Source organism: Budorcas taxicolor, chromosome 2, assembly GCF_023091745.1.
Source record: "Budorcas taxicolor isolate Tak-1 chromosome 2, Takin1.1, whole genome shotgun sequence".
Classification (NCBI taxonomy): domain Eukaryota; kingdom Metazoa; phylum Chordata; class Mammalia; order Artiodactyla; family Bovidae; genus Budorcas; species Budorcas taxicolor.
This window is the reverse complement of record NC_068911.1, coordinates 82,593,397-82,665,485: the sequence shown is the minus strand read 5'-3', so window position 1 is coordinate 82,665,485 and position 72,089 is coordinate 82,593,397. Positions and strand designations below refer to the sequence as shown.

Sequence of the window (72,089 nt, the reverse complement as noted above, 5' to 3'; positions counted from 1 at the left end):
CACATGTTCACATTCAAGGTTTTTAACTACAGGTATGCAACTTTCCTCAGGCAGGGAAGAGGAACATGCTGTTAGTCCCTGATGTTCCAGACTCTTCCATATCTATGAAATGTTCACTATCCAGCACCACCCACTAGTGGTTCTGACCCAGGGATGGGCTGCAAAGAGTTAACCCTGGAATACTCTTTTTCTGTAGTATACTGGGTTAGGGATGGCACTGTTCCCTCCTTCCTCATGTGGCTGAGGCTTCTCTTACAAGATGCTGTATCCTCCTCCTCCCTGAGATCACATCCATTCTTTCCGCTTTCCAGGACCATCAGATGGATGAGGTACAGAAAGAGAAACAGCTTAACCACAAGGGAAGGCTATCATATCGGCATTCCAATACATGTCCTTCATAGGACTGCTGCATTAACTTGGTTTGTATAAGATAGAAGCTGGACTATGCTCAGATTCAATGCACATTTGTTGAGTACCTAAAGTTTTAGGCCCTCAACCCACTGCTAGAAAGGACCCACTCTCCCTCTTCTCTCCCTCTTCTCAAGCTGACAAATACAGTTCCTAATTACCCCTTTGAATCCGCTTCGGTAGCTTGAGAAGAAATACTTGCTACATAAGAAGCACGGAGTTTTCTTGAATAACTTACATTTTTCTAAACTATTACTTTTATATACCATTTATACCTGAAATAGCACTTATCACCTGTCAAACTTGATTACCTAATTAACTAATTTCCTGTTTCCACGTTCAGAATATAGGCTACATGAGAGCAGAAATTCTTTGGTTCACTGCTGTAGTGTACAGAATTGCACCTGAGAGAAGGTAGGTGTGCAAATATTTCTGAGTAAACAAAAACATGTGGGTTATACCTCATAGGATGCCTTTGATATTTAAAAACAAAACACCTTCCACACCAGTGGTGAAGATGGAGATGGAGCAGGCTAAAGAAGTTGAAGGCTGTAGAGAATCCTTCTTCACAGCCTTGGTAGGGATAGTGAGCGGCAGAAATTGTAAAACAGCATGGAATCTCACCTGCATCACGGATTAAAAATCCACAACTTTGAGAAGTTAAACGACGACCCATTGTTGGTGGAGAAGATATATAAATTCACATGCCCTGCTTTCTAAATTTCAAGTGTTCATCCATTCTTTACTTGACTATAACTGCTGAGCTGGCTGTGCTCTGCTTAGTCACTCAGTCATGTCTGACTCTTTGTGACCCCATGGACTGTAGCCCACCAGGCTCCTCTGTTCATGGGGACTCTCCAGGCAAGAATACTGGAGTGGGTTGCCATGCTCTTCTGCAGCAGATCTTCCCCATTTAGGGATCGGACCCAGGTCTTCTACATTGCCAGTGGATTCTTTACCATCTGAGCCACGAGGGAAGCCCCAAAATACTGGAGCGGGTAGCCTATCCCTTCTTCAGGGGAATCTTCCCGACCCAGGAATCAAACTGGAGTCTCCTGCATTGCAGGCAGGTTCTTTACCAGCTGAGTTACTGGAGAAGCCCTATAACTACTGAACCTGAGATTAATTTCTGAAACTCACTTATTTACCTAAAATTTCAAGTCATCAACTTCTGGATGTATCTTTATTCTTTTAGTAAAAAAATTAGGTTGTGGAGATTACTTAAGTTTTTGCCTGAAATGAACTGGAATCTTTTCTTAATTATGTTTTGCCTTAGCATCTTTCAGCTGCAAAACATCTTCAACTAGGCTTCTTAGTTAAAAAATAAAGGGCTACTTGAAAATAAACTTTCTGAAGATTTATTTCAAATGAAATAATGAATAGAAATATCATAAATATGAAGTATTCTGCGTTAGTAAGCCTTTGCGACACTATTGTCTTTATCAGCAATCCTGAAAAAAGAAACTTTGCAATCAAGTTTGCTTTCTCACCTTACAAAGAGTGTAAAATTATGTAAGATTTTGGAAATCGCCTAGCATTTAGTTCCTTAATGAAAATAGCATAGATTTCCCATTCTGTTGAAGTGATAGGAATCTCTACAACCTCATCAGATAAAAAGTGATGGCTTTGAAAATGCAGGAGAAGGGTTAAAGTGGGAATCAATGGAATTGTTTTTGTAGTAGTAATTATAGATTGGGAAGTGCTGATTTGGTTTTAAGGGATTTTGAGTGGGAATGTACATGAAGGCAAACTTAATATCAGGGTCGTTAACCCAAGGAGAAACCAGTCTTTATAAGCTTGCTGCAGAGCATTATGAAGACATTTCTTCCAACAATCTCCTCATTTTATGTAAGTGAACAAAGTCTGTGCAACACAAACAGCCCAAATCTAGTACAAGTGCTTGAGACAAATCCACATATACATGTATTTCTCGTCCTTGACAAACATCTCCCCATTCCCTTTTCTCCCCAGTCCTTGGCAACCACCATTCTGCTTTCTGCTTCTATGAGCTTGACTATTTTAGGTTCTGCCTGTAAGTGAGATCATGTAGTATTTGTCTTCTGTGCTTGGCTTATTTTACTTAATATAATGTCTTTAAGGTTCATCCATGTTGACACAAACGGCAGGATTTTTTTCTTTTTTAAGACAGAATAATATTCTATTGCATGTGTATACTACATTTTCTTCATCTGTTATTGAACATTTAGATTGTTCCATATCTTGTTAATAATGTTACAATGAGCTTGAGAGTGCAGATAGATATCTCTTCCATATCCTGGTTTTATTTCCTTTGCCTATATACCCAGAATTCTATCTATATTTTAAGAAAAAGAAGAAAAGGCTTTTCTCAAATTTTCATCATTACTTGCCACTTTTTCTGCTCTCCAGTGATGAGCGTGCCTCTAGCAGAGAAAGACTGAACGAGTAGAAATGAGTCAGTCGTTGACAGAGGGGTGCACGACATGCTGCCTGGCCCATTGTTCCTTCACATCATCATTGTGGATAAATGGAAGGTTAGCTGCACCCAGAGAAATGTATCACAGGGAGCACTTTCTTGTCTGTCAGGCACAGAGACGCCCAGAACAATCACCATCTGTGTTTGAAGTCTGATTCTCTGGGGCAGAGCCTTGCTGAAGATACAATACAGTCATGTAAACACTCCCAGTGTTAGTTCTCCTGGAAGCCCTCCTCTGAGACTGCTTATTTAGCTAGGGGATCTGGGTTCCAAGAACCACACCTCATTTCACATTTCTTTATTTGCATGTTCTGTAATTTTTTTTTAAAGTGTGTGTTAAGATAATAAATGGTATTAAGGTAACAACTGCCATCCTTTATGATGTGTTAATGAACCAGGTATTTAATATATATTTTCTCATTTTCTCTTTCAGAGACTCCCTTATGGTAATTACTGTTGTTTCACTTTATAGGAAACAAACTAAAGTTGGGAGAGATTACAAACTTGTCCAACAGTTCAGTCCACCGTATTGCCTCTGTAGTTGCAATTTTTTTAGCCTACCATTTTGAAACAAAACAGCATCCCTATACTGCAATAGAACTGTGCTTACTGTTTCCTTCTGCTTCCAGAGCCAAGAGTATGGCTTTTCTCTGAATGCAATGACTGTCCATTTATCCACACACTGATTATACTCAAGGACAATACATCATTTGATACACTGTTGGTCTATTTTTACAAATTTTCATGTTTTCTTTTTTAAAGCATATTAAAGCCATAATTCTTTTTTTCTAGCTAGCTCAATTCAAGTAAAAACTTGCCAAACTGCAATTTTTTTTCTCTACTTTGCAACAGAACTATGAAACTGTTACCAAGATCAGAGCCTTTGCATTTTGTTTACCAAACTATGATCTCATTGGTGTGGGAACGAAGGAGTAACTAAGGCAAAGAAATAGAGGATTAGAACCAGGAGGAACATCGCTGGTACTTGTCCACTGCCCCTTCCTTCACTCCCAGAAAGGAGAAAGAGTAGGCTCTGTCTAAAAGAGAGGGGAGATGCCCAGTAACCCGGGTTATTTGTTAGAAAGCCACACATTGTAGCATTTTAAAAATACTCATTTAAAGGGATTTATTTTAAAATATTTTCAAATAAAACTTACTATTTAAAAACATGGTATACCACACCTGTGTCCTATTTTAAATGTTGATTTGCTCTTATTGTAACATCCCAATTGAGTTAGAGAATAAGAATCAAGTATTGCTAGCAAAATATATGCATAGACATATTCTCATAAAAGAAATTACAGAATATAACAGAATTTTGTGAAATGCTGATATTGGTATCAAGTTTGATAAGCTTAGAAACTACTTATGTCAATTCTTTAGTATTTAACTGAAATAGAGTCTACTTTTAGTGCTTCACAAAAAATCAAGGCTATCAGCCAGGACATGAAAGCAACCTAAATGTCCATCAACAGAGAAATGGATTAAGAAGATGTGATATATACATATATGTATATATATAATGGAATATTCAGTTCAGTTCAGTTCAGTTCAGTCGCTCAGTCGTGTCCGACTCTTTGCGACCCCATGAATTGCAGCATTACTCAGTCATAAAAAGAAATAATGCAATTTGCAACAACATGGATGGATCTAGAGATTGTCATACTGAGTGAAGTAAGTCAGACAGAGAAGGGAAAATATCATATGCTATCACTTATATATGGAATCTAAAAAAATAGTATCAATGAACTTATTTACAAAACAGAAATTGAGTTACAGATGTAGAAAACCATCTTATGGCTATCAGAAGGAAAGGCAGGGGGCTAAACTGGGAGACTGGGATTGACACGCACACACTGCTATATAGGAAACAGATCTGAGGGCTGTACAGCACAGGGAACTCTACTCAGCACTCTGTAATGACCCACATGGGAAAATAATTTTAAAAAGAGTGGATATATGTATATGTGTAACTGATTCATTGTACTGTATACATGAAACTAACATGACATTGTACATCAACTATATTCTAATAAAAATTAAACTACAGCAAAACATAGGCTATTGAAAAACACCAAAAACTTTTGTCCTGATCTATATTCTTTGTAACGAACCATGTTTTTCTTTTGCCCGAGTGCTGGGTCAGTTTTAAAAAAAAAAATCTCTGTCTAATTTTTACAGCCAAGTATCTGTATTTAGTAAACAAAGCATGCACATGTGCAGGCAACATGGAAAACCCGAGTGAACTAGATATCTTTCCTAAAGTAAACAGAAAGGAGTATTGTGCAAAAGTCAGCACTGGGTGAACTTTAAGGAATGAAGCTAATCTTAAATTTCAGAAGTGAAGAATGTCATAAATCATACTAATGTTTTCTTAGATTAGTCTCCCAAGATAATATAAAAAAATCGAAAATAAACAAATGGGACCTAATAAAACTTACAGACTTTTCCAAAGGAAAGGAAACCATAAACAAAACGAAAAGACAGCCTATAGAATGGGAGAAAATATTCACAAATGATGCAACCAACAAGGGCTTAAATTTCTAAAATATACAACCAGTGCATACAACTTGACAACAACAACGAAAACACAACCCAAGTGGGAAAATGGGCAGAAGAGCCAAAGAGGCATTTCTTCAAAGATGAAATACTGGTGGCCAATGGGCACATGAAAAGATGCTCAACATCACCAATTGTTACAGAAATGCAAATCAAAACAACAATGAGGATCACCTCACACCAGTCAGAATGGCCATCATTAAAAAGTCTACAAATAAAAAATGCTGGGGAGGGTATGGATAAAAGGGAACCCTCCTACACTGTTGGTGGGAATGTAAGTTGGTTCAGCCACCGTGGAAAACAGTATAGAGGTTCCCCAGAAAACTAAAAATATAATTACCATATGATCCAGCAATCCCATTCCTGGGCATATATCCAGAGAAAAGTTTAATTCAAAAAGATATATGCACCTCTACATTCATAGCAGCACTGTTCACAATAGCCAAGACATGAAAGGCTTCCCCGGTGGCTCAGAAGTTAAAGCATTTGCCTCCAATGTGGGAGACCTGGGTTCAATCCCTGGGTCGGGAAGATCCCCTGGAGAAGGAAATGGCAACCCACTCCAGTATTCTTGCCTGGAGAATCCCCTGGATGGAGGAGCCTGGTAGGCTACAGTCCACAGAGTTGCAAAGAGTCGGACAGGACTGAGCGACTTCACCTCACCTCACCTCACCTCACCTCAAGACATGAAAACAATGTAAACGTCCATTGACAGGTGAATGGATAAAGAAGATATGTTACATATATAAATGGAATATTACTGAGCAAGAAAAAGAACAAAATCAGGCCATTTACAGCAACAAGGATGCAACTAGAGATTGTTATACTAAGTGAAGTAAGTCAGAAAGAGAAAGACAAGTACCATATGATATGGTACAGACATAGAATCAGGGACATAGAGAATAGATTGGTATTTGCCAAGGGGAAAGGGTTGGGAGAAGGTTGGATTGGGAGTTTTGAATTAGCAGTTGCAAATTTTGTATTAATGTATACAGAATGGAAAAACAACAAGCTCCTACTGTATAGCATAGGAACTATATTCATTGTCCTCTGATAAACCATAATGGAAAAGAATACAAAAAAAGAATATATACATATATATATGTTTTATATGTATGTGTGTGTGTATAACTGAGTCACTTTGCTGTACAGTAATAATTCATACAACATGGTGAATCAACAGTAGGTCAATAAAAATTATTTAAAGTTAAAAAAAATGAAATGAATGTCAGCTCACAAGCTGATGGCACTATAGCCCAGAGAGGATTAGCCTTGGAGTAGACCCTCATGCCAAGTTGCTGGGTTTACAGGACACACAGACATGGTCCTGGTCCTTAGAGGTAGAACTTGGACCTGAAATTCCTATATTAAGCTGGGACCTTGGAAATTCTATACCTTCAGTGAAAGAGGATTAAATATTCAGATGACCAGTCTTAAAATGCAAAGAAGCCTGTCTCTAACAGCCGATGTGGTTAGAAAAATTTTCTAGTGAGAAACTGAAACAAAACATGATATGTGGTTGTAGACACAACTTATGCTAGCCATGTGGTGCTGAAATCATTTTTACAGGGATTTAATGTAAATCTGGTCCTGAGGATACCCCTGGGGCTCCTGGCAGAAGCAAATACAAAACCACCACCTTGGGACAGTTTCCTGAATCCATCTATACTGTGAAAGGTGAAATGTTACTTGTTCAGTTGTACCTAACTCTTTATGACCCCATGGACTGTAGCCCACTAAACTCCTCTGTCCATGGGAATTTCCAGGTGAGGTTACTGGAGTGGTTTGCTGTTTCCTTCTCCAGAGGATCTTCCCAATCAGGGATCAAACCCAGGGCTCTTGCACTGCAGGCAGCTTCTTTACTGACTGAGCTGCCAGGGAACTGTACACACATAGAAAAAACAATATGGAGTCAAAAATTAAAATTATAGATAAAATAAAGAAACAGTCCCTTAGGAGAGAAATCAGGGGACACGACAAACAGAAAGATGAGCACTGTAAGAAATTGACATAATTTAACATAATTTAAATGGTGCTATTTAAAATGATTAAGTGGAAAAATGATGGAGTAGAAATATATAGAAACAATAGGAAACAATTTACAAAGAATAGGCAAGTTTGAAAAAGTAACACTCAGAATATCCACAAATGAAAAAATATTCATCGGAAAAAAGTCTCAGTGGATGGTATATCAGTTGTCTATTGCCATAGTATGTTGCCTTGGACTGGAGAGGTATGAAAGTCTGAAAGTATTAGTTGCTTGGTTGTGTTCAACTCTATGCGACCTCATGGAGCCCATCAGGCTCCTCTGTCCATGGACTTTTCCAAGCAAGAATACTGGAGTGGGTAGCCATTTCCTTCTCCAGTGGATCTTCCCGACCCAGGGATCGAAACTGGGTCTCTTGCATTGCAGGTGGATTCTTCACCTTCTGAGCCACCAAGGAAGCTGAGAAGTATACAACAAGCATTTATTCCTTATGTGCCTGGAGTCAGCTGGGGCTGCCTAGGTGGCATTGGTGCCCTTGGCTTGGATTGCTCACTCATGAGGGGTCAGCTGGCTTTTGGCTGCTATAAGTTGCCCTCAGTTGGGGTGACAAGGGTAACTGGGCTCCATTTTACATGTTTCTCTTCCTGCAGTAGACTACTAGGTATGTTCTTATGACAATGATAGAGTGAGGGCATAATAACTGACACACTGTCACTCCTGCTTCATTTTCTTGATCAAAACCATGACTCAACCAAGCCCTGAGTCAAGGTCAGGGCAGGGCGTCTTATTCATGATGAGAGAGCATTGTATTGCACAGTCATGTGGAATAGGATATTTCAGGGAGACGTGAAGAATTGAGGACATTACTGCAATAGATTGCAGATGAGTGAAAGAGCTTGTTAAACACACCTGAATAGAGAATGAGTGAAAAAGGAAAACCTGAAAAAAAACTCTCAATTTACAGCAAGCAGAGAAGCAAAAAGATAGGATACATGAAAAAGTTAAGACATTAGAAGTACAGACTGAGATGGCCTGTCATATATCTAATAAGAGTGCCAGAGAAGACAGTACATTTAAGGAAGAAATAGTGAGAATTTTCCTGAGTTTATAACAGACCTATTTTCTCATAATTTGAAAGCATGATGGGCCCTGAGAAGAACTTTATTTTTTTTTAAAGTCATACCTAAATGCACTTTAGTAAAACTTGAGAATGTGAAGAGAAAATTTCAAAGCCACAAGGAAGAATAGACAGATTACTTTCTAAAATACAACCAATTGCTGCTGCTGCTAAGTCGCTTCAGTCGTGTCCTATTCTGTGCGACCCCATAGGCGGCAGCCCACCAGGCTCCACCGTCTCTGGGATTCTCCAGGCAAGAACACTGGAGTGGGTTGCCATTTCCTTCTCCAATGCATGAAAGTGAAAAGTGAAAGTGAAGTCGCTCAGTCATGTCCGACTCTTCATGACCCCATGGACTGTAGCCCACCAGGCTCCTCTGTCCATGGGATTTTCCAGGCAAGAGTACTAGAGTGGGGTGCCAGTTCCTTCTTCAAAATACAACCAGTAAATGAAAGCAAACTTTACATCAATAACAGTAGATACCATAAGGCAACAAACTATACCTTACGGGGATTGAGGGAAAATAGCCATCAATATGGAATTCTATATGATACAAAAAAGTCACTACAAAATGAGGGCAAAATAAAAGGCTATGCTAAACAACTATTACCTAATGTGCTTTAGAAAGAAAAATAAATAAATCCAGGAGGAAGGAATAAGATCAGAGAAGCAACAATGATCACAGACAGTGCAGATGTGGATAATTTAAATTTTTATTAACTGATGATACCACAATAACCGAAATAATGGCTATGGCTGAGGGAGGCTTGAAAACAGAGTAGATTACGCTCCTTCACAAGGAAAATGTGAAGGAGTAACTAGAGTTAAAGAATTCCAAGTTTCTTGTGTTACTCAGGAGAAGACTTGAGGTATTAATTAACTGTAAATTTTGTTAAGTCAAGCATGCTTGTTAAAATATAAGGGTAATTATTAGAAGGGCAGAAATAGAATATATAGCTTCAGAATCAACAGAGGAAAGTGGAGTCTACAGAGAACTTAATCATTCTATAGAAAGCAGGAAGTGAAAAGAAGCACTCTCTATCTTTCTCTCTACATATAATTAGAAACACAAAATAAGGTAGAAGAAATGTAATCACACTGTTTGTAAATGTATTAAACTCAAAAATGCTTGGCCTCACTAACATTCAGGGAAACGTAAAATGAAGAAAAGAGATACAATTTTATGACCATCACATTGTGAAAAGAATTAAACCGCTAATAACACCAGATTTGTTGCCAAGCATATAGAAAATAGGTCATGTTATACACTGTTGGCCCAAGTGTAACTCAGTACTTTGTAAGGCAGTGTAATAATACCTAATAAAATTGAATAGATACAAACATATGTCCAGATGTTAGAGAAACTCTCATGTGCGTACAGAAGGAGATACACATAATGATGTTAACAAGGAAAAACAGGAAGCAACCAAAAACTGTAAGGAAGAGGCAACCTATAAAAAGCAAACAGTAAAGAATATATATAGTATTCTCCTGTCTCTCTGTGTCACATACGTGTGTGTGTGTAACATACACATATATACCTTAAAGTATATACTTATAAGTTTATTATAACTACATAAGCAAGTTGTATGTATATACCTTAAACCTGCCAATGCCTTGTGGGTAAATAAAAATATACTTATAAGTAGAAGCTATAAAATGTGCCCTAGAAGGACATCCACCAACCTCAGGGTGGTGGTTACCTCTGGGGAGAAAACGAAAGTTATCTAAGTATAAAAAAGGTGAAGAGGGCTTTAATAGACTCTTTTTTAAAAGAAATCTGTATTAAGTATGGCAAAATGTTGGCAACTGTAGAATTTGTGTGGCAACTTCACAGTTATTTGTTACAGCTGTACATTTCTAAAAGTTTGAAAATTTTCATAATTAAAAATTTAAAGAATTCTGGCTAACATAAAATACTCAGAGAAACACCAGCAATCATCACAGCAGAGAATGAAATTCAAAGCCAAGGAGAAGTGTTCAAAGGAATCACATTTTTGGAAAGTCATGACATTCCTAAGGTGAGGCATTAACAGAAATGTAACTGTAATCACGATTATGTACTCAAGATTTCCTACTTCTTTAGCAAAAAATTAATGTTTAACCCAATGTATTGCACTTGGTTGTGTTAGGAGAGCACCATAAACACGCTGTTCTCTGTCTCTCAGCTAAATTCAAATTATAATCAGTCAGCTTTGACATTTCATGACTTTCTGGGTCTGGAATTCACCACCTCCACCAAGTATTAGCATTATTTTCCCATCTGAGCCCTTTTGGACCACAGCAGTAATAACCTTGGTTTTTTTTTTGTGAGCGGTTATAACTGAACCTTCCTTGCATTCCAAGGAAAATAGCCCCCATCTCATTTCAGTGTGAAGTTTGTCAAACTCAGAGCTTCCTTCCAACTGTGCGTCTGATTTCCCAATATTCTTCATGTTCCATCTGGGGCACTTTCATCTGGTGCTGAGAATGAACATAGGCTTTAATCTCCAAGGCCCAAAGGGATTGGAATGAATAGGAGCCTCTCAGTGCTGTGCTTTTTTAACACCCTTTTCAGGGACAGCTCAGGAGCAGACAGAACTTTCTGCAAGCAGGGTGTTGAACTGGACCTAGCTTTTAGGGTAAAATCATGGGAAGTAGTAAGCCTGAGATGAGTTAAACTGTAAAGTGTATTTGAGGCACATTTTGAAGGTCAATTTAAATTTTGTCAATGAGGTGATTTTTAAAATCAGCATTCAGTTCAGTTCAGCTCAGTCGCTCAGTCGTGTCCGACTCTTTGTGACCCCATGAATTGCAGCACACCAGGCCTCGCTGTCCATCACCATCTCCCGGAGTTCACTCAGACTCATGTCCATCGAGTCCGTGATGCCATCCAGCCATCTCATCCTCTGTCGTCCCCTTCTCCTCCTGCCCCCAATCCCTCCCAGCATCAGAGTCTTTTCCAATGAGTCAACTCTTCGCATCAGGTGGCCAAAGTACTGGTTTCAGCTTTAGCATTAGGACCGGGCTACCAATCTAATGGTAGCCACAGAGCACACACTTGCTATGGCTTGGCTATGCCCTCTGCTCCCATAAATGCATGAAACCAACAACCCTTCCAACCAGGGTAAGATGTTTCAGAGAGATGCTCCTCACATCCCAATCTTGTGTTACCTTTAAGACATGTGGCAAATTTCCTTCTCTTTTTGATACCATTCTCTGTGGATTACTGTCTTCTTTAAGGGACACTAACATTTAAAAGGGTTTCCCTGGAGGCTCAGACAGTAAAGAATCTGCCTGCAATGTGGGAGACTATTTCTCACAACTTTGTAGTTGGACAAACCTAGGTGTGAATTCCAGTCTTGGATTACTCATTGTAGGATCTTAGGTACCTTATTTAACCTCTCATTACTCCAATTTCCTCATCTGAAAATTGGGAAAATAATAAGACTTATTTCAGAGGCTTGTTGTGAGGACTGAATGAGATAGTACAGAGTCTGCCCTGGCATAATGCTGAATTAATCACAATTGTTACCAACATTCTTCTTTCCGTTAATTTTCCTTGTCCTTCAGATTTCCATTCTGAGTTGAGAGTGATTATTTTGAACTTAGAGAAAAGCATTGTCATTTTATTCTTATCTGCTATTGATTAAAAATATGCTTTATTTCCAATGAAAGAGATTTTTTTGAATTTTTTTTGGTATTCTGTGTCTTACATTTCCTTTTCTCTAACATCATTAAGAACAGAAACATTTGAAAAATTGAAGTCAAGCATATTCAGCAGTCAAGTGGTTTCGGTCTTAAGGGCCACTGTTCATCAAGCCACTTGAGGTACTTCTGACCTTTGCTGACTTCTCAGAGTGCCTGTTAATTCACTAAGGCATTGGTGTTGGTGTTAAGATCAGCCATTGGGGAACAGGACATTTAAGCTTCATTACACTGTGGGAGTTGTATTTCCAGTAAGAAAGGCCAAGAAAACAGCCAGGGAAGTTATAAGTTAAGTACTTTCCATTTGCAGGTTGCCAGGAGAATAAGTCTGAGAACAAGTACCATTCCTTTATGTCTTTTAAGCAACGTCAGGCATGAACAAACATAGTCGGTACTTAATAGTCACTTGCTGAGTAATATGTAATGCCTCCCATGGGGAGTCACCTCAAGACAGATTGTCATGGACTAGTTGTGTCCCCCCAAATTCACATGTTGAAATCCTAAACTCCAAGGTGATGATATTAGGATAAACTAGTTCACAAGGGTGGAGCCCCCACGAATGGGCTTAGCGCCCTTCTAAAATTGACCTCAGAGGGCTCCTTGCTCCTTTTCTACTATGCAAGGATACAGGGAGATGATGTAGTCTATCTATACCAGGAAGCGGTCTCTTACCAGACACTGGATCTGCAGGTGCCCTGACCTTGGACTTCCCAGCCTCCAGAATTATGAGAAATAACTGTTTGTTCTTTAAACCAGCCAGTCTGTAGTATTTTGCGGCAGCACCCTGAACAAACTAAGAAACAGACCCTATCAAGGATGCTGACAATCATCAAGTCTTCCCCATCCCCCAAAAAAGTCCTGAAACTAAATGCCTATACAACTTGAACTGTGTTCTTTTATTTATTAGTTTCAGTCATTGCCCAAAGGAAAATGTGTGGCTATATATACTTTAAATATCAGAAAATACAATTCTGGAAGGAAAAGCAGATCAATGAAACTTTGTAAATCAAGAGAAATCATTTTCCTCAAGAGAAATTCAACTTTGTAAAGATTCCAGGTATCAGTGCTCTGTGAATCCTGGAAAATCTGTGATTGCTTTGTATTTGTAATCTCATACACAATTACTGAACTTCAAAAACCTAACCACAGTAACTCCAGCATCTCCTGGGACTGAGAACAGGCAGCTGCAGTTCTATGCTGTCATCCTCGCCACGGTCTCATCATGGTTCAGCTTCCACTAGAGAGCCCTTCCAGGGGCCCTGCTCTTGGCAAAGTCTTCTTCATCTGCTCCCCCTCTGTGCGACCCTGCCTAGAAGAGTCTCATATAGCTCATCCAGACCGAGGATAGCATTTTAACAGAATAACAGAGGGACAAGCGCTCCAAAGAACAATACAAGCCCTGTGGTGTTCCTGGCATTTGGGCTAGGAAGTCAATTCTTATTACTTATAATGCTAATGGAGACAGTACTTTTGAGACATATTACTGAACTCTTTTTTCCTGTCTGTGTACATGACCATTTTCATAGTCTATATTCCCACCCATCTGCTGTGGGGATGGGAATTAGAGTAGAGAGTTCTATATCTATTCTTTTTCAGATTATTTCCTATTATAGTTTATTACAAGATATTGAATATAGTTCCCTGTGCTATACAGTAGTATCTTGTTGTTTACCTATGGCGTAGGGAATTCTGACGATTTGAATAGAAATTTTGAGTCCCTAGTCAGGCAATGGGAAAAAAAATAAGAATTGAAAAATGTTTATGTTTTGGGGGGAAAGGTGGGGGAAGGAAAAATTGGGAGATTGAGATGGACATAAATATTCTATTATATATAAACTAGATAACTAATAAAGACCTACTGTATAGCACAGGGAACTCTTCTCAATACTCTATAATGATCTATATGGGAAAAGAATTTTAAAAATTGTAGATGTATGTATGCTAGTGCTAAGTCGCTTTCAGTCATGTCTGACTCTTTGCAACCCCATGGACTGTAGCCCACCAGGCTCCTGTGTCCATGGGATTCTCCAGGCAAGAATACTGAAATGGGTTGCCATTTCCTTCTTCAGGAGATCTTTCCAACCCAGGGATCAAACCCATATCTTTTATGTCTCCTGCATTGGCAGGTGGGTTTTTTGCTGCTAGAGCCACCTGGGAACCCCAAAGATGTATGTGTGTGTGAAAATGAAAGTGAAAGTCACTCATTAGTGTCCGACTCTTGTGACCCCATGGACTATACAGTCCATGGAATTCTCCAGGCCAGAATACTGGAGTGGGTAGACTTTCCCTTCTCCAGGGGATCCTCCCAACCTAGTGATCGAACCCAGCTCTACCACATTGCAGGCAGATTCTTTTTCTTTCTTTTTTTATCTTTTAAATTTGTTTTTTAACTGAAAGATAATCTCTTTATAGAATTTTGTTGTTTTCTGTTAAACCTCAACATGAATGAGCCATAGGTATACATATATCCCCTCCTTTTTCAAACTCCCTCCCATCTGCATCCCCATCCCACCCAGGCAGACTCTACCAGCTGAGCCAAAAGGGAAGCCCAAGAATACTGGACCTATTCCTTCTCCATTGGATCTTCCTGACCCAGGAATCTAACTGGGGTCTCCTGCATTGCACGTGGATTCTTTACCAACTGAGCTATCAGTGTGTGTGTGTGTATGTATAAATGTATATATATATATATATAACAAAAATAAATTTAAAAATTAAAATGTTTATATCTCTATTAGCTTACTGAAAGCTAGATCTGCTGAACTTGACTGGAGATTGCTAGAAGTCAGACAGAATTCAATACATAAGGGCATTTCACATCAGACAGGGAGAAATGGTATGAAGGGGACCTTATTTTCTAGTTATGAGAATGAGAAGGCAGGAGAAATGGAGTAAGAAGATCAGACAAAGGTCCTTGGTTCCCATCCACTGTTGTGGATAGAATTCAAGGAAGAGAGCACTATTAAATGTCTAATTAGGCATAGGTTAGCCTGAGAGCATTGGAGCAAGAGACCTGCCTCTTTTGATGTCACCCAGGGGAAGATGTAGGGATGGCCTGACAGGAGGATGCAAGATGTCTCTGGAAGAAGTTCCGTATTCAACCCGGGCCATATCCAAAATGGGGTGAGTGAATTAGCAGCACGGTAGAGAGAGAAGAGTCGGGAGAAACAGCCAGAGACCACACTAGTGGCTCCCCAAGCCTAGGTCTGGCAGGTAGGGTCTTGAAACTTCCTGAGTGTTCTCTTGAAGAATGCAGAGGTTCTTGGATGTTGGAGCACTGTCAGAAGCCAGGAGACTGAACAGGAAGGACACAATGGAACAGGGCTTTGAGGCTGGAGTGGAGGCCACAGACTTCAGAGATGGGTGCATGATGTTCCAATAGTGCTAGACGGAATTAGCTGCATCTCAGTGGCCTCATTCAGGGACTCATAGACCAACCCAAATAGTCACAGATTCCTCACAGGGACATGGTGGACAACGCCTGACCTGCCACCTGCCAAACGGCAAGGAACTGTGCACATGGCTCCAGAGGCCCTCCTTTTCCTTACTGCCAAGGAATCAAGTAAATTCTCCCACCCACTCTATTTAGTAGGCGTCATTTCAGATAGAAGAAGAGGACAGAGGCAGGAGATTAGAAGAGATTGTATACATGTATCTATCAGAGCAGGTCATCTGAATGAGGCCATTTAACCAAAGACATGAAGCTGCTATTTACTGGCAAGTTTAAAGTCACCACCCTCTGCCCCAACTTCCAGGACAGTGGGTACTGTGAGAAAGACTGGGTGCCTAATAGATAATAAGGTACATTCTCTTCACACATATGTGTAAAAATATTAAGCTGCAGAACATCTATACAACAAAGGAAACAGTTGTGTATTTTTAAATATCTCCTTTCTTCTAAAAAAGATTTGAGGCATTTTAAACCTATATATTGTAAAATAAACACTTAAGGGAAGAGCCAAAAATTGAGTAAGTTTTAATTAGTAGGCATGAAGAACAAAATGATGCAGACATACTTAACATATGTGTTACAAGCTATAGAAAGATAGTATGAGACGGGTGATACCTTGCATCTTCTCTATTCATGCAATGTCAATATGTTTGTGGAAGAAATCAGAAAAGCAAAAACTGTGCTAGTCACACCTGTATTGCCGGCACTTCCTAGACTTCTTAGAGCATAGTGTATGCTCAGTAAATATTTGCTGAATGAATAAAAGAAAAAATACAGGAAGCATTAGCATAACAAGACATTTTTTGAACTCTCAAGTCATCGATAGTGGGCCAAATGATGGAGTGGGGGGAGGGGTTCTGGTATGGCAGGAAGTAGGGAGACCCTGCGAGACCTGCAAGGAAGTGGGAAAAAGAAGGAGTGGGTGTGGGGATTTAGCTGTGCTTCTCACCTCATCTCCCCCAAGCTGTGAGTTTGGTGCTGTTGTCTGTGTGTGTGTGTGTGTGTAATTGTTTTCTTGGGCAGAGGTGCCTGCTGTAGTTTCAGGTGAGTGGATATGACCTTCAGTGGTACCTTATGCAGCAGAGATTCAGGGCCAGGGCAGAACAGATTGTCTGGGAGCAAGGAACAAGGCACTCAGCATGGCTTCTGGGAGGGAGGCCTAGACCGGTGGGCCCAGGGGGGCCTTTGGTCTACAATTCGACTTCATATACATATACTCATAATTCACTGATTACCCGGAAAGAAAGAGAAGAACGTGCTGTAACTTTAAACTGTGTTTCATTAAACTTACATTGTGTGATGAATTAAGAATTGGTTTATTAACCCTGCAATATCTGGTTACTAGCACAATTTGACTATTGTTTATTAAAAGTTAAGATGCCAGTTCACTAAATGTCAACGTTTAAAGTACACTGCAATTAGTGTAAGTTTGTGTTGGCTTTTATTTTTTTTAAAGCCAGAATCTCAAAAAGAAAAAGCCACTAAAGGCCCTGTCTGAGATATTCTGTTGCCAATAGTAAAACCACACAGCGCTACTGATGGTTCTCTCAATGTGATGCTTTTTCTATCACCTCTATGCATTTCACACACTGTTCCCTGGGCCAGGAGCACAGACTTCTCATATTTAGCCCACTTCCACCCTCAGCAATATTTTTTGGGATTACATCTTTCTTCAAGACTCAACCCACGTACCACATCCTCCCAGAAGCTCCCACTTCTTCCATCTTGGGTTCAAGGCCTCTCTTTTCACAGCACTCGTCATACTTACCGCTCATCTCTCTTCTCTGCTAGAGTATAAATTCCTTTAGGAAAGATACTGTCCATTTCGCCCCTTTTGTGTTCTTAGAATTTGACACAGTGTCTGGCACTAGACAGATGCCCAGCCCTTACAGCAAAGTTCTCGGAATTCCAAATTTCTAGTTCTATCCCTCCCCAGCATGATCGGAGCACAGTTTTGGAGGGTGGGTAGGTGGCACTAAGCGGCAAAGAGTCTGCCTGACAATGTAGGAGACAAAAGAGACGTGGGTTCCATCTCTGAGTCAGGAAGATCCCCGGGGGAGGGAATCGCAGCCCACACCAGTATTCTTGCCTGGAGAATCCCATGGACAGCGGAGCCTGGCGGGCTACAGTCCATAGGGTCGCAAAGAGTCAGACACGACTGAAGTGACTTAGCAAGAATGCATAGTTCTAAGTCTACACGAGTAAATAGCACAGATTCAGCAGAAAGTATGTCAACTGGGGAGAGACACGAATGCTACCCAGTTATACAGCTGGGCTCTGACTTCTTTTCTCCAACATTAGAGGTTTGGGGGCAAGATTAAGGCAGAGAGAAAATTTTTGTTAGACTGAGGATAGGAGGCTGCTGTTATTGTGCAGGAAGACAGTTGGAAGTGAAATGCTTTGTCCCAGGCCAGGCACTGTGGAGGACGGACTTGGTGGGGCTGTTGCAGCTCCTGCTAATCTCAAAGCTGTGCTGAGTCATGGGCTCTTCCTGGCATGCAGCCTCTGCTCACAAAACACCCAGTGATGGTGTGAGTCTGCATTGTGCGTGCTTTCTAAAAACAAAAACTTTTCCTGCTCTTGTTTAGATGACTGGCCTTTTGCAATACAGGCAGTTTTAAAAAATTATTGAGGACCAATCTGTCATAAGAAAGGGCTTGAGTCTTAAGAATATTGAAAACCAGGGAAATTAAGACAACTCAGAAGACATGAATTAGTACTCCACTTTCATAGACTGTACAAGACTGTTCTGCATTCCACCCAGAGGATGAGCACTTGTGTACTGTCCTGGAGAGCTGTTACATGGGGTCCATAAATCTTTGCTGGCATTACCTGGCACAGGCAGTGATGAAATCATTAGCTGACAGGCATAGAAAACAAACTTACGGTTGCCACAAAGGAAAGGATAAATTAAGGAAGGGATAAATTAGGAGTTTTGGATTAGCAGATACAAAGTACCATATATAAAACAGATAAACAACAAAATCCTAATGTATAGCACAGAAAAATATTTTCAATATTTTAGAATAATCTGTAAATCAAAAGAATATGAGAAAGAATATATACATGTGTGTTTGTGTATAACAATCACTTTACTGTACACCAAGAACTAACACAACATTGTAATCAACTATAATTTTGAAAAAAAGATCATTGGCTGACAGAAATTGCACTGGAAATCAACATGTCAACTGGCCTAATTAATTCACTGGAGTAATTAATTATATAGCATTTTTCTAATTAGTGAATGTTTTCACCTGTCAGAACCAGAGGTAAATGCCACACTGGAATTGGCAGCAGTGGGTGGGGGGTGCGGGGTTCCTCCTCATGATACTCAACAGTAAATTGAGAGGAGCACAGCATACTAAACATAAGTGGGAAGGTCCCAGCAGTGGGAAGTGGGCGTGCTGAGTCTCAACACTGTCAGTGGGCACTGGGAAAGAGCAGCAAGTAGACCACTTTGAGGTAGGTCATGAGGTCAGAGACATATGTGTTATTATAAACTACAAACACAAACTACTGTACCAAATTACAAGCAACACACATGTGCAGGCTTATTTTGCTTCAAAGTTTTCTTTACCTTCAGTTTCCTTGGGGGTTTTTGGATACCCAAAGTGGCAAATGCATGTTTGGTGGTGGCAATGACAGGATTTAGGCTGCTACACTGGTTCCCTATTTATGGCCTTTCCTTTTCAATCAGTAAACTTTGCTAGCTGACTAAGATGGACCAAAGGAAGCCAGTATGGAATTTGAGGAGATTTCCCACAGTGATTGTCACCAGGAAGAGGAGTATCTTCTAACATGCAGACCCCAGTTAAGACATGGGCATTTGATCCCTAACAAGGACATGTTGTATAGCACATGGAACTCTACTCAATACTCTGTAATGACTTGTGTGGGACAATAATCTAAATAAAAGTGGATATATGTATAACTGATTCACTCTGCTGTACACCTGAACCCAACACAACATTATAAATCAACTATCCTCCAAAAAAAAAAAAAAAGATATGGGCATTTGATTCTCCGCTGTTATGCACATTCTTACAGAGAAATCCACGCACATTATGGAGTGCCTTGATCTGGTGCTGTTTGGGTATTTATGGACATTTGAAGCTCCAGTTTGCTTGAAAGTTATGAGATTAATATTCTTGATGCTCTCACCAGCATAGAACCTCAACTGATTTTCACTGGAGCTGAGCCAAAGTGAAACAGGATGGTGAAGTTCCTCTAATGTCTTTTAGATTTTTCTATCTGTAGAAGTATAAAGTGATAAACAACAGCAAACATGGTGAATTCATGGATTTCTTGACAGAAATACCCTGTTTTCTGAAAATATTAGTCTGTATTTTGTTATTCTACCTTGGTTGATTTCTGACAGCTGCTTCATTGGATTTCACAGGCAGCCTTGGGTTTAGCTAAATAAAGAGTACCTGGAAACAGGTTTTGTTTAATTATCAGACCTTCTGTGTGAATTTGAACGGGCAAAGTTCAAATGAAGGGGTGTTCTGAGGTCCTAAGTTTGTGTGTTTTTCTCACTGTGATCACAAAGAATGAAAACAAGTTGATGAGAGGTAGGATGGGGTAAGAAAATGAATGTTTGGAAACTGAAAGTTCTCACGTGTACCGGATACATTTTGAGACAACCTGGTAGATTTGTTATGGAAATCAGTGGAGGACTTGAAACCATATACAGTTGTCTTAAAGAAAATAAGTCTGTGTGCTACCCCAGACCCATACTGGACCAAGGCCAAATGTAGGGAGAAGGTGCACTGGTCAACAGTTAACAAATCAACCAACCTATCCTATTAGAGAGATAGATGCCCCACCTTCAAAGGGGGCCTATCTCCTCGGGGAAATGTTGCCCTGAGACCTGGGGTATAGTATAAAAGGCTATGTCAGGGGGAATATTTTTGAATTGATAAGGGAGTTTAGAAAGCTAAGGGGAAATTTCCATTAGCAGTTTCAGTAGAAAACAAGTTTAAAGAGAGAGTGGCATTCTACCATCATTCTACTGTGATTTGATCTGTAATTGAGTAGCAAATTACAATATTTTTATTTTCTGTTATCAACTTAAGAGTGACTATCTTCATATTATAGAATATGGCTTCGATTTTACCTGCTTCCAACACATCCATGAGATCTGACAGGAATACATACGTTGGGTGAGTAATTTTGACTTTTTTCTATTCACTTTGACAAGATGGAGGTTCTTTGGACTTTATATTAAATGTTCAGAAGATGGATCTCTACAGTTATGTAAGTTTCTTAAGTTTAGAGATCACTTAGTTGGAACACAGTTCAGAATACAAAGCAAAAACAATGCCAATTTTCTTCTCAGTGGCATTTTCTTTCCTCAGTTCTTGGGAGAGTTTAGCTCATCTTTAAGAAAGTGGGGCAATATGTCAATTACATCTCAATTAAAGAAAAAAGAAAGTGGGGGCAAAACAAGTCACCAAAAAACATGGAAAAGCTGAACCAACCTGCCTGAATGAATAAATTCACAGTTCAGCCTGAAATTCAGTGTGCAGTTCAGTCTTTGATTCCAAGACTATGTGCTATATCTGAGATATAATTAAAGGGGCCTCCTGGTATCTAAGGCAGATTTAACTGTGTTGCAGCATATTACAAAGTGATTTCATATGCTTTGTGATGGACTTTACATAGAATTCACTTTTTAAATACATGTAGCTTATTCATCTCAGAGGTAGACATAAATCTGCAAATTTAGCTCCAATTCTTGTCCCAGGTTCACAGAACATAATAGAGCATTAATCTTCATGAAGCTTAAGGAATTTTGCAAGTTCCCTCTGATTTGCTGAGAGTTGTGTAAAATGTCTGCTTAAAGCCTCCATCAGGTCAGCATTTCAGAAAATGCTACACTTACACATCTCAAACAGAAGTAGCCTTCCACTGTGTTCATTTCCTCAGGGAAGCCAAGGAGAAAGAAAAGCAAAAAGTACAAAGATGGAGGTAATAGTAAAATGGAAAGACTTCTCAGCCAGCACTTTACTTTGGTTAACAATATTTAATACTGACAGTGCTGTGTAACTTGTCATAGTTTGCTAAAAGACTTTATTCCCAACCCCATCTCTGGCTTATGTTTTATCAAAAAAAAAAAAGCAAAACAAGATAGAGAAGACAGTAAATGCAAGTCTATTTAATAAAAATTATATATCTTGGAAAAACTGAAGCAATTGTCTGATTCATACTGGATTGAATTTGGTATGATACCCAAATTAATACTTTATCTGGTCATTGGTAAGCATGATCATCTTAGAAATGCTTCTCGATGAACCCAATGTAATAAAAATCTACAGACATCTCCCTGCCCTAATTTCTAGTCCAAGGGATCATTAGACAATGGAACAGACATCAAGGAAAAATAAAGAATGAATTAAGAGGAGTATTATTATTAACATGAAAGAATATAATGAATAGTTATGCCAGTTTGAGAAGTTCTTCTTGAAGATAGAAGAGGTGGAGTAGATCAGTGATTTTAAAAATACAAAGTCCCAGATCTCCTTGACCAACTAAATCAGATTTTCAAGGAGCTGGGTCCAGGTATCACTACTTTTTAAAGCACCGTGGGTGATTCTGATATGTAGTTAGATTTTGACTCTCTGGAGTAGATGAACTCTTTTAAAGAGTAATGATTCACTCATTCAATTGGGAATCCAAAGGAAAAATATCCAGATAGTGAAGCTGTTTTGGCAGAGTAAGACAGGAAGCATAATAGAAACTGGAAGAGAAAGTGGATGGTGGTGTTTCTCAAACTTTAATGTGCATGAGAATCACAAAACAGTTAGTTGAAATGTAGACTTCATTAGATCTAGGGTAGGGAGTAAGATTTTGCATTTCTAACAAGTTGTCCAGGTGAATGCTGCTGACCCTGCTGGTTCATTGACCACTTTGTCTAGCAAGGGACAGTGGGTCAATGTCCTCTTGCCCTTCATCAAGAGAAGAGAGATATCCTTTTGCTTTGAAGCTTATTCTGAAAGTGCACTAATGCCATGGAATATTTTATTTTTGAAATCTACTCTGATTCACTAAGAATCTGTTATCTTAAATGTCTTGGAAATTAATAGTATTTCTGTTCTACTTCCTGAACAGTTAAATTTAATTCAGCAAGTAGAATTTTTAAAGATTTAGGAATTAAAAAAAAAGATGTATATGTACAGCTGAGTCCCTACGCAGTTCACCTGAAACTAAAGCACCGTTAATCGGCTATGCATGTGTGCTCATTGTGTCCGACTCTTTGAGACCCCATGGACTGTAGCCCACCAGGCTCCTCTGTCCATGGAATTCTCCAGGCAAACATACTGGAGTGGATTCCCATTAATTAATTGGCTATACTCGAACAGAAAATAAAAAGCTTTAAAAAAAGATATATGAGAGAGCTTGCATGAGGGAATTCATATCTTTCTGGGGAGGCAAAAAATTTAACATGTGAAATGCTAAAATATATGCTTTAGGAGCACAGTGGGGAGGAATTCATACTGACCAGAGAGGAAGGATGCTTTGAAAAGCCTTCACAGAGGATATGGTATTTGAATTTGACCTTGATGAATGAGTAGGAGGGTTTCCTTTTCTCCACACTCTCTTTATTGTTTGTAAACTTATTGTTCGTAGACTTTTTAGATGGTGGCCATTCTAACTGGTGTGAGATGGTACCTCATTGTAGTTTTGATATGCATTTCTCTAATACCTAGTGAGGGCTTCCCTGATAGCTCAGTTGGTAAAGAATCCACCTGCAATGCAGGAGATCCCAGTTTGATTCCTGGGTCGGGAAGATCCCCTGGAGACGGGATGGGCTACCCATTCCAGTATTCTGACCTGGAGAATTCCATGGACTACAGTCCATGGGGTCGCAAGAGTCGGACACGACTGAGCGACTTTCACTTTCAGCGTCTTTTCATGTGCCTCTTGGTCATCTGTATGTCTTCTTTGGAGAAATGTCTATGTAGGTCTCTGCCTATTTTTGAATGAGTTTGTTGTTTTGATATTGAGCTGCATGAGATGTTTGTATATTTTGGAGATTAATCTTTTAATCAGTCATTTCACTTGCAAATATTTTCTCTTATTCTGAGGGCTATCTTTTCATCTTGTTAATGGTTTCCTTTGCTGTGCTGAAGATTTTAAGTTCAATTAGGTCCCATTTGTTTATTTTTAAAATTTTCATTACTCAAGGCCATTTTACTCCAATAAAAAATCTATATATATCTGAAACCATACTTTTTTAAAATATCAAGTAGGATTCCAGTAATTAAAAAATGGAAGGGTAGCAGAAGGCTGTTTCAGGAACAAAGGCCTAGAGCAAGGGTCCTTAACTTTGGCTTCACATCAGATCATCCCAGAAGATCTGAAACATAATCAGAGTTTAAATTAATTGGGACCTGGGCAACAGTGTTTCCTACAAAGCCCCTCGGTGATTTTAGTGTTCAATCAGGTTGAGGATCATCAGAGATCTAGAAAGATGTAAGGTTTTTGTTAGGGGATTTTGAGGTATTTGGAGGGAAATGGGAGGTCTATAGAACAGAGAAGTCCCAGATGGTTCTTGGTAAAGATGGCGGATCCACTGTGGTGTAGGGTACATAATTTTTTATTACTACTAATTAAAGCAGTATATAATTATTATTGAAATAACCAAAGTCTGTATAGATGATGTGCTTCATAAATAGGAATGTTTGAATTAAGGTGATTTCTATAGCAGCATTCAATTCACTGTCTTGACTTCCACGTCTTGTATTACTTTACCAAGAGAGGGATGAAAACCTGGTGGTTCAGCTTGCACTGCTGTGATGGAGGTCTAAGCTGGGGCAGTGGCCACTGGCGTGGAGAGGAGGTGATGTATTCAGCTTGGTTGATGGAATCCTCAATGGCAGTGCTACTCTGAGTGTGATCCTTGGGCCAGCAACATCACACCAATGAGCAGCTTGTTTAAAAGGCAAAATCTGACACACTCAACCTGCTGAATCAAAATTTCTAGAAAAGAAGTCATTAAGTGTTCAGTGATTCTTATGCTTGTTGACCTTTGAGAAACACTGGTCTATGGAGCTGAAAGACACTATTGGACTCACAGATTACATGTACACATACACTGAGATACAGACATACACAAAACCCCATGGAAAGTTGAGGAGACAAAGAAATATGCAGAGATGAAAAGACAGCAGTGATAATATTCCCTCAGCAGAGTGTATGGAAGGATTGCCATGGGAGCAAAGCCTGCCTGTGCAGAAATGACTGCCCTGCAATTTCTTGGTTATATAATCTTCCACAAGTTTCTCAGCTTCTGTAAGCTTTGGCTTCTTACAAATTGAATTATTAGTATTTTTTACCTAATAGAATGATTATAGGATTAAATGAAGTAATATATTTATTATATGCAGTTTTTATGACATTGTGGAATTTTCATGCCTAATGCTATGCCTGGCACACAGTAAATGCACAGCAAATCTTTGTCATTTTTATTCATTATACCATATTTCTTCCTTACAAATCAATTAATCCTAAACGACGGTTTGTGTCCAATATTTGGGCTTGTGGTTATCATAGATGTAGAATGATATTTCTCTTTTGTGTGGTATCTCTCCAGATTGCTTTACATCTTCTTTGTATTATTATTATTATTATTTTTTTTTTTCAGAAAAAGTTTTGTTCATGTTAAAAATCCTTACCTGGACTCTATGGATGAAGATGTTCTCTATCACTTGGATTTAGGAACAAAAACACACAACCTACCGGAAATGTTTGGAGATGTAAAGGTAAAGTATTTCTAACTTTAGGGAAAACAGTTTAATTTCCTCTGGTGATATTTCTCCTTATTTTCCTAACATAAACATTACTCTTTTGGCTAGAGAAATGTCAGAGGTCCGATAGGAACCAAAGTCATGCTCATTCTCTGAAACAATTCAGATGGTGTATGTCATAAATAATCATTTCCAACTCAACAAGACACAAAAGTTCCCGAACTAAATCTATCTGCAAACATTGTTATTTGACTTTTCTCTGGACCCTAGAGATAAATCTGACTTTACTGACAATCCTGCTGGGTGTTCAGAATTCGTTATGATTCAGTTCACTGTTTAACATCTTTATTTATAGATGAACCTCACTAATCTTCATTTTATCAAACTATGAAATAACTCAATGGAACTAACAATAGGATCTACCACTTCCCGAAAACAACCACTGTTCAATATTTCATATTATTAAGATTTTTGTTATTTCATAAAACAATATTATGAGGAAAAAATGTTTATGGAATTTTACTAGGAAAATTGTATGTCTATATTATTTATTTTATCTTAAATGTATATATTAATTATAAAAGTGGCTCATGTTCATTATTAAAATTGGAAAAATATATAAAAGAATAATGACTTCAAAAAACACACCTAAGAAAAACTCCTACTCCTAGACATAGATGCCATCAACTTATTTTCTTTTCTTTTAAAACTTTTTAATAAATAGATTTTGTAATAGTTAGAATTACATAACTTTACATCTTGTGTTTTTTCGTTTAACTTGATGTCATTAATATTTCCCCATATTACAATATTCTCTTTGAAACAGTTTTTATGGATGCCAAGTGCCTGTGCCATACATTATACAGTCTAAAATTGGCTTTCATGTTGAAGTATTTTCCATCATAAACAGCGCTCAAATGGATATTTTTGTACCTAAAATTTTTTCATATATGTCTATTTCTTTAAGATGATTTACAGAAGTGGTCAAAGGGAATAAACTTATTTTTAAATTAATTTTTATTGGAGTATAGTTGCTTTACAATGTTGTGTTAATTTTTGCTGTACAGAAAAGTGAATTATAAATCTATATGTATATATGAAAGTGAAAGTGAAGTCGCTCAGTCATGTCCAACTCTTTGTGACCCCATGGACTGTAGCCTACCAGGCTCCTCCCTCCATGGGATTCTCCAGGCAAGAGTACTGGAGTGGGGTGCCATTTCCATCTCCAGGGGATCTTCCCGACCCAGGGATCGAACCCAGGTCTCCCGCATTCCAGGCAGACGCTTTAACCTCTGAGCCACCAGGGAAGCCTATATGTATGTATATATGTATATATACATCCCCTCTTTTTTGGATTTCCTTCCCATTTAGGTCACCAGCTAGCACTGGGTAGAGTGCCCTGTGCTATATACTAGGCTCTCATTCATTATCTATTCCATATGCTGCTAAGGCGCTTCAGTCGTGTCTGGCTCTGTGAGACCCCATAGACGGCAGCCCGCCAGGCTACCCTGTCCCTGGGATTCTCCAGGCAAGAACACTGGAGTGGGTTGCCATTTCCTTCTCCAATGCATGAAAGTGAAAAGTGAAAGTGAAGTCGCTCAGTCACGTCCGACCGTCAGTGATCCCATGGACTGCAGCCCACCAGGCTCCTCTGTCCATGGGATTTTCCAGACAAGAGTACTAGACTGGGTTGCCATTGCCTTCTCCAATCTATTCCATATACGAACTTAAAAAAATTTTTTTTGTGCTCTAAAAGGCCTATATGGACACAGTCCCACTACTAGAGAACTGTGCAGTTTTCAGCTGAGTTTTATTCACTCCTCACTCCTTTAGCAGTTATACTTGGAGAAGGCAATGGCACCCCACTCCATTACTCTTGTCTGGAAAATCCCATGGACAGAGGAGCCTGGTGGGCTGCGGTCCATGCGGTCGCAAAGAGTCAGACACACTGAACGACTTCACTTTCACTTTTCACTTTCATGCCTTGGAGAAGGAAATGGCAACCCACTCCAGTGTTCTTGCCTGGAGAATCCCAGGGATGGCAGAGCCTGGTGGGCTGCCGTCTATGGGGTGGCACTGCAGTCACGACTGAAGTGACTTAGCAGCAGCAGCAGCAATTATAAGAACAAAAATTAAAATTTGCACATCCACTATCTCAAATATTCACATTCCCTCTTTTAAGTGGGTATAGCAGATATTCATTTTCTCCATAAAATAAGGAAATTGAGTTCAGACTGATCAAAGGTGGTTAACAAGTTATGCCATATAGTGGCAGCGCTAGGACTTGTCCAATTTCCAGGATTCTTGCCTACTGCACTAGGTGGACTCTTTGAGTCATCGTAACTGAGAATAGTCCATTAATTGGCCGGAGGCACTGGAGAAAGGGGAGCAAGAGGAGGAGGATGTTAGGTACATGAAGAAGGAGGAGAAGGAACGAAAGCAGGAAGAGGGAGGTGAAGAAATCAATCTATGATGCTCATTAACAGTAGGTGTTAAATTGCTTCCTCCCTCCCGTTGCTCCTGTGGCACAAGGTGTGAAGATACAGGCTGATCTGATGCGACCTGCCTGTTTCCTTACTCCCCTGCAATCAGTTACTCCTTGCCCTCTCATGGCATCCCTCAATCTTTTGCTTCATCTTTTCAATGTAACCTCTTTTCCTACTGCTGTTTCTGATATTTATGCTCCAAGAGAAATTGATCAAGGCTGTCTGTGATACTCATTAACCAGACTTTATCTGAATTCAGATGTTAGGTTTGAGGTTCATGCCTCACAATTTTTCCAGGACCCTTATATAAAGATAACTCTGATTAATTAAATGATCCATCATAATTAATAAACTAAGGTGCACATCTAATTAAAAAGACATGTTTTTGAGACAGAACATGATCTATTATTTACATATCTAGGTATCTCTCTCTCTTCTACCTGACTAGATTTTTATCAGCACTCATTCTTATACTTTGTCATAACCACTATCCAATCTTAAAAATTCACAACCCACCTGGTTCTAGACCACTTCAGTGATTCTCTTTTGGATAAAAAGACATGCTCTGGTTTAGAACACATTTCTACCAGAGAACAACTCTATTGATTGGGCCATTTGGATGGGTAGGAGGCAAACGTGTATGTGTGTGTGTGTGTAGATTGGTAAGAAAGTAATGTAGTTTCAAATAATCTGAACTGGCTGCTTAATCTATTCTTTAGAGGCAGCAGGTAAAGTCTGACATATTTATTAATGCTCTTCTCAGAAACTTGCCTCCTTCCAGTTACATTCTTATCTTCGATCGAGAACATGCTAGGTTCAGTTGCTTGACTCACTTAAATTCCAGAATAGCAATCCTAGGTAAGGAGAGAGGACATAACCCATCAGTACCTGAAAACTTATCCTTGTCTTCACAGAGATGATCATTATTAATACCACTATGTTCAAAGAAGAACTTTGAGTGTGTAAAATTTTAAAACTTAAAATTTTAAATCATTGAAATGATCTCTATTTTTTTCATTTTCTTACTTACTGTACTTAAAGGGCTTTGTTAGCTGCTACTTCAAAATATCAGCGGCATAATACAATGTAAGTTTGTTACTCACTCACAGTGAGTGCCAAGTGGGTGCCCCTGGGTTGGTGGGTGGCTTTCCTCCAACTGGTGATTAAGGATCCAGACTTTTCTCATCTTGTTGCTCTGTCATCTTCAAGGGGTGCCTTGCTAGGAGTGCCTGGGTGTCAACACCCATTCAGCAGACACGTGGAAGACGATCTATAGGATCATTACTGGGAGATTGCTGTGGGTGAGAACTGGAAGTGACACTCATCACTCTGTTCACATTCTAGCAGCTGGAACTCAGGTATATGGCCTCATCTAACTGAAGAGAAGGCCGGAAAGTTACATTTAGTAGTGTACCCAGAAAGAAGGGGAAATAGCTTTGGTGAACAGCTAATGTCTTCTGTCATACTGACTTGGCTTAATCAATCATCTGAAAAATATAGTGAGGGATCTTTAGAAGCTATCTACTCAAATTCAGCCTCCAAATATATCTTTTATAAAATCACTAACTGGTACACTCCATTCTCTCCCTAGAAATTTCAAGTAATATGGAAAAGCATTATACCACTATATAATGTGTATTTTAAGTCTTCTTACTCCTTTATTAACATGTGAAATACATATACTGAAACAGGACTAGATTAATGCAACATGGCAAAGCTAAGTCTTTCAAAACAGTAGGCATATTTGAAAGTGAGCTCATTCTGGCAGTCATTAGACCAAGTCCTTAACATAGTTTTGCAATGCTTCAGACTCCTTCCCAACACATTTGTGTCTCCTTTGATAAAACCAGGACAAATCATAATTGAAGGGAGCATAAATCACAGAAAGTGTTGCTTAAGGTTAATGTTGGTTGGTGGTCTTCAGTTGTATTTTACTTCTCATCAAAGCAACCAGACTGAAAATTGTGTCCAGAGGTGATATTTAGTAAGTCTGATTTAGAAATAACTCTTTAAGAACAAAAATGCTTTTGTCTATACTTATCATCTTCATGTCTCCAGAAACACTCAGAAATTCCCATTGATTACAGCAATATCTGCGTTCAAAGAAGAATTCAAACCGCAAGCTATTCCAACATCTGTTTTGGTTTTATGGTCAATCTGAATAGCTGTAATTTACATTTATGGTACCACACAATGAGGTTATTTTCAAACTACTGTATTTTGTAAAAAGGAAACAACAACAACAAAAATGACCTCCTTGTACTTAGATCTTGAGCCAAGTCTTAACTATCCATACTCACAAGGGGAAAATTTCATGAATAATCAATAATAATTCAAAAACTCACCTTAGACCATGGCTTTATTCTCTTCGCTACTCAGGCTTGACGGCTACCTTTCATTACAGTTCATACCAACTTTAAGCCCTAACCAAGAGCCTTGTAAGAAGGTGCAGAAAAGACAGCAATGAGGGTAGAAGAGAAGCAGAGGGCCTGGATAAAAGGGTAATCACATCCCATAATTGAGAATGAGGGTGGCATAGAAGTTATTGCTAAATGGAAACAATGCATCATGTAATGAGACCACCCATGATTCACAGTCAATCGTTTGTGAATTGGGCACCTAACGCTACAACCCCAGTTAGGTATTTCCTTAGGCAGATACTCTTTATCCCTGTGAGAGACCTCATCGACAATCTTTCTGAAGCTCTGCCCAACACTGCCTGCATCAGTCAGGCAGCACCAGCTGCCTTTTCCTTGCTGGATTTGAACCAGCTTCATTTGCAAAAATTATGCAAATACAGAAACACATAAACAAGCTAAAAGCAGGGCTAGGAAATTGCCCTCTAATACGAAAGATGGAAGTTACTATTTGTTGACCACTCAGAAGGTGCCTGTCTTTGTCCTCTATCACACTCAACAAAATCCTCAAAAGGGACTGTATTTTTTTTTCCTGTTTTGGTGATGAAGATCTGAGGCACATAGAGATTACATGTATAACACTGAACAAGCTTCTTAATCAGAGACAGAATTGGGGTACAACACCAGGCTTCTCTAACTTCAAAGGGCAGTCCTCTAACCACTGTGTTTCAGTATCTCTCTGACTTGGGGCTTCTTCAGACGCTGTGCACTTTACCACTCAGCTCAGATTCCAGAATGACTTTGTAGCTGGTACCTTTCTGTGGACTATGCTTCATTGGGTCTCTGATACCTGCTGCCATTCATCATCCCACTGCTGAGCACTGGTCCCCACAAAGCTGGCTGCTCATCCACACTTCACTTAGGTCATGCCCATCCTGTCTCTGGCATCCACCTCTCCCAGCCCTGGGGCTGATGTACCCCTAACAGGCTATTGCACAAGCAATTACCAGATGATTTTATTACTGTACTTTATTAGATTTGACACTCTTGACTGCAACACATATTGTAATTTCAAAGATGTTAAAACATGAATAAATAAGACAAAAATAAAACCAAATCATTGGAAGTGAAGAAATACCATACTGAGATTTTTAGTCTACAATGATAAGGCTTGTTCCATGAGGATTTCTTCTGAATGAGAAGTTGGAAAGCCTTGTGCTTTCTTTTAAGTTTCATGTTAACGTTGTGTATTTCACAATAAAAACATATGCTTGGGAGGGTGGAATCAGAAAACATATCTAAACTTGTCATTCTCCTATGGTTACTCTTATATTACTTACATTCCATGTCCTCGGTATTGCCATGTTAAGCCTGTAGCCCACTAATGCCCAACAACAGGTTGCCTATATAAACTTGAGATGCTGGTTGATATTCACTGTGACAAAAATACCCACTTGAGCAAAATCAACACTTATTTTGATTATGTGATTATCTTTTTCTTTACAAATTAAGTACATCAAACTTTTTTTCTGGTTGCCTTATTTACCAGTTAATGATGCCAATTATTTAACTCATGAACATTAACCCAGAACGTCTACATATATCCCTACGTATATAACTGAAAAACAAAGTAACAACATTAAAGTTGAAAGATGACGCTTGCCTTTTATCTTGGGTACTCAGGCGGGTAATTGTTTATTTTTATTATCAGTTTGTCTGTGTTGGTGGGAGCCCCAACAGAATGAAAGCATTTGCACTGTTTATGCACAAGGAGCTCAGACTGGCGGACAGTGAAGAGGACATCAAGGATATCTGTGCTGGGACAGACAGATATTGTATGTACAAAATTGGTCCCGTGCTCTCCATCAGTGTAAGTACTCAATAGCTGTATGTCACGTAGTCATCACAAGCTAGCAAAAGAAAGTGGGACCTTCCAAATATAGGAGTTCCTGTTAATCTCCTTTGCATTTTCACGCAGTTAAATGAAGTGACCAGGTGTGACATTTATAGTTGGAAAAAGTCCTAGGGGCAGAAAATAGCATTCTGTGCCACTTTGGTACACTTTATTAGTTACCATTAAGCTATGCAAGTTAGGGGAAAACGCCTTCAAAGCATACTTCCTCTCTTTAGTTTGTAACTGATTAATAAGCCACCAGCAATTTTTCTCCTCTATGTCTTATCCAACTTTGGGAATGTTGGGCTTTTAGTACACAGGGTCCAATTTTCAGAATTACCAAAGTGGTGCCATTTAACACTATACTAAGCTTGCTGAAAAGCTGCTAATGCATTTCTATGGAGATCTTGTAAATTGCTCTCCTGTATTTAGAACATGCTAACAGCTCTGGACACACAGTGTCCTGAGACAATATGAAAGTGGAATGACTTGCAATCTTAGGGAACACAAGGCTACTTTCCCTCTTGGACCCAGGATAGCATATACTTAGCCAAGTGTAAATGCATGTGCACCCAGCTTGCCTTCCAAGTGGGTCTCTCTGCCACAGGGCTATTTTCTGAAACAACAGTTCTGAGGCTGTAAGTGTCTAGACACTGAAGCCCCCATAAGGAGACAGTTAACCATGTCAGATGACAAGGGAAGAATCTACAACAGGGTGTGACAATTCTAAGGAGCTGTATTATATATGACTCCTGCACTAGGGGATAACTACTTTTCCTCAGTCACTCTGGAGGTGGAAGAATGGATGATCATGGCTACAAGCTTGGACTGAAGAAGGGGGAACGATGCAACACTAGTGGAACAGCCAAGCTGATCTCTCCTGTGGGTCAAAACACATGAAACCTGCTTTGGACTCGAATGGGAGAAATCATTCATTCATGTATTTTTCTATCCAACAATTATAGAATATCTACATTAGAAAAAACTGAATATCCCCTGATCTTGGCATATTTTGTCTTACTAACTTTTGTTTGACTTTTAGACTACAACTCTTTGTCCTTTTTTGCACAATAAATGGGGAAGGACAAAAAGGTAACATTTATAAAAATGAGAAACTATCATAAACAAGTAGTAAAACTTCAGATATAAAAACAGCAGTGACTGATACTGTTGGCCCGTCAGAAAAAGAACTGAAATATGTATCATGCCCGAAGAGGTCAGCCAATTGGAAATGAGCCTCAGTAGGCAGAAAGAGGATTTCCAGTTGAGATCCCTTCTTCGAAAATTCTTCCTCTCCAAGAGCTGCTGGGGTCTGGGTGTGTGTGTGTGTGTGTGTGTGTGTGTGTGTGTGAAAGAGAGAGACAGAGAGAGAGTTCAGTAGAAATACACAAGACCATTTGTCATTTTATCACTATGCCATATATAACGTGATAATCATAAACCTATCAAGCATCTGATTTAGGAGGAACCTAATAGACTTCCCTGGTGGCTCAGATGGTAAAGCGTCTGCCTATAGTGTGAGAGACCCGGGTTTGATCCCTGGGTTGGGAAGATCCCCTGGAGAAGCAAATGGCAACCCACTCCAGTATTCTTGCCTGAAAAATCCCATGGACAGAGGAGCTTCTTAGGCTGGAATCCATGGGTTTGCAAAGAGTCGGACACAACTGAGCGACTTCACTTTTCACTAATAAATCAAATAATGGTTCATTCTCTTCATTTACAATTGAGGAATGAGACTTAGAGAGTTTACTCATTAGTGGCAGAGCCAAGACTAGTTAATCTTGGACATACAATTAACACAGGTTTGATTCAGGCCTCTAGGAGACTTACAATGCATTTGGAGGTCAGAACATGTTCCATGGCAACCAAAAATAAACCTAGTTTCTGTAGTTTAATATTCTTGATGGTGAGAAAAAGGGAACTCAGATGAAAATATTGTGCCCGTGACTGCAGTGGTTTCCCAGATTTGTTAATGAAGAATTAGTGGAAGCCATCATCTAACTGCCAAGATGCCCCTGGTGCTTTTGTGCACACGAAGTCTTTGTGCCTGAGTAGAACACTGAAGACCACCTTTGACTCTCTGGCATTATGTTAGAAATGAAATAGAAACCGATTCTAAACTTAGCTCCATCTACCACAAATTCCAGCATGGAGGATCTTTCTGGAACATTATTAGAACATATTGTAAATGCCAAATGATTTGGAATGGCCAAATCCTCTAACCTGTGTTGATCTTTATTCTGTGACAATGATTCTACTCTTCCAAATGCTGAGGAAGACAGGGTTGCAATCATGATCTATAGCAACTTGTTCAACAACTTAATCTCACCTACACATTTAGTATGGGCTTCCCAGGTGGTGGTAGTGGTAAAGAACCCACCTGCCAATGCAGGAGACATAAGAGACGTGGGTATGATCCCTGAGTCAGGAAGATCCCCTGAAGGAGGGGATGGGAACCTACCCCAGTATTCTTTCCTGGAGAATCCCAAAGACAGAGGAGCCTCGTGGGCTACAGTCCATAGCGTTGCAAAGAGTCAGATACAACTGAAGTGACTTAGCAGGCATGCATACATTTAGTATATGCTCCAATTTTTAGGTGTAGGTATAACCCATATCTCTAACTTTTTACCTTTCAGAGCTCACACAGAATTACCCGCAAATGAACATGGAAACGTGAGAGCAATGAAATGGACTTACTGTTTCATTTAGTATGATGGAAAAGGACTAAATACATGGCAGCCAAATCTATATTTCCTTGAAATCAAGTCAATCTTGCAAAAAGCTCTTTTTCAAAGACTCACTGAAAAGCCCAGAAATGGCACTGCCCTGACACACCAGTACACCACCCTGTCCCCACCTTCTGCTCTTGACAATGAGGGTTGAACTCAGTTTAACTGGCAGGGAGATGCCTCTCTTTGATCATCACAGATGGACCCATCTATCAGCATGTCATGTGGGCGTCAGTTAGAGCTGACTTACGGTTTTCTCTGCTTTGGCAAAGTCATAATGATTATGCAAATTTATCTGCGGGCTGTTAACTTGTAATGAAGGAAGAAAATATGTCCTGTGCGTGTATCAGTCTGTGAGATGTATAATGACTTTCCCTTTTCTCTCCACAGCATGGCATGGGCATCCCCTCCATTTCCATTATGCTTCATGAACTCATTAAATTACTATACCATGCCCGATGCTCTGACGTTACCATCATCAGAATCGGCACATCAGGGGGAATAGGTGAGATGAACTGATTTCTATACTATTCTAATAAATTCAAGGAGTGGTTCCATACAGGGTAACTAGCTGCCAAAGCATACCAACATACCCAGAGCCCCGCTGAAACCCAGATGGGCTGAAAAGTGTCAGGAGGCTGAGCTTGAGGCAATTTGGAAATTTAAACTTAGAGAAAACTAAAGGAATTTAAAGAAATGTGTGTGTGTGCGTATATATATATGTATGTATGTATATATATATATGTATGTGCACATATATGTATGTATAATCTTTCTCTTTTTACCTGCATGGAAACCTGGAGTGAGACCTCACACTGCCTATTGCCCAAATAGGCTTAGGTGTTCTTAAGGGGAAGAGTGGAACAACTGCTAGGAAATTTGTTTTGAGGTTAAGGGTAAGTTTCAAGGGTTAGCATAAATTTTGAAGCTTAAACATTTTATAAGTGACAGAAATAAGTGCCTTCAAGTGAAAAAAATCACTAAGACTTGCTTTGTTTATCAGCTAAGTAAGAAGATGGCAATAGTTCTCAGGAAAACATTGCTTTTAGCTCACGTTAGTGTCACCCTTTACTTGCCTTGGTCTGGGCCTTTTCTACATGGACATACCAGAAGACATCAGGCCAGGCTGTTAGAGAAGAGTCGGGAGATGCTTCCAAAGTTTTTCTCAGCACCTCACCTCCTCCCTTACTCCTCAGGTGGCCAGGCAACTGGTCAGGAGCCTTGTTAATATATCTACCCTGGGTTCAGGTAAAGTTCTGAGGAGACCTTCTATTTCAACTGGTTCCTCAGGAGCAGATCTTGTGAGAGGATAATTCTACTATGTCAAGAAATGCAAACAGAGCAGGGCATTGTAACTGAAAATGTTGGGTTGACAGAGCGAGAGGACTGAATGGGAATTATTTTTTTTTTAAGATGGAAATTATTAATAAAAATTTGGTCTTAGAATTACACAGGTGGCTAAGTAGTGCTTCACTGGAAACAGACATGTTAAAAAAAATCATGTCCTTTCCACAGCTATGGTACAGGAAAGTCCACCAAGACCCTCACAGATGGATTAAAGGACATCTATGGATGTTCATTTGGAAAGAGAAGGAGAATGTTAGCAATCATTGTTAGATCAGGCATCCTTCTGGATGGTTGTTTAGCCAATGTTATGCCAAATAGGCAATAGTAGGGAATGAGGCATTTGGGGATGAAATGGATAATGTTGTTATAAAAAGTGCTCAGAATTCTTGAGTTGTGGGATACAAGGCTCTGTCTGTGCAGCCCGTGCCCATGCAGTGTACCATCCTGACCGCTGAGGTTTCCCTGTGATATTAGCAAGTGTCCAGTGCGGGCAAGGTACCCTACTGACCATCCAGCTTAAGGTCATGGACTCTAGGTGTTTTGCTTCATGATACATACATCCCTCGCAGCACAATGAAGGGCGATGAATTGTGGGAAATTAAAGCAATGCGCTGTTGTGGATATCTATCATTTTGAAGTTCTGGTCTCATTAAGAATTCTTAGCTTATTGGTAAGATGTGTTTGTTTGTTTTGTCTTAAGAAACATTGATTTGGAGATGAAGAAATGCAACTTGTTTTTTTCCCCCCTTATGTTTCCATTCTTTAAATGAGCCAACAAAACTGATGATGATGAAGTACTTGAATAAATAGTAGATAGTACATTAGCTTTTAACTGGGATATAAATGTTCCAATGCATCTAAATATTAGGAAGGCATGTGAATAATTTCATTATTGATGTCCACGTTTTCAGTTTCCTTCTCAGTCACTTTCTTGTCTTTAGGACATTGTAAATAATTCAAGAAGCTACTTTTTTGATTTATTTAAAAAGTATTTGACCTACCAAGGTTCTATCATCATAGTCCACTTTGGGTCTCTACCTGGATTTTCTAAATTAACCACATGTTGACCCATGTTGGAATTTATTAAGAACCCAGAAGGATATGGCTAGGCACTATGGTAAGAGTTTGTAATTTTTTTCTATACTAAGTCACATAATAAATATTTTAGGATTTGCAAGCCATATGGTTTCTGTTGCAACATCTGAACTCTGCCATTAGTGTGGAAACAATCATTAAAAATATGCAAATGAGTGAATGTGGCTGTTTCAATAAAACTCTATTTACAAAGATGGACTGGATCTGGCCCATGAGTTGTAGTTTGCAGATCTCCGTCTGTGGCATCTCTATGGAAACGTTTCACTCATTCAATGAGTTTTTACTGAGTACTTCTAATGTGTCATGGATCACAGCTTTGTTGTGGCAAAGGGGCTTGCATAACTCAATGAAGCTATAAGCCATTCCATGCAGGGCCACTCAAGATGGACAGGTCATAGTGAAGAGTTCTAACAAAACGTGGTGCACTAGAGGAAGAAATGGCAACCGCTCCAGTATTCTTGCCATGAGAACGCCATGAACAGTATGAAAAAGCAAAAAGATATGACACCAGAAGATGAGCCCTCCAGTTCAAAAGGTGTTCAATATGCTACTGGGGAAGAGCAGAGGGCAACTACTAATAGTCCCAGAAAGAATTAGGTGGCTGGGCCAAAGTGGAAATGACACCCAGTTGTGGATATATCTGGTGGCGAAAGTGAAGTTCCATGCTGTGAATAATAATATTGCATAGGAACCTGGAATGTTAGGTCTATAAATCCAGGTAAACTGGAGGTGTTCAAGCAGGAGATGGCATGATTGAACATCAACATCTTAGGAATCAGTGAACTATAGTGGAACAGAAAGGGCGAATTTAATTCAGGTGACCATTGTATCTACTACTGGATGCAAGAATCCCTTACAAGAAAGAGAGTACCCCTCATAGTCAATAAGAGTCCAAAAGGCAGTACCTGTGTGCAGCTTCAAAAACAACAGAATGATTTTGATTCATTTCTAGGCAAACCATTCAATATCACAGTAATCCAAGTCTATGCTCCAACCACTGATGCCAAAGAAGCTGGAGTTGATTGATACTATGAAGACCTACAAGACCCTGTAGAACTAACACCAAAAAAAGATGCCTTTTTCATCATAGGGGAATTGAGTGAAAAGGTAGGAAGTCAAGAGATACCCAGAATAACAGGCAAGTTTGGTCTTGGAGTATAAAATGAAGCAGGGTAAATGTTAACAGAGTTTTTTCGCAAGAAGATGCTAGTCACAGCAAAGACCCTTTTCCAATAACCCAAGAGACAGCTCTACACATGGACATCACGAGATGGTCAATACTGAAATCAGATTAATTATGTTCTTTGCAGCCAAAGATGGAGAAGCTCTATACAGTTAGCAAAAACATGACCTGGAGCTGACTGTGGCTCAGATCACTAGTTTCTTATTGCAAAATTCAGGCTTAAATTGAAAAAAAGTAGGGAGATTGACTAGGATCTCTTCAAGAAAATTGGAGATATCAAGGGAATATTTCATGCAAGGATGAAAAGTGAAAGTGAAAGTCGCTCAGTCATGTCTGACTCTTAGTGACCCCATGGACTACAGTCTGCTAGGCTCCTCTGTCCATGGAATTCTCCAGGTAAAAATACTGGAGTGGGTTGTCATTCCCTTCTCCAGAGGATCTTCCTGACCCAGGGATCGAACGTGGGTCTCCTGCATTGCAGGCAGATTCTTTACCAACTGAACCACTATGATAAAAGACAGAAATGGTAAGGACCTAACAGAAGCAGAAGAGATTAAGAAGAAGTGGCAAGAATATACATAAGAACTATACAAAAAAGGCCTTACTGACCTAGATAATCATGATGGTGTGGTTATTCACCTAGAGCCGAACATCTAGGAACGTGAAGTCAAATGGGCCTTAGGAAGCATCACTATGAACAAAGCTAGTGGAGGTGACGGAATTCCTGTTGAGCTATTTAAAATCCTAAATGATGATGCTGTTAAAGTGCTGCACTCAGCATGTCAGCAAATTTGGAAAACTTAGTGGCCACAGGACTGGAAAATGTCCGTTTTCCTTCCAATTTGATAGAAGAGCAATACTAAAGAATGTTCAAATCACCATACGATTGAGCTCATTTCACATGCTAGTAAGGTTATACTCTGAATCCTTCAAGCTAGGTTTCGGTAGTAGGTGAACTGAGAACTTCCAGGTTTACCAGCTGGGTTTTGAAGAGGCAGAGGAACCAGAGATCAACTTGACAACATTCACTGGATCATGGAGAAAGCAAGATAGTTCCAGAAAAACATCTATCTCTGCTTTATTGACTCCACTAAAGCCTTTGACTGTTTGGATCACACCAAACTGTGGAAAACTCTTAAAGAGAAAGGAGTACCAGACCACTTTACCTGTCCCTTGAGAAACCTGTATGGGGGTCAAGAAACAACAGTTAGAACTGGACATAAAACAAAAGACTGGTTCCAAATTATGAAAGCAGTATGACAATGCTGTATATTGTTACCTTGCTTCTTTAACTGTTATGCAGAGTATATCATGCAAAACAGAAGGTTGGATGGATCACAAGCTATAATCAAGATTGCCAGGAGAAATATCAATAACCTCAGATATGCAGATGATACCACTCTAAAGGTAGAAAATGAAGAGGAACTAAAGAGCCTCTTGATGAGGGTGAAAAAGAGAGTGGAAAAGCTGGCTTGAAACTCAACATTCAAAAAATTAAGATCATGGCATCCAAGCCCATCACTTCATGGCAAATAGAAGGGGGAAAACTGAAAACAGTGTCAGAGTTTATTTTCTTGGGCTCCAAAATCACTGCAGATAGTGACTGCAGCCATGAAATAAAAAGATGCTTACTCCTTGGAAGGAAAGTTATGACCAACCTAGATAGCATATTCAAAAGCAGAGACATTACTTTGCCAACAAAGGTCCATCTAGTCAAAGCTATGGTTTTTCCAGTAGTCATGTATGGATGTGGGAGTTGGATCATAAAGAAGGTTGAGCACCAAAACTGAAGCTTTCAAACTGTGGTGCTGCCCTTTCGGCTGGAACTGCCACCTTCCAGTAATTCACAGAAATGACCAACACAAAGGGAAAGAGGAGGGGCACCCACTACATGTTCCCTAGGCCTTTCAGAAAACACAGAGTTGTTCCTTTGGCCACATACATACAAATCTATAAGAAGGATGATATCGTGGATATCAAGGGAATGGGTACTGTTGAAAAAAGGAATGCTCCACAAATGTTACCATGGAAAAACTGGGAGAGTCTACAGTGTTACCCAGCATGATGTTGGCATCATTGTAAACAAACAAGTTAAGGGCAAGATTCTTGCCAAGAGAATTAATGTGCATATAGAGCATATTAAGCAACCGAAGAGCTGAGATAGCTTTCTGAAATTTGTGAAGGAAAATGATCAGAAAAAGAAGGACGCCAAAGAGAAAGGGACTTGGGTTCAGCTGAAGCGCCAGCCTGCTCTACCCAGAGAAGTACACTCCGTGAGGACCAATGGAAAGGAACCCGAACTACTGGAGCCCATTCTCTATGAATTCATGGCCTGATGGATGTAAAAATAAAGACCTGGACCTAAAAAAAAAATTGTGGTGCTGGAGAAGACTCTTGAGAGACCCTTGAACTGCAAGGAGATAAACCAGTCAATCCTAAAGGAAATCAATTCTGAATATTCATTGGAAGGACTGCTGCTGAAACTGAACCTCCAGTACTTTGGCCACCTGATTTGAAGAGTTGACTCATTGGAAAAGTCCTTGATGCTCGGAAAGATTGAAGCCAAAAGGAGAAAGGGGGTGGCAGAGGATGAGATGGTTAGATCACATCATCAACTCAATGGACATGAATTTGAGAAAATTATGGGTCTTAGTGAAGGACAGAGGAACCTGTTGTGCTGCAGTCCATGGGGTTACTACGAGTTGGACTCTTAGTGACTGAATAACAACAAACCTATAATGTGATAGGCATAATACTACCAAGGAGAAAACAGAGGACAAATACTGCTCTTGCCTTTATAGAGCCTATGTTTTATCAGGACAACAGACAAACAAATGAGGAATTACGAAAAGTGTAATGAATCTTAGGACAGAGAGAATCTAGTGAAGAAAGTGCTGGTCGCTCAGTCATGACCAACTGTCTGTGACCTCGTGGACTATAGCCTGCTAGCCTCCTCTGTCCATGGGATTTCCCAGGCAAGAATACTGGAGTGGGTTTGCCATTTCCTTCTCCAGGGATTCTTCCCAACCCAAGGATCGAACCCAGGTGTCCTGCACTGTAGGTGGATTCTTTACCATCTGAGCCACCAGGGCAAGCCTTCCTGGGGAAATTGAATATAATCTATCTGTGTGACCTTTTAGACCTCCCCACACCCCGCTGTGGATTCAGATCTTTTGAAGGAAGTGATTTAAGCTGACACTTGAAGAATGGGTTGGAGTTAGTCTGATGAAAGTGCATGGGGGAGGATGAGAGAGTGAATCAGGCCAGGGGAATAACAGTTGGCAGAAAATGATTTCTCAAGTCCCAGAGACTTGAGTTCCTGAGTTCCAGGAGCAAACCAGACTTTGTAGCAATGGAAGGTCAGACAAGAGGCCTAATTTACATGGGGCGGGAGAGGGGAGGAGGGAATGGATGTGATGAAGACCAAACAGAAGAGACGACAGTGATGCAAAGAAATTATAGTAATCAAAGAGTGGCAGAGAAGATTACATATCAAGCAGTCACATCACTTTATGAAGACTACTTGCTGGCAGTCTCGCTTAGTTTATTCCTGACCTAATTTATTCAAATTTGAGCCCGAAGGCCAATACTAATTTGCATGCCCAAGAGTCATGTTTGTCTTGAAATCTAAACCCCATCACATTGTAAATGTGAATCTGGAAAGACAGCAAATGTAAATGCCTGTTTGGAATGTTATTATTAATTGCATTTGGAAAAGAAAATAATTTAAAACTTGAAAATCCAGAGAATCATTAGCAACTAGCATTAATTAATGCTGGAAGAAGAGATTCTATACTACGTGTTACAAGTCAACTCTAAGTGACATTCTTCTGTAACCACCTATTTACTCCCACACTGCAGGGATTGCGCCGGGATCTGTTGTAATAACAGATGAAGCTGTAGACTCCTTCTTTAAGCCCCGGTTTGAACAGGTAATCTTGGACAACATTGTCACCAGAAGTACTGAACTTGACAAAGAACTGGCTGAGGAACTATTCAACTGTAGCAAAGAAATTTCCACCTTCCCAACCCTCATTGGACATACGATGTGTACCTATGATTTTTATGAAGGTGAGAAGAATTTATAAATTGCAAAAGCAGCAGAAAATTACCAGCAATACTTTGTTATTCAAACGTATAATTTATATTAAAAACTTCACCGTAGAGAATTAATAGTTGGGGATTTAAAAAGGCACTGAAACAGCCTTTTCAACTTACTAAAGTAATGTAAGGACATAATAAGCAGAAGAGACATACACATAATGAATTTATTTTGAGAGTGAGTTTAATCCTCTAAGAACAAATTGGATACTCTATGCAATTAGTGATGTTAGCAAAATCTTATCTCTGTTTACACCTTTAATTTAAATTGGAGAAAGGGGATAAACTTCTATGCTTCTGCCATTTTGAGGTACATTCACCTGTACCTTGAAAAGAAGCAGGTATCTATTAAAGAGTGGGAACCAGGAAATCAGGAGAAATACTTGGAGGAGGAAATCTTGAAGGGATGGAATAGTCTCAGATCAGTTCTCTCCTCTCTCAGCCATGAGTAAAATGTCCTCAAATCAAGTTTAGGAACAAATTGAAGGTGACTTCCAAGTAGCAGTTCTTGCTACAAGGGGTGGGGGGCCAGGAGAAAAATCGCTCTGGGACAGACACTGCTCATTCCACAGGAAAGAATCTAACCAGGGTTGGTACAGTTCCTTGGAGGGCATTCTAGAAATCTTGTAGTATAGCTGCGTCTGAGTATGTTCATCAAACTACATATTACTTCACTTTAAATTATTTTTCTTTTCCCTTTGGATCAAACTTTAAGTATTACATTGAATTATAAACAATTATGTATGAAGATACATTATATTATCTATACTGGTTACTTCAGGTTAGCAAATGTGTTGTCACAACATATGTGTTATAAAATAGGAGGTGCTTTGGGTCTGAAAGGGTAAAGACTCCATCTCAGGCCACTGGCCCCTTCATTGGGAGGGTCACCAATGAGTTTAAGCCAGAGCTTGCAAACAGCACATGTAGGAGTCAAAGTTTCTTTGGGCTGCACAGTATTTTTAAAGTGTGAATTATTTTGCCAACATTTATATGTTTTGGATTTTCCATATGAAAAATATCTAGATTTGGGGCTTCTTGAAATAACATAATAACATAATATTAAAACTATAAAATAATCTATGCATGGCTGCCCTGGCAAGTCACATCTGGGGCTGCGTTCATTGAAGGTGAGGTGAGGCTGCTCCCTTCCCACCAGGCCCACCTTATTGACATTACCTGCTTGACTTGTGGGCCATCTGAGTTTAGATTGGTTCATTAGTGGTGTTAGCAGGCAGCTACAAGGAGTGCAGAAGTGGGTAGAGTAGAAGTAGCATGAAAGATAAAGAAAAGGGGAAAAGGAGAGGAAAGGGAGACAAAATAAAGAGAAATTGTGCAATATGGCTAACAGTGTATACTGGCCTCCCTGCTTCAACAGGATACCCTCGGAGGTAGGACCCGGTGAAGTCTGTTCCCAGTGCATGTGCAGTGGAGGAGTCCTAGCATCTGCCTTTTCTCTGGCCCCACTAGCAGGTGCAGGTGGAATGAAGTGCTAAATAAACACTGAGAGCCTCCTAAAAGAGAAACATGTGATCACAAAAGGCAAGCGTGCAGCCTGAGGTGTGTGGTAGAGAACAGGGTTGGCCAATCAACCCTCTGTATGTACCTACCACGGTCCAGGACGGCCAGACGGAACCGCAGTATCCAAACCACCCTGCTGATCCTCGAGTAGCTTAGGATCATCACTGGGGCCTAGAGCATTTTATCCTTCTGCAGCAACTGTTTCTGGGCCATCTGCCAGTCCCAGGAGCAACTTGAGATTGTCCTCAAAGGGCAGATCTTCCAGCAACCCTCCAGATCCTGCTATCCCTGGGCACAGTGCTGGCTGCTGAGGCCACTCAGTGGTTACTTGCCCCAGAGTTGGGGAGCTCAGGGTCATGGAGACCCCACTGTATGTGAGATGCTTGAGCTAGGCACACTCTTGCCTCATGTCCTCTGGTAGGATGATTCAGATGGCTAGATTTATTTTATCTGGGGTGCAGGCTCACAGGTTAGGGTTCACCACAGAGCATGTGGTCTGACAGCAAGCCTCTCAGTGATGCCACAGCGACTGTAGTAGGACATCAAGTTGCTAAACATTCTCCATTCTCTTTCAGGCCAGGGTCGACTCGATGGAGCACTGTGCTCTTTTTCCAGAGAAAAGGGTTTAGATTACTTAAAGAGAGCATATAATGCCGGCATCAGAAATATCGAAATGGAATCTACAGTGTTTGCAGCCATGTGTAGACTTTGTGGTCTAAAAGGTAAGACTTTCATGAATGCCTAGGATCAAATTATCTTCTTTCATGAGGTTATTTTCACACTTTAGGAGAAGAAAAAGGAATTCAGCTATATATTACTTTGGGTTGAAAGCATGATTATGTCATAATATGTTCTGAGTGGGTAGGACATTATTCCTATTTTGCAAATGAGGAAACTAAACCTTAAGGGTCAAAAGTGAGTTCCCACCATCGCTAGATAGTGGTTATGTAGCCAAGACTTGACAGCAGGTTCAGTTTTCTCCATCCTAATAGTGACTGCTGTTTTCTACTACAATTGGATTTACTGAGACATGACACAAATAACATATCCCTAAAACAGTCCATCAAAGGACAAAACATCAGTGGAACAGTGTGTTTTTAGTTAATTTACATGCATATGTAAACTTTCCACCCTTTTATTTTGGAAAGAAATCAAGAATACAGAAAAATTAAAGGAATAGTATAATACTTAGGTACCCTTTACCAAAATTCAAGTTTTTAGTATTTTCACATTAGTGCATATACATCTAAATATATATGTATGTGTGTGTATGTATATATGTGTGTATGCATATATATATATATATATATATATATATATATATACGTCTATTTGGTTTTTTCTTCTGAATCATTATAAATAAATTACAAATATCATGCCACTTAACTTTTGTACCTCAGCATCATTTCCTAAGAATAAGGATGTTCTCCTAATGTCCATAATACAATTATCAAACAAGAAAAGCTAAGAAAAGTAAAAAGCATTTCATAACATCATTTAACATCCATTCCATATTTAAATTTTCTGATTGTCCTAAGAATATCTTTAAAGAGTACTTTAATCCAGTACTGAATTAACTTTATATGTTGTATTGCTTGGTTATTGTAGCTCTGTATTTTTACAACTACAGTAGTCTCCCTACTTTTCTTTTTTTCCTGGGACTGTGATTTTTTTGAAAAGTCCAGGCTGCTATCCTGTAGCACACCCATGTTCTAGATTTGTCTGCACACATCATTTCAAGGTTTCACTTGGGCATTTATACTGAATATTTCCTGTAAAGCAGAAGCGAAATCTAGGGGCTTGATTAGAGTCAGCTATGTGGCAAGAAGATTTCATAGTAATGTAAACTAGGTACATTAGTTTCCCTTATTCCATATCACAGAAAGGTAAGGTGAAGATATTCCACTATCAGTAATTTTGCATCACTTGGTTCAAGTGGTAACTGCCATCTCTCTCCATTGAAAAATTAATGCTTTCTCTTTGTAAGTAACAAGTAACCTCGGAGATGATAATTTGGCATTTTGATAATTTTAATTTTCTAATTCCATCATTCCTCCTACATATATTAGCTGGTATTTTTTAAAAAGAGGCTTTCTTTCTCACACTCCTCTCTCTCTCTCTTTTTGGGGATAGGGAGTTATTGTTTTGCTCATTTTGTTCAAAGCAGTGTGTATATACAGCTTCTGTCATTATTCTTTTGATATTCAAATTATCCCAAAATTGGCTAGGAAAAGTCTCTTCTAGCATCCTTTTTTGACATAATCCTCTTAGCATTTAGGCATCACTTGCATTGTCTTTGCCTCAGGTCTGGAATCATACATTTTTCCAAGAAGCTCTGCTTCTTTGGGTGGAGAATGGCATTATGAAGCCAAATATGGATGTGGCATGCATTTTTATTTTGGGTGAAATTATTCCCATAGAACCACTAACATTTGACCAATACCAAGAAAACCTATTGAAGTAAAACATAATTTTCATGAGAATTAATCAATATAACTATTCTTTTTTATTTAAAATTATTTTCATACTCATCTTCTAGATTACAAAAATCAAGCTTAACTGATGGAAAAGGTAAAGCTTCAAAGTTAGTTAAATATTATATATTAACTTGGCTGTGAAAGCCTCAGATCATCATCTAAAATAATATTTTTGAGTGGTAAGTAGTCCCCAAATATGAATAATGATGTCCAAGAAAACATTGGAGCAACTTAAAAAAAAATGCCTAGTTTTGTTTTTCACATGGCAATTGTCTTTTTTCATAAGAGTCCATAAAAAATGTCATCTATTCAAATGTGTTTTATAGCATGCCTACTGAGTGCATGGCACAATACAAGAAGCCTGGATTTTAAATCAGATTTTTGGCTGATAAGATTTGTCTCAATCATTGTCTTCCTAAAGAAAGAAGAACTTTCTCCTATGCATCACCTAGTTTCCTAAGCACCCAGGCAATATGGACCCAGCAAAGGATGACACAGAATCTCTGCCCTTGAGGAGTTCTAGCAGGGAGAGAAATAACAACAAAGAGTTATCTATAACAATATAGTAGTATGTTAGATGCTGAGGAGCATGATGGTGAAAAAATAAGGCAGGAAAAGGGCACAGGGACAACCAAGGTAAGGAGGAAAACCATAAATTAAAATAGGGAAGGGTGCACGGAGAAGGTGCCATTTAGGAAAATGCCATGTGGGTGTCTGGGCAAAGCAGTCTGGGAAATGCAAATCTAAGACTGCCAAGCAGGAGCATTCAGAGTATCTGGACACACGGGGAGACCAGTGTGTCTGGAGGGCAGTGACAGCAGTGGAGAGGGTAGGGGATGGAGTCAGTGAGGACTGTGTGGTCCCCATGAGAACTGTGACTTTCACTCTGAGCAACATGAGAAACCACTGGAGGCCTTTGAATGGAGAAGTGATGGGATCTGGCTTGCCTTTGAACAGCAGCACACTGGCTGCTCATCTGGGAAGAGCCTACTGGGGTCCATGGCAGAAGCAGGGAGATAGGAAGGCTGATCCCATAGTCTAGGGAGATATGAACAACAGTCGAGAAAGTGGGAAGCAATCATGCTAGATACAGCTTGAAAGCAAACCCAGCAAGATTTGTTGACAATGTGATGTGAATTTGGAGAGAAACACAAGAGTGAAGATCGACTCCCAGGCTTTGGGCCTGAACAGCTGGAAGGATGGAGTTATCACAGTTGGGACAGAGAATATTCGTTGGAGCTTTGGGGGTACCGTGAAAGTGAAAGTTGTTCAGTTGTGTCTGACTCTTTGTGACCCCCTGGACTATACAGTCCATGGAATTCTCCAGGCCAGAATACTGGAATGGGTAGCCTTTCCCTTCTCCAGGGGATCTTCCCAACCCAGGGATTGAACATAGGTCTCTCACATTGCAGGCAGATTCTTGACCAGCTGAGCCACAAGGGAAGCCCAGGAATACTGGAGTGAGTAGCCTATCCCTTCTCCAGTGGTTCTTCCTAACCCAGGAACTGAACCAGGGTCTCCGGCATTGCAGGCAGATTCTTTGTCAACTGAGCTATCAGGGAAATCCTGGGGGTACTGTCAGTCAGTTCAGTTCAGTTCAGTCGCTCAGTCGTGTCTGACTCTTTGAGACCCCATGAATCGCAGCACGCCAGGCTTCCCTGTCCATCACCAACTCCCGGAGTTCACTCAGACTCACATCCATCGAGTCAGTGATGCCATCCAGCCATCTCATCCTCGGTCGTCCCCTTCTCCTCCTGCCCCCAATCCCTCCCAGCATCAGAGTCTTTTCCAATGAGTCAACTCTTCTCATGAGGTGGCCAAAGTACTGGAGTTTCAGCTTTAGCATCATTCCTTCCAAAGAAATCCCAGGGCTGATCTTCAGAATGGACTGGTTGGATCTCCTTAAAGTCCAAGGGATTCTGAAGAGTCTTCTCCAACACCACAGTTCAAAAGCATCAATTTTTCAGTGCTCAGCTTTCTTCACAGTCCAACTCTCACATCCATACATGACCACTGGAAAAAGCATAGCCTTAACTAGACAGACATTTGTTGGCAAAGTAATGTCTCTGCTTTTCAATATGATATCTAGGTTGGTCATAACTTTTCTTCCAAGGAGTAAGCATTTTTAAATTTCATGGCTGCAGTCACCATCTGCAGTGATTTTGGAGCCCAGAAAAATAAAGTCTGACACTGTCCAAGAAGTGATGGGACCAGATGTCATGATCTTTGTTTTCTGAATGTTGAGCTTTAAGCCAACTTTTTCACTCTCCACTTTCACTTTCATCAAGAGGCTTTTTAGTTCCTCTTCACTTTCTGCCATAAGGGTGGTATCATCTGCATATCTGAGGTTATTGATATTTCTCCTAGCAATCTTGATTCCAGCTTGTGCTTCTTCCAGCCCAGCGTTTCTCATGATGTATTCTGCATATAATTTAAATAAGCAGGGTGACAATAGACAGCCTTGACGTACCCCTTTTCCTATTTGGAACCAGTCTGTTGTTCCATGTCCAGTTCTAACTGTTGCTTCCTGACCTGCATATAGGTTTCTCAAGAGGCAGGTCAGGTGGTCTGGTATTCCCATCTCTTTCACAATTTTCCATAGTTTATTGTGATCCACACAGTCTCAAGGCTTTGGCATAGTCAAAAAAGCAGAAATAGATGTTTTTCTGGAACTCTCTTGCTTTTTCCATGATCCAGCGGATGTTGGCAACTTGATCTCTGGTTCCTCTGCCTTTTCTAAAACCAGCTTGAACATCTGGAAGTTCATGATTCACGTATTGCTGAAGCTTGGCTTGGAGAATTTTGAGCATTACTTTACTAGCGTGTGAGATGAGTGCAATTGTGTGGTAGTTTGAGCATTCTTTGGCATTGCCTTTCTTTGGAATTGGAATGAAAACTGACCTTTTCCAGTCCTGTGGCCACTGCCGAGTTTTCCAAATTTGCTGGCATATTGAGTGCAGCACTTTCACAGCATCATCTTTCAGGATTTGAAACAGCTCAACTGGAATTCCATCACCTCCACTAGCTTTGTTGGTAGTGATGCTTCCTAAGGCCCACTTGACTTCACATTCCAGGATGTCTGGCTCTAGATTAGTGATCACACCATCGTGATTATCTTGATCTTGAAGATCTTTTTTGTACAGTTCTTCTGTGTATTCTTGTCAAACAAGAGATGGCAAGAGTGAATGTCGACATTCTAGGAATCAGCGAACTAAAATGGACTGGAATGGATGAATTTAACTCAGATGACCATTATATCTACTACTGTGCACAGGAATCCCTTAGAAGAAATGGAGTAGCCATCATGGTCAACAAAAGAGTCCGACATGCAGTACTTGGATGCCATCTCAAAAACGACAGAATGATCTCTGTTCGTTTCCAAGGCAAACCGTTCAATATCACAGTAATCCAAGTCTATGCCCCAACCAGTAATGCTGAAGAAGCTGAAGTTGAACGGTTCTATGAAGACCTAGAAGACCTTTTAGAACTAACACCCAAAAAGGATGTTCTTTTCATTATAGGGGACTGGAATGCAAAAGTAGAAAGTCAAGAAACACCTGGAGTAACAGGCAAATCTGGCCTTGGAATACGGAGTGAAGCAGGGCAAAGACTAATAGAGTTTTGCCAAGAAAATGCACTGGTCATAGCAAACACCCTCTTCCAACAACACAAGAGAAGACTCTACACATGGACATCACCAGATGGTCAACACCAAAATCAGGTTGATTATATTCTTTGCAGCCAAAGATGGAGAAGCTCTATACAGTCAACAAAAACAAGACCAGGAGATAACTGTGTCTCAGATCATGAGCTCCTTATTGCCAAATTCAGACTTAAATTGAAGAAAGTAGGGAAAACCACTAGACCATTCAGGTATGACCTAAATCCAAACCCTTATGATTATACAGTGGAAGTGAGAAATAGATTTAAGGGACTAGATCTGATAGATAGAGTGCCTGATGAACTATGGACTGAGGTTCATGAGATTGTACAGGAGACAGGGATCAAGACCATCCCCATGGCAAAGAAATGCAAAACAGCAAAATGGCTGTCTGAGGAGACCTTACAAATAGCTGTAAAAAGAAGAGAAGCGAAAAGCAAAGGAGAAAAGGAAAGATATAAGCATCTGAATGCAGAGTTCCAAAGAATAGCAAAAAGAGATAAGAAAGCCTTCTTCAGGGATCAATGCCAAGAAATAGAGGAAAACAACAGAATGGGAAAGACTAGAGATCTCTCCAAGAAAATTAGAGATACCAAGGGAACATTTCACACAAAGATGGGCCCGATAAAGGACAGAAGCAGAAGATATTAAAAAGAGATGGGGGTAATATAGTAGGTGTCAAATAGAGGTTAAATAAGCAGGTGGGTTTATCAATCTTGAGTGCAGGTGTGAAGTTTGGACTGGAGAAGTAAAGAAAGAAAGTTGTAAGTTGCCAACATGTAGGTAGTATTTAAAGTACTGCAATGAATGAGATGACAAAGCAAATCAATGTAGAAACAGATGAAAAAGTTAGGGCAGGTGAGGGAGATCTAGCAGAAACCAAGGAGGAGGGGTCAGTGCAATGGGCAGAACACTTGGAGATCTAGTGTCCCAGAACCAAAGAAGAAATCTTCAAAGAAGCAAAGAAGTATAGCCCGATAATGATTTACTTGATCACAAGTAGAATTTTAATTCTAGTATTTGTCCTTATTGTCACCTAATTTTAATACACAAAGCTACAAACAAAATGTATGTGGTAATCTAAAAGCACGTCTTAGAAAGAAGTTGTACATCACAAGAAGAGATTAACTGTAGAACCATTGCTCTCATCGCAGAATGAAAGCACACACAAACCCTTGTAACATATGAGTGAAGGGTGTCATTGCATCCTTGTCTTCTTTAGAAGGCCATCATTAATACCCACTTTCAGGGAAGCAATAACATCTGCTTTTCTTCCACAAGTTAGTGAGGGTGGGAGCCCTAGCTGGGAGCAACTCGCCCTTCCCGGAGCAGCAGCCCAACCAGCAATGACCTGCAGGAACACCTGGATTCAGATGATTTCTGCTCCAGGAAATGTTTCCTCATGTTTCTTTCTTATGGAGATAGCAAGTGGTCACTTGAGTGACCTAATGTGCAAATTAGGTGACCTCCCTCTAATATGCAAATAGAGGAAAATTTGGTAACCAATTTAGTCAAACACAACATGCCAGGTCACAAACTGCTGCCCTGATGTAAGTTTGGTGATCATCATCAGTTCTTTCTTAAGAGGCAGTCAGAGAAGTTCTAGGCTTGTGAACACTGGACCCATCTTTCTCTCTTTGAAATGTTGCCGAAACCTCAGAGAAGTTACTGATATGAGAGAGTTTTTGCCCTTGCTACAAGTCCTTGTGACCTTGCTCTCTCTGCCACCTGCAGGTCCCCTCCTAGGCTCTTTCCTCTCTAGCATGCTCTAGTTCCTGCCCTCTGCTGTGTTTTCCCTTTTCTGCTGCTATTGAAGCTGTTGGTAGCTGATGTCAGCCTGCCAATAGCTGTCTTCCAGGCCACTGATGCTGCCTTTTCCTTGAGCAGATCCCTTCTAGGCTGCCAACATTCACACTAAAGGTTGTATCTGTAAGTACGTAATTCTGTAGTTCTTGGGAGAATTTCTGTCCAAATTTCTTCTTGGTGACAGGGACTCTTTATTTCCCTCAGACACCACTGTTTCCAAAGATGAATTCTTGGTACAGGAAGATCAACCCCTGGAAGGTCAACCACCAAGGACACAGATCAAAACCCCATGCATATGATTCTGCCATGTTCCCATCTTTCATCCCCACTTCATTATATTCGACCCTGAATGCAGTGAAGCTTGGAAAAGCTCTGTATGAGCTGGAAGAGCTTCATCTGGGGAAGGGCTGTGAGAGCCTTCACAAACAGCTGCTTTAACATACTTATCAGGGAGGTTATATACCAATGGTAAACAACACTGGTGGAGGAGTCAATGGCACCCCACTCCAGTACTCTTGCCTGGAAAGTCCCATGGACGGAGGAGCCTGGAAGGCTGCAGTCCCTGGCATCACTAAGAGTCTGACACAATTGAGTGACTTCACTTTCACTTTTCACTTTCATGCACTGGAGAAGGAAATGGCAACCCACTCCAGTGTTCTTGCCTGGAGAATCCCAGGGATGAGGGAGCCTGGTGGGCTGCCATCTATGGAGTCACACAGAGTCGGACACGACTGAAGTGACTTAGCAGCAGCAGCAGCAGCAGCAAGCAACACTGGAAAATATGTTTCATCTGGCACCAAATGCTCAAGACTCCCAGGCCTATTCCCGTTCCCCCTCCATCTTGCTCCCACTGTCAGCAAAGACCCATTCCCCATGTGTCTCCAAATGGCCTTCTCTAATGGCCTTTTCTGTTCCTTTAGTAGTACCAGATGACTGGGTTCATACTAAGGCAATGATGCCTAATGGTTTCAGCTTATAAATAATATTGTATTTAAACAAGAGTCTTCTAGAGAATCATTGTTCTCAGAGGAGTCGCTCATTGAGTATGGACTAGTGCAAAAACAGATCTTTCTGCATTCACCAGGACAAGGAGGTCCTGAGACCCCATGGACTAGCACTTCTTATCTTTACGATTCATGTAAGATCTCACTTACATTAAGGGACATAATTCTCACTTCATCAGGGACATTTTGCATGACTACCTAAACTACTCACTCCCATTCATTCTACTTACCCACTCATTCACTTTTTCTACCTCATTTCTCTGTATCGTATTTACTACTATACCAAACTACATTTCTTGTTTCTTTATATACTAACTTACATATAATTTTGCACATATTAATACATGAAGATACATATTTAGCATCTATCTCCATTACAACATAAGTAGTACAAGAACACGAATGCTGTTTGTTATTTTCTTGCTATATCTTTCAGTTCAGTTCAGTTCAGTTGCTCAGTCGTGTCCGACTCTTTGCGACCCATGAATTGCAGCATGCCAGGCCTCCCTGTCCATCACCAACTCCCAGAGTTCACTCAGACTCACGTCCATCAAGTCGGTGATGCCATCCAACCATCTCATCCTCTGTCGTCCCCTTCTCCTCCTGCCCCCAATCCCTCCCAGCATCAGAGTCTTTTCCAATGAGTCAACTCTTCACATGAGGTGGCCAAAGTACTGGAGTTTCAGCTTTAGCATCATTCCTTCCAAAGAAATCCCAGGGTTGATCTCCTTCAGAATGGACTGGTTGGATCTCCTTGCAGTCCAAGGGACTCTCAAGAGTCTTCTCCAACACCACAGTTCAAAAGCATCAATTCTTCGGCGCTCAGCCTTCTTCACAGTCAACTCTCACATCCATACATGACTACTGGAAAAACCATAGCCTTGACTACTTTGTTGGAAAGTAATGTCTCTGCTTTTCAATATGCTGCATAGGTTGGTCATAACTTTTCTTCCAAGGAGTATGCATCTTTTAATTTCATGGCTGCAGTCACCATCTGCAGTGATTTTGGAGCCCCCAAAAATAAAGTCTGACATTGTTTCCACTGTTTCCCCATCTATTTCTCATGAAGTGATGGGACTGGATGCCATGATCTTTGTTTTCTGAATGTTGAGCTTTAAGCCAACTTTTTCACTCTCCTCTTTCACTTTCAGCGAGAGGCTTTTTAGTTCCTCTTCACTTTCTGCCATATGGGTGGTGTCATCTGCATATCTGAGGTTATTGATATTTCTCCCGGCAGTCTTGATTCCAGCTTGTGTTTCTTCCAGCCCAGCATTTCTCATGATGTACTCTGCATATAATTTAAATAAGCAGGGTGACAATATACAGCCTTGACATGCTCCTTTTCCTATTTGGAACCAGTCTGTTGTTCCATGTCCAGTTCTAACTGTTGCTTCCTGACCTGCATACAGATTTCTCAAGAGGCAGGTCAGGGGGTCTGGTATTCGCACTTAGAATAATATTTGTATATGGTCTTTCAATAAATATTTCCTAAATGAATAAAAAGAATGACTACTCAACCTCTATAGCCCATAGAAGATAGCTATAACAAAGTCAGCTGGTTCCTTGTTATTCAGCTACATTTATTGCTTGGGATTATCTAAAGGACTCTGGAATGCCACATACTCGTCCCAGTAGGAAGTGGCAAAACCTTATAAAGTTAAGCATCCTTTTGCTATAAGTTTCTTATAATACTTCTATATCTCCTAATATCTGATAGATGGACAAACTACTTGAAATGGAGCCATGGATACCTCTACTCCACAGTTGTTATCCTGATCTCATTCATTGTGCTGAAAAAGAATAGTGGGAGTCCATTGTCGCTTTAACAAAGATTTAAGTGAGGGAAATAGCGGTCTTCACTAAATTATTCTACCTTGAAAGACTGAATCTTCAGAACCATGTAAACATACTGCATAATGCTATATAAATATATTCATCTATGGTTCTATAATATGCATACATCTTTCCAACTCTTAAAACAAAATCTACTTTAATTAAAACCCCTAACATTCTGGTTAAAGATGATATTCCTTTTGCACTGGGAACTTGTGACAAGTATGTTCAGTTTTTATCCATCTTTAAAAGACAGTGCTGGCTGCCTTTTGACACATGCTTGCTTGCACAACAATATATGAAACCTAGTATTTATCCAAGATTAGGTTCACTTAAATCTTCTTTGTCTTTAGTTTTTGGCAGCACTCACAGTGGTTTTTCTTTAGGGTAAAGGAAGAATTCACTGTTATTTCTTTTGACACATACTGGGAACTTTGGGGATAAATTCAGTCTTCATAATATTACTTTACTACAGCTTGATGAAAGGGAGCAGAATCCTGACTTTAAGTCCATATTATATTCATCTGCTGATCCAAGAAATGAAGGCTGTTGGGCTCTGGGATCTGCAGGATGATCATTGATAGAGTAAACAAGATATTACAACAAGGATTAAAGATTATATTCAGTCTGGAGCTGGAGTATTTCTTAACTCAAAAATGGGAAAACTGGGGTTTTAAATTATTACTGTACAAAAGCAAAAGGTGACCCATTGCAGTTCTTCACCCTCACAGTATCTGCTGAGAGATACTGTGGCTCAGAGAGGCTAACAACTTTCCCAAGTTCTCACACTAAATAAGTAGCTGAACTGGAACTGGAATTGACTTCTCTCTGACTTGAGGCCCCATGCACCATGCCCTGCTGTGTCTTCCTGGCAGCCTCCAATGGATACACAAGGTTCAGAGTCTCTATTCACAGGAAACAAAAAAATAAGTGCAGATTTTTTAATTTTATATGTTGTGAGCAGATAGTTGTGCTACTTCAGAAAGCAAAGCCCCTAAAGGCTAATCATATATCAAGATAGTGTTGAAATCAAGTAAAGCAGCATGTTGATACTTATTCATTTGTAAGTATAGATATTATTTTACCAAGAAAATAAGTCAGTGTATTTGGGAAACCAGACATAAATGATAAGTAATTCATTTATTATGCTTATAAAGGTAAAATTTTTAAAAAATTGTTTCTTCTTGTTTTGCTGATTTTTACATATTTTTAATGAAAGTGAGTGTCTAGAATTTTGTTTGATTCATTTTAATTATACTCTCCTGTCCTCTATCCTACTTCTGCCTGCCTTGTGCCAACACACTCACCCATCAGAGAATGATTTGGATCCATGGATCCAACTTTTTGTGTGATAGCATTATCCGTGACCTGCCTCTCTCCATCTGTGACCCCAGTGAGGAATTCTCCCTGCTGGAGCCCCCAACCCCAGCATAGCAGGTTCCATCCTCTGCCCATCCTGACACAGCTCTGCTTGGAGGTCCAGCATCCAACAGAAGTGCAAGTTCCCAAGGTTGAACCTGGATCCCCAGGAGATGACAGCATGGTCCTCACACCAAGATAATGTGAGACACAGATGCTGAAGGTGTGGGCTTGGGCGAGACCTTTGAGGTCCAACCTGTTCCTTTCTCAGAGAATAAGACTCAGAGAGTAAAAAGTGACCTGTCAAAGGAAGCACAGCTAGATCAAAACAATGATGGACTAGCCCTGATAACTCCTGCCTCTTTGCTCCCACTTTCTACACTACTCCATAAGGTGTAAAAGAGTAACATATTTATCTATTGACAGATTACCTATACTTTCCCCATTTTTTGAAAAGGCATGAGCAGCAGCTTTCAATAAAAGATTAATGTATAAATAACTTAAGCAAAAGTAAAGAGAATAAGAGGCATGCAGTTAAGGGAGTGAATGGGATGTTCTCAATAGCAAACAGCTAACTAGAAGGGCAATACTAAATATAAATAGTCTGAGTTTCCTAGAAGCCAAGTTGCAAATGGAGACTCTGAGTAATACAGCACTCATTATCTTATAAAAGAAAGCATTTGAGGTTTGTCATAAAACTTTATTCAAGTATGTTAAACATAAGTGATCAGCTGTATTACATTGACTATGTCTTTAGTAACACTTTCATAAAAAATATGGGACAATTTTTGATAGAGTTAATACTAAATCTTGGTTCTAATCCAGCATTTCTTTGGGAATCTAAAGTGCTAGGGTGCAGGTATGAACATTTGTTTTCATTTGATTTAATTAGGGATAAAGTTTAAAGTCTTTAAGGCAATAGTTGTCAAATATCAATGTGCAAATAATTTAACTGATAATTGTTTTTTTTTAATAAAATACAGCTTAACTGTCCTTTTTTACTCCTCACTCCTAATTCTGTAAGTCTGCTGTTGCTGCTGCTAAGTCGCTTCAGTCGTGTCTGACTTTGTGCTACCCTATAGATGGCAGCCCACCAGGCTCCCCTGTCCCTGGGATTCTCCCGGCAAGAATACTGGAGTGGGTTGCCATTTCCTTCTCCAATGCATGCATGCATGCTAAGTTGCTTCAGTCGTGTCTAACTCTGTGCTACCCCTTGGACAGCAGCCTACCAGGCTCCTCTGTCTACGGGATTCTCCAGGCAAGAATACCAGAGTGGGTTGCCATTTCCTTCTCTAATATACAAATACTAGATTGGCCAAAATGTTTGTTCAGGTTTTCTCATAATATATGGGAAAATCCAAATGAACATTTTGACCAACCCAATATTTTATGTGTATATGCACACGTGTATTTATTTGAAGAGAGGTTCCAGTTACAGCTTTTATCAGAGGGGAAAAATTTAACGATCAAAGAGTTGAGAATCACTGGGAGTTCCTGGTGCAGCTCTGAGTGGATTGAGCTCCATGTTGGTGCTGGTGTGTTCCCACCCCATTGCAGCCTGAGGTCACTTAGCTGACAACCTCCTTGGTGACAGCTAGGTAACTAAATGCCCCTCCACAGGAGCCATCCTCCCTGCCCAATATGAGGATTATAGTAGCAAAACTGTCAGGCTTAATTCTGAAAAATTGTTTTGGGTAAGTTGGTCCCTTTTAATTGCTTGTGGAAATTGTAATTTTAGATGACAAGATTATTACAAGCTGCTTGTTAACTGGTCTGTCAGCATCAAGAAAACCCCACTGAGATCACAGTGACCTGTTCTTGTCCCTCTTTGGCACTACCCACGAAATCACCGGAGAAGACATTTAGTAAAGTCAGCTCTTGCTCCTTGACAAGCACGAGTTTCCTTTTATCCCTCTGCCAAGTGAAGGATTAGAGAAGGACTTTCATCTTTTCCCTGCTACCACCAGCCCATGTCAGCCTTCACAGACTAGCTGATCATTAACTTGAAAAGCTGAGGAAGTTTCTAGCCCTTCCATTTGCTTGTTTACCTGTTGGGCCAAGTTGCTTTACAACCAGATGATTTTTGAATAAATAGGGTCCTAGGTGATGAAATATTTGACTCGGTTCCAGTTGGATATTTTCATTGCTTTTCACAGTTCACTGAACAGGAGGGTCAGTTTGACTGGTAGGTCAGGACAGGTCTGCCTTATGGTTTGCCATGTGCCAGCTCAGCAGAGGAGGGATGGGAGGAAAAGGAGTCTTCTCAGCAGTTTACGAAGTGGGGAGTTGATTGGCTATTTACTAGCTGTGTCTCCCTGGGCCTTTTGACCTCCCTAATTCCTCATTTCATCATTTGTCAAAAGAGACTAAGAATAATAGCTAGCTTACGGCACAGCAATGAGGTATAAATGGTACCGTAAATACCCAGCATATAGCAAGAGCTAAACCAAACAAAAAAGATAGCACCTATTATAGCTACAGTCCATTTTTCCTTCTCAAATCCAGAAGCATGAGATAGCAGAGAAGTCAAAGAAATAAATATCACATTCATACCCAACTTTATCTTTATGACCTCAAAGCTTGTGAAGGTAGCTACATCTAATCCCAGATCCACTGAAATCCGTCTTTAAATGATGCAGATGAACATAGAGATTATGATAACTGCTATCAATTCAAAGTGATTGTCACTGATTTTGTAACCATATTCCTTGAAATCAAAGATTTCATGTGAAACTGGCAATAAAAAATTTGTAGGGTACCCAGTGTTTCTCCAGAGTTCTTGATGGAACAAACCAAGATGTTGCCTTTATGGTGACTTATCAAAAATGAAGCTTTCATTTTTTAGAAAAGAAAGATGCTTGTTCTTTCCCCTTAGTTTTGGAACTGTCACAAGATTTTGTCATCATTCTTTAGAAACTAAATGCTAATAAATGTGCTACTTCATGGAGCTGATTCTTATGTTTAAACATATTGTTTCACTTTTTTCTCAAATTTCAAAAGTGTCAGGACTTGCCCTTAAGGCTATTTCCTGAGGTTAGCATTCATATCTCTTCTCTGGTTACTTCCCTTTCCAGCAGGCACACTCAAACATTGGATCAAGGAGTAAAATGTCATCTCAGGAAAAATGGCTAGCTCCCTAGTTATATCCTCAAGAAAGAAAAGCCTGCTCTAAGAACTGGAGGTCTGTGTATCTTGAATGGCAAAGATCCTTTCTCGTTCTTGTCTTGAATACAAAGATTTTCTGAGCCTTAATCTAACCAGTTGTAGGGGAAAGGAGTAGGGAGAGTACTGAAAACGATTTCAATTAATTTATTTAGATGGAGTGTTGGACGGGAGTCCACAGAAACATGAGTCATAATACAGGCGTCTAGAGGGAGAGCAACACAAAGCCCATGTTCGAGGGACACGGGGAGTGTCCTGTTAATGTTTCTATAAGAAAGATAAACCCATTTGCTCAGTAATGGTCTTGTTTACATTTCCAGCTGCTGTGGTCTGTGTGACACTTCTCAACAGACTTGAATGTGACCAGATCAACTCTCCCCATGATGTTCTCGTGGAGTACCAGAAACGGCCTCAGCTCCTAATCTCCAAATTCATTAAACAGCGGCTTGGATTACGTGACCAGACGTCATAGGTGGGCAGCTCAATCCTTCTCTGCAAATTCACAATTCCAGTCATAATGTTGAAGGCATATATTATTTGTGACATTTTTGTATAGTTCTCATCCACATGGTAAAATCATAATTGAATGATTTTATAAAACCTTTTCTCTTAAAAATGAATTTGTTGAAAAGAATTTAATAACACATTAAATTAAGTTCAAATTTCGTTTTTAAATGAGTTAGCTAAGTCAGTCTAATAATTAAAATTGTAAAACTGTATTGTGACATTTGGAGTTTCATATGCAGCATTAATTAAGTTCACATCAAAATAGATCAACCACTTGTAGATTCAGTTATCCGTCACTCTGCTTCTGAAACCAATCCAGAAATTCATGTTAGGATGTTGTCAGGCACTTCTAGGTGTTGGACAAGTGACAGAAATTGATCATGCACATTCAAAATATTTACAGAAAAAAAGTGTCAGTGTAATGTAGGTCTCTATGAAAAAGCTACTCATAGAGAAATAGGACCATACTTCTTTTTCCCCTGCAGGATTTTAGTGCACCACAGAATAGGATTCGAGGCTGAGGTTTGCCCATGTTTGTGATTTTATCACAAGCTGTAACAACTCTAGATCACACATTGATTTTCAGATGAAAACCTTTGGAAATGCAAAGAAAGATCTTCATTTTTCTTCCAAAATCACACATGATTAAACTATTTTCTAACAAATTTTTCTTTTAAGGAAACACATTTCAAAAGGGCTGTATTTTTAAATTTTCATTTCAATATTAACCTCATAGGCTGAGGAATAATAACAACTGAATTTAGACTTGAGTTCAAGATGTTAAAGTCACCCTTTTGAGTGACTTTGAAGTGGTCTTGCCTGCACCCTGCCCCGCCTCTGGCAGACATGATGTCACTGGGAGGGTATACTATGCTTTGTATGAGTTGATGCTGCCTGGAGGGGGCAGTTCTTCTAAAGATGATACACTTAGGAGTTGGGAGGCATGGATGGAGGATGCTGGAGGATGGCTTACAATCTTGAATAGTATGTAATGTTATATACATATATTTATATTGTTGTGGCTCAAATAAAGTTTAATCCCAACCATGATAGAGATTTTTTGCCTACTATAATCAATGACAATAAACAATCCCCAGAGAGGAACATCAGTCTGGAAACATTTTTGGTAACAGTTATGCTTGGAGTGTTTTTAAAGCACAATGGCACCCCACTCCAGTACTCTTGCTTGGCAAATCCCATGGACGGAGGGGCCTGGTGGGCTGCAGTCCATGGGGTCGCTAGGAGTCGGACACGTCTTTCACTTTTCACTTTCATGCATTGGAGAAGGAAATGGCAACCCACTCCAGTGTTTTTGCCTGGAGAATCCCAGGGATGGGGAAGCCTGGTGGGCTGCTGTCTCTGGGATCGCACAGAGTTGGACACGATTGAAGCGATTTAGCAGCAGCAGCAGCAGCAGCATGCTTGGAGTGTTTTTAAAGCCATCCCAATGACTGGCCATCAAATACCATGATTAGAACTAAAAGTAAGATAGAATGACATTATAGTTATTAGGTGGGGTTCTCACTGTGTTTCGTTTTGTTTTGTTTTTTTTTTTCAGACAAAGTGGAAAGTACTTCAGAGTGTTCTCCATAACCCTTCAATTTGAACTTTTATCTGTCTGTTCCTAGAAAATCTTATTTTCCTTTATATTGAGAGAAGAAGAGGTTATGGGGTGGAGGAGAGAGAGAGAATTAAATACTCACAGTTAATCCTCCTTTCAGCTCCTATGTAGGGTGTGTATATGTGTGCACATATGCCAGAAATCTAGGAAACCTTTTTGATGATTCTGCCTCCTCATCCAATCAATCACCATGCCTATTAATTGATTCTAAAACATTTTTCCAATGAAAAGCCTTCTCTGTCCTCAAACCAGATTCCTCCCAGCCTCACCCATAGCTTCCCACAGGACCCTCTACAGCTTCTTTAAAGTATTCATGACAGCTTGCAGTTGTGTTGAGATTTGGGTCTTTAATTTTAGTGTTTAGACTATAAGATTCATGAGGACAAACACTACATTTGTCTTATTCACTGCTGTATCCCAAGCACCCAAAAAGTGCCTATCTCATTCTAGGTGCTTCATTTAAGTGAAGAATGTATTCTCTGCAAACATTTCCCTTATAAACTCTCACTAAAATGCCTCATCTTTGCAAAACCCATCCTCTCCTTCTTCAATCCCTTGTCAGCTCCTCTCCCTGGCTTCCTCCCATGACATCCCACTTTGTGAGGTGGAAAATTCTCTGTATCATTAATGTAGAGTTGGGGGTGATGTCTAGAATTTCTTGTTTTCTCCTATAGCACATGACTTTCCCCTCTGTCAAAGTCAAACCCCAAATTCACCCTCTTTAGGAAGGCCTCCAAGCTTAATTCCCCTTGATTCATCATAGCTAGTTCCTTAGAAAGATATCAATGTGTTCTCATTTATATGCTGTTTTGAGAACACTTGTGCTTTTATGTTAACTTGGGTAATGGATGCCCAGCTTTATTTGGGAGGCTCATGTTTCCTTTCTACCCTTTGACTGCCATGGAGTGTTATCTACTGCAGGCATTCAGCCACTACTCACCTATGCCTGCCCTAAGTCTAGGAACCACCTCTTCACCTCACCCCTAACCTCACCTTCTGCACACTCATTCAGTCTTGCCCTCCTAGAAGGCAGTTCAAGAAACAATTAGACTCGCAAAAATTCCTCTGATTATTTCTATTTATCAGTGTTTCCATGCATTTTTGGCATGTTTTTCCTTTGTTCATTCATTTGTTCTAAATCCATATCGCTCCTTTTTCCCCAGAAGAATAAGAGATGATTTATAAGGAAAAATTTAAGTACATCAAGATAGTATAAACTAGACATAAGTTGGGGGGTGGGGAAAGAAAAAGGGAAGGGAAGGGCCGCCACTGACACAAATCTTGATGCTAATACCACAATGCGTTGCGTATAGCCCATGCAATGGCAGACAGTAGGTCCTGAATTGGCTCTGGGTTGCCCAGCAGTTCCTTCATAAAGAGAAAAAATTTACAGCACCTCTAAGATAAAACGTGAACTAATCATCAGAAGAACAACTAGTCGTGATTCCAAGAGGTTAGAGTGTAGTGTAGGGGTGAGTGAGGGAGGTGGGGAGAGGGAGAGGTGTGTCTGTCAGTGCCTTTACTCCAGGTGGCTCTCAACACTGGTGCACACTGGGATACCGGAAAAGCCTTCGGAAACACTGTTTGGGGCCCCACCTCAAACCAGCTAAATGGGAATCTCTCAGAGTGGGATTGGGAAGCCCCATTTTAATAATTTCCCCTGATGATGTGCAGCCTGGGTCAAAAGACACTGATTTAAAAGAACGGATAGTCTGTGAATCTAGCAGGCACTCCTCCAGCTGAACTTCTAGAAGTCTTTTGATGATGACTTCATTGGAAGAGTTATATACAGATCAAGTTCTTTTACTTGATTCTTACTCCTCAACAGGAACAGTATCCTTTTGTTCTAATATTTTCAAGTGTACAATATGATGATTTGATAACACATACATTCTGAAATGATTACCACAGTCAAGTTAATTAACATATCCATCATCTCACATAGTTATATGCATTGGCCAAGCTATGGAAACAGCATGTGTGTCTGTTGACTGATGAACGGACAAAGAAAATGCGTTATATATACGTGTGTAATATATACATATATATATACACAATGGAATATTGTTTAGTCACAAAAGAGGGGGAATCCTGCCATTTGTAACAACATGGATGAAACTGGAGGGCATTATACCAATAAAATAAACCAGACAGAGAAAGACATATACTGTATGGTATTGCTTATATGTAGAACCCCCAAAACAATCAGATTCATAGAAACAGAGAATAGAATGGTGGTTACCAAGAGCTGGAGCAGGAAAAGGGGAGACGTTGGTCTCAGTGGTCAAAGGGTACGAATTTCTAGTCATAAGATGAATAAGTTTTGAGGATCTGACATGCAGTATGGTGACTCTAGTTTAACATTGTATTATATACTTGAAATTTGCTAAAAGAGTAGTTTTTTAGCATTCTCACCAAAAAGAAAAGAAACAGTATATTAACCATTTTATATCCCCAGCAATATGCACACTGCCTAACACATAATAAAAGTGGATTAATTATACATATTTTATATATCTATATATATATTGCTATCGATTCAATTTTTGTGTTCCCCTCACCTAATTCTTATGTTGCAGCTCTCACCCTATATTGTGGCTGTGTTTAGAGAGGGGGCCTATAAGGACTTAGGTTCAATGTGGTCACAGGATGGGGCCCTAATCTGATAGAATTATTGTTCTTATCAGAAGGGACACCACAGAGTTCCCTGTCTTTCTCTCTCTGTACATATGTACTGAGAAAGGTCCATGTGAGGATGCAGTGAGAAGATGGCCATCTGCAAGCCAGGAAGGGAGCTCTCAACTGATATGGAATCAGCTGAAATCTTGATCTGGAACTCCTAGCTTCCAGAACTATGAGAAAACAAACGTCTGTTATATTTATTTAATCACTCAGTCCCTGGTTATTTTGTTATGGCACCCACAGCTAAGATATATATCATATATACGAATTACATGTGTATACATATACATATATGCATATACATATACACACACATATATATGTATACACATGTAATTTTTATATATGATATATATCTTAGCTGTGGGTGCCATAACAAAATAACCAGAGACTGAGTGATGGGGAGGCCTGGCGTGCTGCGATTCATGAGGTTGTGAAGAGTCGGACATGACTGAGCGACTGAACTGAACTGAACTGAAATATAGATATATATATGTATATATAACCCTGTAAACAAACAAAAACCATGATCAATTGATCAGTTAATGCAAATACATAGCTGACTGCCTGTCGGTTTTGCCTGAATATTACCCCCTGACCAACCTTTCAGAATAACACGTGTATATTATCCAGCGTAATTTTCTATGTGAGATCATTACCAGCCAGTTCAGCTCCTCTGCTCCACGTTTCACTGCCAAACACACCAGACAGCTGACACACAATGCAATCTTAGTAAAACTCAACCTTTGGGCCAAAGTATACTCAGTCAGTTTTACTGTCTTGTTTTTATACAGTTATAGAATAGTTACAGAATGTCAGTAAGTGCTCTGCACTATGTAGGCACTTAACGAGGACTAAAAGCTATCACCTTCAGAAATACAACAAAGTGAGTTTAAACTTTATATCCTTCTTCTAAAAACATAGCTCTTAACATTTTGATTCATTTAGGAGACCGTTGATAGCAATCTATGCACCAACTCCACAGAAAAAGGCATTTTCACACATGTAACTCTGAGTTTGCCTATAATTCATGGGTTTGCACACCTTCCTCAGGCTGTCAAGGCAGGATAGCTGCATCCCCTGCCACAGGCCACAGTCCTTCTGGGTGACCCTGTTTAGAGTCCTGCCCTTGATGTTCTGGTTATTGCTCCCCTCCAGCCGCCTCACTTCAGTGCTGGTAACAGCTGTTCCGGCTACACCACCTTTGTTGTTCCCTAAATCCTGCTCACCCTTTTGTAAATAGTTCAGTAAATTCTCTGTTTCCTAGTTTAATTGTGCCATCTGGTTCCTGCTGGGGCCCATTAATACAGCTTCCAAGATACATCTGGGGACCCAGAACCATTTGGAAAAAGTGTAAGAAGCTAAAGTCATTCTATATGCAGATCTTTCTATTATAATGGTTTTTTTTTTGTTTCACTGCAAAACAGAAGTTAGTATTTTTCTTCTTAACTGGTGGAGTACTTTAAAAAATATATTACCTTCTATTCAAGACTGTATATTTGTATTTAAAATTCTCCTGGAACTCTCCAGGACTTGTAGCTTGAAAAACAGAATGTTCAACTTACATTTTCTTAGCTGGCTGCTGGGCATCCTGTGTACAATAGAACTGAAAGCTTGAGTAAAAGACAGATAAATGGCTTCTATTGCTTGCCTCCAAGCTACATGTTTCGTCATCCTGTCATGGAAGGAAATTAAAATTGTCTGACATACTGAGCTTCATAAAGCCACACTGTTCCTCTCCAGGATCCTGTGTGCCTCTAGATGTCTATATCACGAGTAGATTTTTTGGGGGATTTGATCTACAATCTTCATCTCAGGATTGAAACTTAGGCAAACTCAATCCTTAGTTATTAGGTTCTTTCTTTAACCCTTTAAAAAATAAACTATACAACCATTTCATTCATCAGTCCACCTGGACTTTCTCTACCTCTTAATAATCCTAAAATTTTGGCCAGGGGGTCTACCATCCAATGTCTCCTAAGATTAATAACTGAAGATACTTATAATTTGCAACCTGCTTCATTATTTACTTCTTAAGGGTTTTCCTAATTTCTTATTTGCTTTTTCAATCCTTCCAAATAGGTGTTACTCAATATAGAATCAGCTTAACATTTATTTTTCTAAAAACTGAGCAATTTTCACTTGAAAACAAAAGCTCACCATTAAATCACTTTTTCCCCTGAAATTTTAAATGTTATTTAAACATTATTTTTATAAGTATAGTTTAAAAAAATCATCAGGCAAACAACCTAGAAACCAGGATCATCTAGTTTGTACAAGATTAGTAAAAAATTACCCTCCAAAAGGTAGTAATTTAAGATCATGTCTATTTATTTTCTGAATTTGCAAAGTTTCTTAGAAAATCTGTTACTCTCTACAGTAGCTTAGTCATTAACATTGTGAAGCACTGGATGCATTCCAGAGTTACAAAAATCATTTGAATAATCTGATTTTGGCCCTTCCTCTGTTAGAAAAGGAAGTACAGATCTTTAAAAATCTGGTTTCTTCTGTTTACTTTCATATGAGTTTACTTTTTCATCTGAGTTTATGGACATTTGCATTTGTATTTTCTCCTAACATTGTAACCAACAAAAACCAATGATGTGGCAAATAAATGTTACCCATGTCCCACTTACTCTGAGTAAATAATCAGCAGTGGATACCAATCCCACTAGCCAGATCTGTCTCCTACACTGCCTGGTCCCCTCCTCGCCTTTCTTCCCCTTGGACTCCAGAGATCACACCTGTTCTGAGCTGGTTCCATGATTGACTTAAGGTTGTAATGCCATTGGCTAGCATGCAAATGATAGAACAAATATAAAGGACCTACTATGCACAAATCACAGTTCTAGGTATTGTGGGAGAGCAAGACACAGTCACCTCCTTTAGACAATGGACAGACAGCCTACTAAGTCTGAGGCACTAAAACAAAGGTGTGGATAACTACAATTCAGAGATAATTGGATAAACTTGAAAAGAGAGGTGGAAATAAGAGTGTCCTAGTAATGGCAACCCACTCCACTGTTCTTGCCTGGAGAATCCCAGGGACGGGGGAGCCTCATGGGCTGCTGTCTATGGGGTCGCACAGAGTCGGACATGACAGAAGCGACTTAGCAGCAAGGAGTTATTGGACTTCCCAGGTGGGGCTAGTGGTGAAGAATCTACCTGCCATTGCAGGTAAACGTAAGAGATGCGGGTTCAATCCCTGGGTCAGGAAGATTCCCTGGAAGAGGGCAGAGCACCCCACTCTAGTGTTTCTGCCTGGAGAATTCCATGGACAGAGGAGCCTGGCAGGCTGCAGTGCATAGGGTCGCACAATGTCCAACATGACTGAAGCAACTTAGCATGCACGCAAGGAGTTATCAGGAAAATGATGGTATAGAGGTTAAAAAATTTGAAAGGGTTTCTTGGACAAGGTAGATATTTGAGATGAGCTTTATTTAAGGGCCATAATTCTGAAAGGACTCTAAGGAGCGTGTTGTCATCAGAGGAAAAAAAAAAAAAAAAACATGAAATAAAACAAAGGAGGAAAATACAGGACATATATAAGAATTGTGAAGAATCCTGCTTGGCTGGACCTGGAAAGGTAGCTTGGGGTTCTATTATGTGGGACCCCAGAAGTGGGGGTAAGGAGATTGGATCTTATTCCCAGGAGAAGGGAAGTGACTGAAGCACATAGAGCAGAACTGATTGGTAGTCTGCCAGGATAAGAAGAAGGAGAAGTAAACTTGAGATAATTAAAAATAACAAAAAACTGCACCAGGTGGAGGTGATCAAGATGTGACTAATTCCCTCCCACAACATTCCAACATTGTGGGGTGGGCGGAGATGGAGTAAAGATAAGCTCCTCTGTAAAGATGGTCCGCCAGTGTCCTCTGTCCATGGAATGCTCCAGGCAAGAATACTGGAAGGTCCTACTCAGGGGATCTTCCCCATCCAGGGATTAAACCCACGTCTCTTGCATTTCCTGTATTGCAGGCAGATTCTTTACCCATTGAGGCCCCTGGGAAGCCCTTAAAGATAAGTTAGGGCTGCCTAAAGACATTATTTTTTTTTGTTAGACTAGGCAGCTCCCCTACTTGTGAAGGTCAGTGCCTTCAAATTTTCACCTAATAAGTTAAATAGCATACATATTTCAGAATAAAATTCCCTTCTCATGTGAAAATGATGTGTTTCCTTTGTTTCCTTTTTCTTGCTAAAAGGCTAAGGAAAGTTCAAACATGACAGAGCCAGAGCAGAAGCTATGGGAGAGAATGGCATTTACAGGGCTGATGAGTGAGAGATGTCAGCGGTGATCTCAGTATCCATTTAGATAAAACTTCTTATGGCTTTGTGGCTAATAAAAAAATCTTCTTTCCCTCAAAGGATATATGTAAAGTAAAGACTTGACTCACAGATAGAGAAAGCAAACTAGTGGCTATGGAGGGTTGGGGGTGTGTGTGCAACCTAAGGGTGGGGCAGTGGGAGGTGTAAACTGTCGAGTGTAAGACAGGCTCAAGGATATATTGTACACCATGGGGAATATAGCCAGGATTTTGTAATAACCATAAATGGAAAGAAACTTTTAAAACCTGTATAAAATTTTTTAAAAAGATTTTAAGAGTAAACCAAACAAAAATGAATACATAAAATTAGAAAATGAAAGGAGGTTCATCAGTCTGCGTCTCTATTTCGGCCCTGTAAACAGGTGAATATAGGAATAGAGACACAGATACAGAGAACAGACGAGGACACAGTGGGGAGGGAGAGGCTGGGATGAACGGAGAGAGTAGCTTTGACATACATACACTACCATGTATCAGATCAATAGCTAGCAGGAAGCTGGTGCTCTGTAACGACCTAGAGTGGTGGGATGGGGGCGATGGTGGGAGGGAGGCTCTACAGGGAGGGAATATGTGTATACATATAGCTTATTTGTGCTGTTGTACAGCAGAAACTAACACAGCATTGTAAAACAATTATCCTCCAATTAAAAAAAAAAAGTAAAGGCTCAGTGAAATCCTGTCACATGCTGCAACATGAATGAACCTTGAGGACATGACGCTAAGTGAAATAAGGCAGGCATGAAAGGACAAGTGTCGTACCTAGAACAGTCAAATGCAAAGACGGTTATGAGAGACTGATGGAAACTCTGGGTACAGAGTTTCAGTTTGGGGTGGTAAAAAAAGTTCTGGAGATGGATACAGTAGTGGTCACAGTTGCACAACAGTGTGGATGCACCTAATGCCTCTGATTTCTCTGCTCCAAAAAGGTTAAAACGGTAGACGTTATAGTAGGTACATTTCACTATAATAAAAAAGCAAAAGCTCGTTGAGGTCTGCATTGTGGCTTGGATAAGAACAAATTCTAACTTACTGATTTTTGGAAAGAAAGTTCATACTATATTGTCTGCTGGTTGACAACCTACCGATCTTTATGGGCTTCTCTGTTCTACAGGAGGAGTCATGTGGCTCTGAGAAGCTTGCTTGGTGAGTGAGAAATCAGGCCTGGGACTAGGTATGGTGACGGTTACCAGTAGACAGACTATTTTGTTTAATGTTCTCATCTTCAATATAGGAATATATCTGCTAAGGAGGCCTGAATCTTTGGATCAGCCAGTTAGGGCATTCTTCCTCAAAATAGTGTAATCAACCAAGGTTATTTTTCAAAGCAGAGTTTATCAGAGTCAGGAATGGAGTAGGAGAATACTAACACATCAATAACTGTCAGAAAGAATATTGATTTCTAAAATACTCAGAAGAGAGATGAGAAGAGTAACATCAGGAAATATTACTACCAGATGAAAGCCAGCGATTTTAAAATGAAAACTGCCTGCATCAACCCAATATGCATTCCCTTTGGTTCAGATGCTTTGGTGTCTCAATGATGGTAGAAAAGCATTTAATAAGGTTATTTATCTTTTCAGGTTGTCATAGCACAGATGGGTCTCTAGGATTGAAATATACTACTGGGGAAAGAAAGAAACTGATATGAAATGGGGGAAGATAATAAGATGAAAAATGAAATATTGAGAAGGAAGGGAGACTAGTAAGGAAGGAAGACAGCTGTGAAATCATCTTGTGAGAAGAAGCAAGTCTACGGGGGCTTCTAAGAGATGAAGAGCTTGTATATCCTCAAGAACTGGAAATACCTACAAAAGCTACATGAAACATTTCTGGAAGAGAATCAAAACATGCTAATAAAAAGGAAGAAACTTAAAGCCAGAGTAGTGACCTGAGCAGATACCTAATAACCTGGAGGCTTGGGCTTAAAGTTCATGTAGACACATTTTGAGTGAGGTGTTGCAACTAAGCCTCAAGAGAAAAAAATCTGTCAACCTGAACAGGAGATCCTAGTGAATATAGTCTGTCTCTGTCTAGGCAATCAGTGGGGAAAAACATGTAATTCCCTGAGAGATACAAAATTCATTCTTGATCCTTACTCAGGCTTGGAGTTTAAATTTATATTGCATTCAAGGAAACCCTATTTCAAAATATAAACAGAAAATTAGGTTATGGAACAGAGACGTCCCTGGCATTAGTAAATGCAAATCAATGTGGAAGAACATAGACTCAGCTAGGTGGCAGGGGATTCTCACAAAATATTCAGCATCATTGAATATGAGCTCATGATAAAAAGTCACACAATAAGTAACAATTTTTGTGTGAAGCAAAGTCAATGGTCATAAAATAAAGGAAAATTATATTCAAGAATTTGAGTTACTAGATAAGATATAGAAAGTGACTGCCAAGGAGAATATCTTTAAAATTATTAAAGCTATAATAGACATAATTTAAACACAGAAATGAAAAGTGAAAAAAGTCAAGACTGTTTCAAATGATGTTGTTGATGATAATAACAATAGCACGGCACTGACCACTTTTCTAAATGCTTCAGTTCAGATCAGTTGCTCAGTTGTGTCCAACTCTTTGCGACTCCATGAATTGCAGCACACCAGGCCTCCCAGTCCATCACCATCTCCCGGAGTTCACTCAGAATTACATCCATTGACTCCGTGAGCCATCCAGCCATCTCATCCTCTGTCGTCCCCTTCTCCTCCTGCCCCTAATCCTTCCCAGCATCAGAGTCTTTTCCAATGAGTCAACTCTTCACATGAGGTGGCCAAAGTACCGGAGTTTCAGCTGTAGCATCATTCCTTCCAAAGAAATCCCAGGGTTGAGTCTCCTTCAGAATGGACTGGTTGGATCTCCTTGCAGTCCAAGGGACTCTCAAGAGTCTTCTCCAATACCACAGTTCATAAGCATCAATTCTTCGGCACTCAGCCTTCTTCACAGTCCAACTCTCACATCCATACATGACCACTGGAAAAACCATAGATTGACTAGACGGACCTTAGTCAGCAAAGTAATGTCTCTGCTTTTGAATATACTATCTAGGTTGGTCATAACTTCTCTTCCAAGGAGTAAGTGTCTTTTAATTTCATGGCTGAAGTCACCATCTGCAGTGATTTTGGAGCCCCAAAAAATAAAGTTTGACACTGTTTCCACTGTTTCCCCATCTATTTCCCATGAAGTGATGAGACCGGATGCCATGATATTCATTTTCTGAATGTTGAGCTTAAGCCAACTTTTTCACTCTCCTCTTTCACTTTCGTCAAGAGGCTAGTTAGTTCCTCTTCACTTTCTGCCATAAGGGTGCTGTTATCTGCATATCTGAGGTTATTGATATTTCTCCCGGCAACCTTGATTCCAGCTTGTGTTTCTTCCAGTCCAGCGTTTCTCATGATGTACTCTGCATAGAAGTTAAATAAGCAGGGTGACAATATACAGCCTTGAGGTACTCCTTTTCCTATTTGGAACCAGTCTGTTGTTCCATGTCCAGTTCTAACTGTTGCTTCCTGACCTGCAT

At 39.8% G+C, this 72,089-nt stretch overlaps 1 protein-coding gene and 1 pseudogene across 1 annotated transcript; both read left to right on the top strand.

Annotated features, from left to right (window-relative positions):
• The first annotated feature begins 20,767 nt into the window (after window positions 1–20,767).
• Window positions 20,768–59,903, top strand: UPP2 (uridine phosphorylase 2). The gene is made up of 7 exons (XM_052664322.1): window positions 20,768–20,829; window positions 25,314–25,431; window positions 31,971–32,129; window positions 35,273–35,387; window positions 42,369–42,578; window positions 44,705–44,851; window positions 59,752–59,903. The coding sequence occupies exons 1-7, from the start codon at window positions 20,768–20,770 to the stop codon at window positions 59,901–59,903; spliced, it is 963 nt and encodes a 320-aa protein (XP_052520282.1).
• On the top strand, window positions 40,357–40,843 carry LOC128071489 (60S ribosomal protein L21-like; annotated as a pseudogene).
• Window positions 59,904–72,089: the final 12,186 nt, after the last annotated feature.

Excerpts from the sequence above, each read along its gene's own strand:
- UPP2 (XM_052664322.1), top strand. The coding sequence starts at position 20,768 with ATGGCTTCGATTTTACCTGCTTCCAACACATCCATGAGATCTGACAGG. Across the intron at positions 32,130-35,272 it reads GTCCCGTGCTCTCCATCAGT|CATGGCATGGGCATCCCCTC; the intron begins GTAAGTACTCAA and ends TTCTCTCCACAG. Across the intron at positions 44,852-59,751 it reads TAGACTTTGTGGTCTAAAAG|CTGCTGTGGTCTGTGTGACA; the intron begins GTAAGACTTTCA and ends TTACATTTCCAG.